At 46.4% G+C, this 72089-nt stretch overlaps 1 pseudogene; it reads right to left on the bottom strand.

Annotated features, from left to right (window-relative positions):
- Window positions 1–37133: 37133 nt before the first annotated feature.
- Window positions 37134–38022, bottom strand: LOC106840991 (olfactory receptor 5T3-like; annotated as a pseudogene).
- Between the last annotated feature and the right edge of the window lie 34067 nt (window positions 38023–72089).

The following is a 72089-nucleotide window of genomic DNA, read 5'->3' as shown; positions in this document are numbered from 1 at the left end:
AATGTGTCCAAACAGTGGTTTCAGCATGTCCAGCATGTTGATGAAAATAATCCATAACCAATCTATAAATAAAAATTTCGGTGAGTTTATTCTGAGCTTAAATCTTAGGATTATAAACCGGGAGAGTCTTTCCACAAAGGGACAGAGCACTCCAAAGAAGTGGAGGTATACAGGGTGGTTATACACCCTCAAAGAGTATGTTTCACATATGATTGAAATGTCCCTTTTACAATAGTCACGAGGCTGCTCTGTCAGCACAGTGACTGATGGAAACAGCAGATAGGCCTGCTGTCTCAGTGAACCCCACAGACTGGCAGGTCTGTTGCCTCGAGCTGGGCAGTCACAGATGAGCACTGCAATCAGTTCCCAGCCTAAAGAAAGAAGCTTAATCTTTAAGGAGATGCCACCATTGGGAGGGGGAGGGAAGATGCACCCTTATCTCAAAATGTCTAAGCAGATATGTAATACATGCTCAATGGCCACAGTCAGGCCCTTTTGGAAAACCAAAGTCAGGCCGAATTAGGTTAATACCAAATGGCTTCCTCATATACTCCCATATATCCTATTGCTTGCCATTTTTATTTGTCAGGCACTTGATTCAGGCTTCTCCGAGAGATGCTTTGGGGGTGTCCTGCAGGTGGTCCAGGTGTGTCCAGCAATAAGTTCTGGCATGTCCGGCATGTCCTTCCAGTATGTCTGGCCTGTGGTTCTGGCATGTCCAGCAGGCGGTTCCAGCGAGTCTGACAACTGGCTCCAGCCAGATGTGTCTCCACCAGCTGACAGACACACCTGAACATCCTTCCAGGCACACCAGAACTACCCACCAGACATACCAGAACCATCCATGGGAAATGCCTGAACCACCTGCCTGACACGCTGGAACCAACTGCTGAACACGTCAGAACCACCACCTGGAAAGTCTGGAACCACCCCCGCAGATGTCAGTATCGGGTCCTGGACATGCCAGAAGCACATGCCGGACATGGTGGGACCACCTGCTGGAACAGCTGAATCACCTGCCGGGCATAATGGAACCAAATTCTGGACAAGCCAGAACCACCCATGGACACGCTGCAACCAACCACTGGACATGACTGATACACCTGCTGGGCAGCACTGATCCACCTGCCAAACATGACTGAGCAACCGGCCGGACATGCAGGAACCAAGTGCCTGACACCCTGGAACCACCGGCCAGACATGACCGAACCACCTGCCTGACACCCCAGAAGCACCTGCCACACAAGCTGGAACCACCTGTTGGATACGGCAGAACCAGGTGCCAGACAACGTGAAACCCCCTACCAGATATGCCTGAACCAGGTGCCAGACACGTGAGATTCACCTGCCTGACGTGACAGAAACACCTGCCAGACACGCTGGAACAACCTGCTAGTCACGCCAAAGTCACCTTCTGGATATGCCAGAACCAGGTCCCAGATATGCCAGAACCAACTTCCGGACAGGCCAGAAAAACCTGCCGTACACACTGGAACCACCTTCGGTAACTGTCAGAGTCCAGTTCCAACAGAGTCCAGGTTCCTGAGGGATGAACGGCTTTGGCAAAGGGAATGAGACTGCACACTAAGTTGGTGAAAGCAAGTCTGAAGTCTTTATTGTCAAGCGTGCATTTTTATATATTTTGAGGATTACATAAGTGTCTGGGGTACATCTATTTTCTCCCCTGAAGTAGCTTGATTTTTCCCCATGATATCATTTTACTTCCTTAATTTATTTGGGTCATCAGCAGTTTCTAAAGGTTACTTCCCTTATTCAGTCTTGGGAAAGAGCTGTTCTTTTCATTTTCCGGGTAAGTGCAGTTAATATTTATAGATCTCTACAGTATTCTTTGCAGGGGGTGAGACTCGGGTTATGCTGGAGGACGGAACAAGCCTTGGGGCAAACATGAGCCAAGGTACGTTTAGACCAGGAACATACAGGTCCCCACAACCTCTTATATAACTCTCACACTGAGATATCTGACCCTTTAACCCTCTTTCCATCTATTTCTTTCCAGCGCCCCCACGTGTCATCATAGTCCCATCTATATTTCTTATTTACTTTGAACAGCCATTGTTCTATGTTTAGAGTGGATGTAGGTGGTGTAGGTGTGGGAGGTAACCTCTGCATAGCCCTGTTCCCTCGGGGGGGGGTACCACCAGCATCCTTCTATCTTAATGGCCCAGGGTATTTCTCTGCCTCCAATGACTATAGGGGAAGGCAAGGGGATAGGCCCATATTTGTTTGGGAAGGGTCTTCCCTGATATACCAGTTGGATGTCCCTCTTTCTTTGGCAGGGCCCTGGGGATGTTGAAGGAGTGTTAGTCAGAAGAGGGTCTTTCTTGTCTATTACAGTTGGATTCACCTTTCCCAGCAGAGTCACATGGGTAAGCACAAGCGTTATGAAGAGAGCCCATACAGCAACTAGTAACAGCAGATTGAGCAAGGAGGACCCTCAGCCGTTCCTGCAGGGGTTGCTTTGCAACTCCCGTGCTTGGTGTGCCCTGACTGTGTCACTGGGCTGTAGTAGTTGCAGGATGGCATCTGGCATGGAACTGGTGGAATCACATGCTAGACATGACAGAACCATCTTCTGGACATACAGAACCACCTGACTGACACGCTGGAACAACCTGCTGGACATGATGGAACCACCCCCTGGACATGCCAGAACCACCCCTGGATATGCTGCAACCAACCACCAGACACTACTGATCCACCTGCTGGACAGCACTGATCCACCCGCCAAACAGGACTGAGCAACCAGTCAGACATGCAGGAACCAAGTGCCTGATACCCCAGAACCACCGCCCGGACACGCCGGAACCACCTCCTGGATCTGGTGGAACCAGGTGCCAGACACTGTGAAACCACCTGCCGGATATGCCAAAACCAGGTCCCGGAGATGCCAGAACCACCTGCTGGACAATCCTGAACCACCTGCCAGACATGCCAGAACAACCTGCCAGACACACGGAAATCACCTGCCAGATATGCCAGAACCAGGTCCTGAATACACCGGAACCAACTTCTGCACCAGCCAGAAAAACCTGCTGTACATGCCAAAATCACCTGCCTAAAATGCCATAACCACTACCCAGACATGCTGAAACCACGACCCGACATGACAGAATCAGGTGCTGGACACGCTATAGACACCTGCTGGACATGCCGGATTCACCTGTCGGACATGCAGGAACCAACTGCCAGACACCCCAGAAGCAACCACTGGACACATCAGAATGACCACACGGACACACCGGAACCACTAGCCACACAGTCTTTTAGCCAACTGCTGGACGTGTCGGAAGCACTCACCAGAGACACTGGAACCACCTCCTGAACATAACAGAACCACATTCCAGACACACCTTAACCACATGCCAGACACACCGGAACCACTTGTTGGATATGCCAGAACCAGGTGCCAGATTCACTGAAACCACCTGCCAAATATGTCAGAACCAGGTACCAGACATGGCAAAACCTGGTGCCCTAAGTCCAGAACCACCTTCTGGACATGCCTGAACCACCTGCCAGACTTGCATGAACCACCTGCCAGACACACAGGAATCATCTGCTGGATATGCTAGAAATAGATGTCACACACGCTGAAACCAGGTGCCAGACATGACTGAACAACCTGCCTGACATGCTGGAACCACCTGAATGACACACAGGTACCACTGTCCAGACATGCTGGAACCAGGTGCTGGACATGACTGAACCAAGTAACGGACAAGCCTGAACCACCTGCTGGACATGCCATAACCACCTTCAGGATGCACTGGAACCATCTGGTGGACATGCCAGAATGACCTGCCAAACACGCCAGAGCCAGGTGCCAGACAAGCTGGAACTGCCTGCTCGACGCGCCAGAACCCAGGGCCAGACATACTCAAAGGAAATGTCGGACATGCCAAACCACTTGCCGGAAACACCCGGACAACCTGCCGGACACCCCCAAAGCACCTTCCGGACAGGACTGAATCAGATGCTGGACACACCCAAACCATCCTTTGGACACATCAGAACCACGTTTCAGAAGTGCCTCGACCACGGGATGGCCATGCCTGGACCATGTGCCAGATGCACCTGGACCAGCTGACAGACAAGCCTGAAAAACCTGCTGGACATGCCAGAACTACCCACCAGACATACTGGAACCATCCACTGGAAACGCCTGAACCACCTGCATGACATGCTGGAACCAACTGCTGGACACATCAGAACCATCACCCAGAAACTCTGCAACCATGCCCAGAGACACCAGAATTGGGTCCCAGACACACAGGAAGCACATGCCAGACATGCTGGGACCACCTTCAGGAACCGCTGGAATCACCCGCCGGACATGATGGACTCACATTCCAGAAATGCTGGAGCCACCTGCTGGATACAACAGAAACAGGTGTCCCACACACCAAAACCACGTTCCACTCATGACAGAACCACCTCCGGACATGCTGGAGCCACCTGCCAGATACACCAGAACAGGTACACACATGCCGGAACCAGGTGCTGGAAAGGACTGAACCAACTGCCAGACAAGCCTGAACCACCTGCTCGACAGGACTGATCCACATGCTGGACAGCACTGATCCACCCTCCAAACACTTCTGAACCACCACCTGGACACGCCAGAACCATCTGCCTGACACCCCGGAACCAGGACCTGGACACCGTGAAACCACCTGCTGGATACACCAGAAACACGTGCCTGAAATGCCAGATCCACCTGCCAGACAAGCCGGAATCACCTGCCAGACATGCCAATATCACCTGCCGAATACACCAGAACCAGGTACTGGATATGCCAGAACCAACTTCCTGACAGGCTGGAAAAACCTGCCAGACAAGCTGGAACCACCACCCGGACTTGCCGAAACCACCAACCACACACCACGGAATCAGGTCCTGGACAGGCGAGAATCACCCATCGGACATGCGGGAACCAACTGCTAGACGCCCCAGAAGCAACCACTGGATACATCAGAACCACCTTCAGGACATACCAGAAACTCATTCAAGACACATGTGAAACCCCTTGCCTGACACGCTGGAACCACCTGAATGACATGCTGGTACCACTGTCCAGACCTGCTGGAAATACCTGTCAGACAAACTGAACCACCTGCCAGACAAGACTGAACCACTTTATGGACATTCTGGAAGCACATGCCGGGCATGCTGGAACCAGGTGCCTGACATGCCAGAACCACCTGCTGGACATGCCTGAGCCACCTGCCAGACTTGCGTGAACCACCTGCTAGACATGCAGGAACCACCTGCTGGATACATCAGAAAATGGTGTCTCACACACTGAAACCAGGTGCTGGACATGACTGAACCACCTGCTGGATACGCTGGCGCCACCTACCAGATACACCAGAAACAAGTGTCGCACATGCCAGAACCAGGTCCTGGACAAGACTGAACCACCTGCCGGACAAGCCTGAACCACCAGCCAGCCATGCTGTAACCACCTTCAGGATGCGCTGGAACCATCACGTGGACATGCCGGAACCACCTGCTGGAAGCACCAGAACCAGGCACCTATATGCAGGGAAACCTGCCAGACATTCTGGAACCAGAAGCTGGACACACTGGAACAACCAGACGTGCCAGAACCACCCTCAAGACACGCCAGAACCAACAGCCGGACACACCAGAAGCACCCACCCGACACGCCCAACCACCTTCTGAACATACCAGAACCACATGCCAGACTCGCCAGAACCATGGGTTGGATATGCCAGAACGAGGTGCTGGATACACTGAAACCACCTGCCGAAAACGCCAAAACCAGTTGCCAGACACGGCTGAAAAACCTGCCGGCCACGTCCAAATCACCTGCTGGATATGCCGAAACCATCTGCTGGACACACTGGAACCACCTCTTGGACATGCCGAAACCATCTGCCAGACACGCCAGAAACAGGTCCAGCACAGGCCAGAACCAGGTGCTGGACAAGCCTGAAGCAGCTGCTGGACTAGCCTGAGCCACCTGCTGGACCAGCCAGGACCACTTTATGGACATTCTGGAACCACATGCCGGGCATGCTGGAACCAGGTGCCTGACACGCCAGAACCACCTGCTGGACATGCCAGAACCACCAGCCAGCCTTGCGTGAAACACCTGCCAGACACGCCAGAACAACCTGCTATATCCACCAGAAACAGGTGTCGCACAGACAGAAACAAGGTGCCGGACACAACTGAACCACCTGCCGGACATGCTGGAGCCAACTGCCAGAAACGACAGAAACAGGTGTCGCACATGCCAGAAGCAGGTGCTGGACACGATTGAACCACCTGCAGAACAAGACTGAACCACCTACTGGACATGACTGAACCACCTGCAGGACATGCCGTAACCACCTTCAGGAAACGCCAGAACCATCTGGTGGCCATGCCGGAATGACCTGCCGAACATGCTGGAACCACTTGCTGGACACCCCCGGACCACACACCAGACACCCCCAAAGCACCTCCAGGAAATGCCTGAACCCCCTGCCTGACACACTGGAACCACCTGCAGGAACCGCCAGAATCGGATTGATGGTTTCGGCATGTCTGGGTGGTGGTTCCGGCTTGTCTGGCAGGTTTTTCCAGCACCTGGTTCCAGTGTATGTGGCAGGTGATTTTGGCGTGCCCGGCAGTTTGTTCTGGCGTGTCAAGCAGGTGGTTCCGGCTTGTCCAGCAAGTGGTTCTGTTGTATCCGGTACCTGGTTCTGGCGTATCCCTCAGGTGGTTTCATGGTGTCCCGCACCTGGTTCCGCCAAATCTGACAGGTAGTTCCAGAGTCTCCAGAAGGTGGTTCCGTCGTATCCGGTGGGTGATTCTGGCAGTTCCCAAATGTGGTTCCAGCGTGTCTGGCAGGTGCTTCCGGCGTGTCCAGGACCTGATTCTGGTTTCTCTGGTGGGTTGTTCAAGAGCGTCCAGGTGGTGGTTCTGAGGTTTCCAGCAGTTAGTTCCAGCGTGTCAGGCAGGTGGTTCAGGCATTTCCGGTGGATGGTTCCAGTATGTCCGGTGGGTAGTTCCGGCGTGTCTGGCTGATTGTTCAGGTGTGTCTGTCAGCTGGTCCAGGTGCACCCGGCACATGGTTCAGGCATGGCCATCTCATGGCACAGGCATTTCTGAAACGTGGTTCTGACATGTCCAAATGGTGATTTGGGTGTGTCTGGCAGCTGATTCAGGCCTCTCTGGGAGGTGCTTTGGTCGTGTCCTGCAGGTGGTCCAGGTGTGTCCAGCGTGTCCTTCCAGTGAGTCTGCCCTGTCATTCTGGCATGTCCAGCCGGTGGTTCTGGCATGTCCAGAACCTGGTTCCCGCATGTTCAGTAGGTGGTTCCGGCATGTCCACTAGATGGTTGCGGCACATCCGGAAGGTGGTTGTGGCATGTCCACAATGTGGTTCAGGCATGTCCAGCAGGTGGTTCAGGCCTGTCCGGAAGGTGGTTCCAGCATACCCGGCATGTGGTTCTGGAGTGTCCATCAAGTGGTTCGGGCATTTCCGGCAGGTGGTTCAGTCTTGTCTGGCAGGTAGTTCAGTTTTCTCTGGCAGGTGGTTACAGCATGTCTGGCTGGTGGTACAGACGTGTCATTCAGGTGGTTTTGGTGTGACAGGCAGGGGGTTCCTGTGTGTCTGGCATGAGTTTCTGGTATGCCCAGAAGGTGGTTCCGACGTGTCTGGTGGGTTCTTCTGGGGTATCTGGCAGTGGGTTCCCGCATGTCCAGAGGGTGATTCTGGCGTGTTGGGACCTGATTCTGTCGCTTTGGGTTAGTGGTATCTGCGTGTCCATGTGGTGGTTCCAGCATGTCTGACAGGTTTTTCCGGCCTGTCCGGAAGTTGGTTCTGGCATATCCAGGCCCTGGTTCTGGTCTATCCAGCAGGTGATTTTGGCATGTCTGGCAGGTTGTTCCAGAGTGTTAGGCAGGTGGTTCTGGCTTGTCTGGCAGGTGTTTCTGGCATGTCCAGCACCTGGTTCTGGCATATCCAACAGGTGGTTCCAGCGTGTCTGGCAGGTGGTTGCTTTGTGTCTGGCATGTGGTTCTGGTACATTCGGAAGATGGTTTAGGTGTGTCTGGTGGGTGCTTCCGGCATGTCCATGAGTTGATTCCAGCGTGTCTGGCAGGTCTTTCCGGCATGTCTGAGTGGTGGTTCCAGTGTGTCTGACAGGTTGTTACAGGTGGTTCTGGCGTGTGCAGTGGGTGCTTCCAGCGTGTCTGGCGGGTGGTTCTGGCATGTCTGTGTGGTGGTTCCAGTTTGTCTGGTGGGTGGTTCCGGCATGTCTGGTGGGTTGTTCCAGAATATAAGGGGCCTCGTTCGAGCTTATCCGGCAGGTGATTTCAGCATGTCTGGCAGGTGGTTCCAGCGAGTCAAGCAGGTGGTTCCTGTGTGCTCGGCAGGTGGATCAGGCATGTCCAGCAGGTGGTTCTGGCCTGTCCGGAAGGTGGTTCTAGCGTGTCTGGTACCTGGTTCTGGCATATCTGACAGGTGGTTCTGGTGTGCCCAGCATGTGGTTCCTGTGTGTCTGTCAAGTGGTTCAGGCATATCCGGCAGGTAGTTCAGTCTTGTCTGGTAGGTCATTCAGTTTTGTCCAGCAGCTGGTTCTGGCATGTCTGGCCAGTGGTACCAGCATGTCATTCAGGTGGTTCCAGCATGTCCAGCTGGTTCTTCTAGCATTTCTGGGCCCTGATTCTGGCTTCTCCAGCAGCTGGTTCCAGAGTGTCTGGGTGGTGGTTCTGACGTGTCTGGCAGTTGGTTCCAGCATGTCAGGAAGGTGGTTCAGGTGTTTCAGTTGGATGGTTCCAGTGTGTCAGGCAGGTAGTTCCAGTGTGTCCGGCATGTTGTTCAGGCATGTCTGTCAGTTGGTCCAGGTGCATCCCGCACATGGTCAATGCATGGCACTTCTTTGGTCCAGATATTTCTGAAATGTGGTTATGAGGTGTCTGAAAGGTGGTTTGGGCTTGTCTAGCAGCTGATTCAGGCCTCTCCTGGCAGGGCTTTGGGGGTGTCCAGCAGGTGGTCCGGGTTGGTCTGGCAAGTGGCTCCAGCGTGTCCGGGGTGTCCTTCCAGTATGTCTGGCCTGTGGTTCCGGCGTGTCCACCAGGTGATTCTGATGTGTCTGGCACCTGGCTCCGGTATGTTCGGAAGGTGATTCTACCATGTCCAAAAGATGGTTCTGGCACATCCTGAAGGTGGTCATGGCATGTCTGGCAGGTGGTTCAGTTGTGCCCAGCAGGTGGTGAAGGCTGGTCACGCAGGTGGTTCAGTTGTGTTCAGCACCTGTTTTCAGAGTGTCCGAACCTGTTTTTGGTGTATCATGAAGGTGGTTCCAGTGTGTCCGGCAGATGGTTCATGCAAGCCTGGCAGGTGGTTCAGGCATGTCCAGCAGGTGGTTCTGGCGTGTCAGTCACCTGTTTCCGGCGTTCCCAGCATGTGGTTCTGGAATGTCCGTAAAGTGGTTCAGGCTGGTCCAGCAGGTGGTTCAGGCTATTGTGGCAGCTGCTTCAGGCTTGACCAGCACCTGGTTCTGGCCTGTGCTGGACGTGTTTCTGGTGTATCTGGCAGATGCTTCCAGCATGTCTGGGAGGTGGTTCCGGTGTGTCCGAGACATGGTTTTGGCATATCCGACAGGTGATGTGGATGTGTCTGGCACGTGTTTCTGCCATGTCCAGCACCTGGTTCTGGCACATTCGGCAGGTTTAACATTCGGCAGGTTTGTTCAGTGTATCTGGCACCTGGTTCCAGCATATCCAACAGGTGGTTCCACTGTGTCTGTTAGGTGGTTCCTGTGTGTCTGGCATGTGGTTCTGGTATGTTTGGAAGGTGGTTCTGGTATGTTTTGTGGCTGCTTCCCTTGTGACCAGCATTTGGTTCCTGCATGTCTCATGGTTGGTTCCGTCATGTCTGAGTGGTGGTTCCAGTGTGTCCGGTGGGTGGTTCCAGCATGTCTGGTGGGTTGTTTAGGCAGATAAGTGGCCAGGTTCTGGCATATCCAGCAGGTGATTTCAGTGTATCCCACAGGTGGTTCCGGCGAGTCAAACAGGTCATTGTGGTGTGTCCAGCAGGTGGTTCACACGTGTCCAGCAGGTGGTTCATGACTGTCTGAAAGGTGGTTCTGGCGTCACTGGCACCTGGTTTTGGCATATCTGACAGGTGTCTCCAGCATGCCTGTCATGTGGTTCCAGAGTGTCTGTCATGTCATTCAGGCATATCTGGCAGGTGGTTTAGTCTTGTGTGGCAGGTGTTTCAGCTTTGTCTGTCAGGTGGTTCTAGGATGTCCTGCCAGTGGTACGGGCATATCATTCAGGTGGTTTCAGCGTGTCCAGCAGGGGGTTCCTGTGTGTCTGTCATGTGTTTCCAGTACATCTGCAAGGTGGCTCTGACCTGTCTGTTGGGTGCATCCGGGTGTCTGGCAGTTGGCTCCCAAATGTCCGGCACATCATTCCAGCGTGTCCGGCATGTGGCTGTGGTTTCTCCGGGACCTGATTCGGTCGTGTCAGGTTGGTAGTTTTGGTGTGCCTGGGTGGTGGTTCCAGCATGACCAGCAGGTTTTTCCAAACTGTCTGGAAGTTGGTTCTGGCATATCCAGGACCTGGTTCCGGTGTATCTGGCAGGTGATTTCGGCATGTCCAGCAGGTTATTCTGGCCTGCCTGGTAGGTGTTTCTGGCTTCTCTGGCAGGTGGTTCTGGTGTGTCCGGCACCTGGTTCCACTGTATCTGACAGGTGCTTCCGGCGTGTCTGGCAGGTGGTTTCAGAATGTCAGGCAGGGGGTTCCTGTGTTTCTTGCATGAGTTTCCGGTATGTCCAGAAGGTGGTTCTGGCATGTCCTGTGGGTGCTTCTGGCATGTCCAGAAGTTGGTTCCCACATTTCTGGCAGGTGAGTCCGGCATGTCTGGCAGGTGGCTATGGCATGTCCAGAACCTGATTCCGTCGGGACTGGTTGGTGGGTTTTGCGTGTATGGGTGGTGGTTCTGTCCTCTCCAGCATGTGGTTCTGGCATGTCAGTCAGGTGGTTTCATCATGTCCTGCAGATGCTTCCAGCATGTCCTGGACCTGATTCTTGCATCTCCAGTGGGTGGTTCCAGAGTGTCTGGATGGTGGTTCCAACATGTCCAGCTGTTTGTTTGGGCGTGTCAGGCAGGTGGTTCATGCATGTCTGGTGGGTGGTTCTGGCATCTGCAACAGATGGCTCCGGCGCATCTGGAAGGTGGTTTCAGCATGTCTGGCAGGTGGTTCAGGCCTCTCCAGCAGATGGTTCAGTCTTGTCCCACAGGTAATTCAGTAGTGTGGGGCACCTGGTTCCAGTATGTGCTGCACCTGTTTCTGATGTATCTGGCAGGTGGTTCTGGTGTGTCTGGCATGTGGTTCCATCACGTCTGGCACATGGTTCCAGGGTGTCATGCAGGCAATTTCAATGTGTCCAGTGGGTTGTTCCAGTGTGTCTGGCACCTGGTTCTGGCATGTCTAACAGGTAGTTTCTGCGAATCAGGAATCTGGTTCCAGCCTATCCAACAGATGGTTCCAGTGTGTCTGGTAGGCGGTTCTGGAGTGTCCGGTACATGGTTCCAGTGTATCCAGGAGGTGATTTTGACGTGTCTGTCAGGTGGTTTTAGCATGTCCAACACCTGGTTCCATTGTATCTGACAGTTGGTTCTGGAGTGTCCGGCATTTGGTTCCGGGGTGTCTGGCAGGTGGTTCCAGCTTTTCTGGAAGGTGGTTCTGGCATGTCTGACACCCGGTTCTGTGTATCCGGCAGGTGCTTTCATGGTATCTGGCTCCTGGTTCTCCCATATCTGACAGCTGGTTCCAGCATGTCTGCCAGGTGATTCCAGGGTGTCAGGCAGTTGGATCTGACATGTCCAGCCAGTGGTTAAGCCATGTTTGGCAGGTGGATCAGTGCAGTCCAGCAGGTGGAACAGTGGTGTCTGGCAGTTGGTTGCAGGATATCTGGGGGTGGTTCCGGCCTGTCCAGAGCTGGTTCTGTCATGTCTGGCAGGTGGTTCGAGCGTGTCTGTCACATGGTTCCTGTGTGTCAGGAATGTGGTTCTGTCATGTCCATAAAGTGGTTCAGGTTGGAAAAGAAGCTGGTCAGTTCTGACTTCTCTGGCAGTTGGTTCTGGCATGTCCGGCACCTGGTTCTGGCGTATCCGCCGGGTGGTTTCACAGTGTCTGGCACCTGTTTGAGCTGTATCTGAGAGCTGGTTCTGGCATTTCTGGCAGGTGGATCGGGGGTGTCAGGCAGGTGGTTCCAGCATGTCCAGGCAGTGGCTCAGGAATGTTTGGCGGGTGGATCAGTGCTGTCTTGCAGGTGGATCAGTCATGTCCGGTGGTTGGTTGCAACATATCCAGGAGTGGTTCCAGCATGTCCAGAAGTTGGTTCCATCATGTCTGGCTGGTGGTTCTGGCATGTCAGTCATGTGGTTCCAGCAAGTTCAGCAGGTGGTTCACGCAAGTCTGGCAGGTGGTTCAGGTGTGTCCTGGAGGTGGTTCTGGTGTGTCCAGCACCTGGTTTTGGCCTGCCTGGCATGTGGTTCCAGAATGTCTGTATAGTGTTTCAGGTTGCTCCAGTAGGTGTTTCAGGCTTGTCCAGCAGCTGCTTCAGGCATGTCCAACACCTGGTTCCAGCCTGTGCTGGACCTGTTTCTGCTGTATCTGGCAGATGGTTCCAGCTGTCCGAAGGTGGTTCCAGAGTGCCCAGAACATGGTTTTGGCGTATCTGACAGGTGATTTGGATGTTTGGCAGGTGTTTCCGGCATGTCCAGCACCTGATTCTGGTGTTTTTGGCAGGTGGTTTCAGTGTATCTGGCACCTGGTTCTGGAGTATCCAACAGGTGGTTCTGGCATGTCTGGCAGGTTGTTTCTGTGTGTCTGGCATGTCATTCAGGTACATTCAGAAGGTGGTTCCATTGTGTGCGGTGTGTGCTTCCGACATGTCAGGCACTGGTTCAGGTGTGTCTGGTGGGTGATTCTGTCGTGTCCAGCAGGTGATCACAGAGCATCTGGCAGTTGGTTGCACCATGTCCCAGACCTGATTCTGGTGTGTGTGGAACATTGCTCTGGTGTGTCAGTGGTGGTTCCAGTGTTTCTGGCAGTTGGTTCCAGCATGTCTGGTGGGTGGTCCTGGCATATAAGGAGCCTGGTTCCAGTGTATCCAGCAGGTGATTTTGGCATGTCCAATATATGGTTCTTGCAAGTCAAGCAGGTGCTTCTGGCATGTTGGGCAGGTGGTTCAGGTGTTCCCAGCAGGTGTTTCAGGCCTGTCCATAAGGTGGCTCTGGCATGTTCAGCAGTTGGTTCCAGCATGTCAGGCAGGTGGTTCATGCGTTTCCAGTGGATGGTTCCTGTATGTCCGTCGGGTAGTTCCGGCATGTCTGGCAGGTTGTTCAGACGTATCTGTCAGTTGGTCCAGTTGCATCTGGCACACAGTCCAGGCATGGTCATCCCGTGGTCCAGTCACTTCTGAAATGTGGATCTGACATGTCCAATATGTGGACCAGCATGTCTGGCACCTGATTCAGGCCTCTTCAAGAGGTGCTTTGGGGTTGTCCAGCAGGTGGTCTGGGTGTGTCTGGCAATAGACTCCAGAATGTCCAGCATGTCCTACCAGTATGTCTGGCCTATGGTTCTGGAGTTTCCAGCAAGCAGTTCCTGTGTATCTTACACCTGGCTCTGGCGTGTTCAGCAGGTGGTTCTGGCATGTCCACCAGAGGATTCCAGCGTGTCCTGAAGGTGGCTATGGCATATCTGGCAGGTGTTTCAGTTCTGTCCAGCACCTGGTTCTGGCATGTGTGACACCTGTTTCTGGCATATCAGGCAGGTGGCTCCATCGTGTCTGGCAGGTGTTTCACAGAATTCTGGCAGGTGGTTCAGGCATGTCCAGCAGGTGGGACTGGCATGTCAGGCACCTCGTTCCAGTGTGGCAGGCATGTGGCTCCGGAATATGAGACTAACTGTCAGACACACCAGAACTACCTTCCAGACATGCCTGAACCACCAGCTGGACATGACACAACCACCTGCTTGTCTTGCCAGAACACCCTGACGGACATGCTGAAATCACCTGACTGATGTGTTGGAACCACTGATCAGATATGGCAGAACTGGGTGCCAGACACTGTGAAACCATCTGCTGGATACCCCAGAACAAGGTGCCAGACATGCCAGAACCACCTGCTGGACATGACAGAAACACATGCCAGACAAAACTGAACCACCTGCCAGACAAGACTGAACCACCTGCCGGACACTCGGGAACCACGTGCCAGGAACACTGGAACCACCTGTCAGATATGCCAGAACCAGGTGGCAGACTTGCTGCAACCACCTGCTTGACTTGCCAGAACACCTGAAAGACATGCCAAAATCACCTACTGGACACACCAGAACCACCACCCGAACACGCTGAAACCACCAACCTGACATGACGGAATCAGGTCCCAGACACGATGGCATCACCCTCCAGACATGCAGGAACCAACTGCCAGAAACCCCAGAAGCACCCACCAGACAAGTCGGAACCACTTTCCAGACATACCAGAAACTCATGTCAGACACACAGGAACCCCCTGCCTGGCATGCTGGAGCCACCTGAATGACACGCCAGTACCACTGGCTGGACATGCCAGTATCACTTCCCAGACAAAGCTGAACCACCTGCCAGAAAAGACTGAACCTCCTGCTGGATTCACCTGAACCGCTTGATGGACAATCTGGAACCACATGCCATGCATGCCAGAACCACATGTCAGGTATGCCAGAACCAGGAGCCAGACTCACCTAAACCACCTTCTGGACAGGCCTGAACCACCTGCTGGACATGCCTGAACCACCTGCCAGACACGCCGATACCACCTGTTTGACTCACTGGAACCACCTGCTGGACACGCCAAAATCACCATCCAGATATGCCGGAACCAGGCCCCTTATACTCCAGAACAACCCAAAACACATGCCAGAACCACTCACTGGACACACTGGAACCACCACTCAGACATGCCAGAAGCACCCACAGGACACACTGGAATCAACTGCTGGACATGCCGGAAGCACCCACCAGACACACTGAAACCACCTTCACAAGGTAACAGAACTACATACCAGACACACCTGAACCACCTGCCAGATGCACCAGAACCACCTGTTGGATATGCTGGAACCAGGTGGCAGATACATTGAAACTACCTGCCGAATATGCCAGAACCAGGTGCTGGACACACCAGAACCATCTGCCAGACAAGCCAGAGCCACCTCCCAGACAGGCTGGAACAACCTGCAGGACACACCAAAATCTCCTGCCAGATACCCCGGAACCAGGTCCTGGATATGCCAGAACCAACTTCCAGACAAGCCAGAAAAACCTTCTGGAAACACTGGAACCACCAAATGGACATGCCGAACCCACCAACCATACATAATGGAATCAGGTCATGGACACACTGTAGCCTCCTGCTGGACAGGCTGGCGTCACCTGCCGGACATGAGGGAACCAATGGCCAGACACCCCAGAAGCACCCACCGGACACGTTGGAACCACCTTCTGGACATACTGGGAACTCATGCCAGACTCTCAGGAACCCCCTTCCTGACACGTTGGAACCACCTAAATGACACGTTGGTACTACTGGCTGGACATGCCGGAACCACCTGCCAGAAAAAATTGAACCACCTGCCAGATAAGACTGAAGCACCTGCTGGATACACCTGAACCACTTGATGGACATTCCAGAACCACATGCTGGGCAAGCGGGAACCACCTGTCAGATATGCCAGAACCAGATGCCGGACACACAAGAAACAGGTCCAGCACAGGCTGTAACCAGGTGCCAGAGAAGTCTGAAGCAGCTGCCGGACTACCTGAAACAACTGCTCTACAAGCAGGAACCACTTTACAGACATTCCCGAAATACATGCTGGGCACACTGGGACCAGGTGAGCGATGCCAGAACCACCTGCTGGACATGCTGGAGCCACAAGCCAGATATACCAGAGACAGGTGTCACACACGAAGTGAACCAGGTGTTGGACACAATTGAACCGTCTGCCAGACAAGTCTGAACCACCTGCTAGACTTGACTGAACCACCTGCTGGACACACTGGAACAACATTCAGGATGCACGAAACCATCTGGTGGACATGCCAGAACCACCTTCAGGACACATCAAAACCACCTGCTGCACATGCCTGAACCACGTGCTGGACCCGCTGCAACCACCTGTTTGACTCGCTGGAACCACCAGCCAGACACACCAAAATCGCCTGCCAGATACGCTGGAACCAGGCCCCTTATATGCTGAATAAACCCGCCAGATATGCCAGAAGCACCCACCGGACAAACTGGAGCCACCACTCAGACACGCTGGAACCATCCGCCCAACACGCAGGAACCAAATGCTGGACATGCCAAAAGCACCCAACGTACATGCTGGAAACACCTTCCGAACATACCAGAACCACATGCCAGACACACAGGAACCACCTGCCAGACATGGCGGGACCACCTGTTGGATATGCCCTAACCAGGTGCCATATACACTGAAACCACCTGCTGAATACACCAGAACCAGGTGCTGAACACGGTGGAAACACCTGCCAGACACGTACAAATCACTTGTCGGATATGCTGAAAACATGTGCTGGACATGCCAGAACCACATCCTGGACACGCTGGAACCGTCTGCCGGATACACCAGAAACAGGTCCCACACAGTCCAGAACCAGGTGCTGGACAAGCCTGAAGCAGCTGCTGGACTAGCCTGAACCACCTGCTGGACCAGCCTGAACCACTTTAAGGACATTCTGGGACCACATGCTGGGCACGCTGGAACCAGGTGCCCAACATGCCAGAACCACCTGCTGGACACGCCTGACACACCTGCCAGGCTTGCATGAACCACCTTCTGGACACGCCAGAACCACCTGTCGGATACAACAGAAACAGGTGTTGCACATGTCAAAACCATGTGCTGGACATGCCTGAACCACCTGCCAGACTTGCATGAACCAACTGCTGGACATGCTGGAACCAACTGCCAGATATGCCAGAAACAGGTGCTGCACATGCCAGAACCAGGTGCTGGACATGACTGAACCAACTGCCAGACAAGCCTGAACCACCTGCTGGACATGACTGAACTATCTACTGGACACCCCAGAAACAGCTTCAGGATGTGCCGGAACCATCTGGTGGAAAATCTGGAAGAACCTGCCGAACATGCTGGAACCAGGTGCCTGACACACCAGAACCACCTGCTGGACACCCCCAAAGCACCTCACATAGAGGCCTGAATCAGATGCCAGACACGTCCAAACCACCTTTTGGACACATCAGAACCACGTTTCAGAAATGCCTGGACCACAGGACGGCCATGCCAGGACCATGTGCTGCATGCAACTGGACCAGCTGACAGACATGCATGAACAACCTGCCAAACACACCAGAACTACCCGCCAGACATAATGGAACCATCCACCAGAAACACCTGAACCACCTGCCTGACATGCTGGAACCAACTGCCGGACACATTGGAACCACCACCCGGACATTCTGGAACCATGCACTGGACATGCCAGAATTAGGTCCTGGACATGCCAGAAGCACCTGCCGGACACGCTGGAACCACATGCGGGAACTGGCAGAATCACCTGCCAGGACACAACAGAACCACCTTCCAGACACGCCGGAACCACCTGACTGACATGGCGGAACCACCTTCTGGACACGCTGGAACCACCCCCAGATATGCTGCAACCGACTGCCAGACATGGCTTAACCACTGGCTGGACACACTGGAACCATCTGCCTGACAGCCCGGAAACACCTGACAGACACACTGGAACCACCTGTCGGATATGGCGGACCCAGGTCCCGGACACCGTGAAACCACCTGCCGCATATGCCAGAACCACCTGCTGGGCAAGCTGGAACCACCTGCCAGACACGCTGGAACAACCTGATGGACAAGCCAAAATCACCAGCCAGACTTGCATGAAATACCTGCTGGACATGCCAGAACCACCTACCGGATATACTAGAAACAGGTGTCGCACATGAGGGAAGCAGGTGCTGGACACGACTGAACCACCTGCTCCACAAGGCTGAACGACCTGCTGAACATGATTGAACCACTTGCTGGATATGCCATAACCACCTTCAGGACTCATCAGAACCATCTGGTGGACATGCCAGAACGACCTGCCGAACAAGCCAGAGCCAGGTGCTGGACATGCTAGTACTGCCTGCTGAACATGCCGGAACCACAGGCCAGACATACTGGAAGAACACGCTGGACATGCCAGAACCACTTGCCAGACACACCTGGACCACCCGCCAGACACCCCCAAATCACCTCCCAGAAACGCCTGAACCACCTGCCTGACACGCTGGAACCAACTGCGGGACATGTCGGAACAACCACAAGGATACTCTGGAACCACCCACCAGAGATGGCTGAATCAGGTCCCGGCAGGCCGAAAGGACCTGCTGGACATGCTGGAACCACCTGTGGAAACGCCAGAATCGGGTTGGTGGTTTTGGCGTGTCCAGGCGGTGGTTCCAGCGTGTCTGGCAGGTTTTTCCAGGACCTGGTTCCGGCATACGCGGCAGGTGATTTTGGCGTGTCCAACAGGTTGTTTTGGTGTGTCGGGCAGGTGGTTCCGGTTTGGCCAGCAGGTAGTTCTGTCGTATCCAGCACCTGGTTCTGGCATATCTGACAGGTGGTTGCATGGTGTCTGGCACCTGGTTCCACTAAATCTGACAGGTGGTTCTGGCGTGGTCGGAAGGTGGTTCAGTCGTATCCAGTGGGTGATTCCGGTGCTTCCCCAAGGTGGCTCCAGCATGTCCAGCAGGTGCTTCCAGCATGCCTGGGACCTGTTTCTGGTGTCTCTGGCGGGTCGTTCCAGAGTGTCCAGGTGGTGGTTCCAATGTTTCCGGCAGTTAGTTCCAGCATGTAAGGCAGGTAGTTCAGGCATTTCCGGTGGATGGTTCCAGTATATCCGGCAGGTAGTTCCAGTATGTCCGGCTGGTTGTTCAGGCGTGTCTGTCAGCTGGTCCACCTGCATCCGGCACCTGGTCCAGGCATATCCATCCCGTGGTACAGGTATTTCTGAAACGTGGTCCTGACGTGTCTGAATGGTGGTTTGGGTGTGTTCAGTAGCTGCTACAGGCCTCTCTGGGAGGTGCTTTGGTGGTCCAGGTGTGTCTGTCAAGTGGTTCCGGCATGTCCAGGGTGTCCTTCCAGTATGTCTGGCCTGTGGTTCCGGCATGCCGAGCAGGTGGTTGCAGCGTCTGGCACCTGGTTCCGGCATGTTCAGCAGGTGGTTCCAGCATGTCCACCACATGGTTCCTTCGAATCCAGAAGGTGGTTGGGGCGTGTCCACCAGGTGGTTCAGTCGTGCCCAGCAGGTGTTTCAGGCCTGTCTGGAAGGTGGTTCCAGCGTATCTGGCATGTGGTTCTGGAGTGTCTGTCAGGTGGTTCAGGCATTTCTGGCAGGTGTTTCAGTCTTGTCTGGCAGGTTGTTCAGTTTTCTCCAACAAGTGGTTATGGCATGTCCAGCCAGTGGTACCAGGGTGTCACTCAGGTAGTTCCTGCGTGACAGGCAGGAGGTTCCTGTGTGTCTGGCATGAGTTTCCGGTATGTCTGGAAGGTGGTTCCGATGTGTCTAGTGGGGGCTTCCAGCGTGTCTGGCAGTTGCTTCCCTCACGTCCAGTGGGTGATTCCGGCATTCCGGCAGGTGGCTACAGCATGTCCAGGACCTGATTCTGTCATGTCCAGTTGGTGCTATCAGCTTGTCCAGTTGGTGGTTCTGGTGTGTCTGGCAGTGGGTTCCTGCATTCTGGTGGGTAATTCCAGCATGTCCAGCAGATTGTCCCGGCCTGTCCGGAAATTGCTTCTGGCGTATCCAGGACCTGGTTCCAGCATATCTGGCAGGTGGTTACGGCTTGTCTGGCAGGTGGCTCCTGTGTGTCTGGCGTGTGGTTCTGGTACATTCAGAACATGGGTCTGGCGTGTCCTGTGGCTGCTTCCGGCATGTCCAGTAGTTGGTTCTGGCGTGTGTGGCTGGTGGTTCTGGAGTGTCTGAGTGTTGGTTCCCGTGTGTCCGGGGGGTGGTTCTGGCATGTCTGTTGGGTTGTTCCATCGTATAAGGGGCCTGGTTCTGACGTATCTGTCAGGTGATTTCTGCATGTGCGGCAGGTGGTTCCGGCAAGTCAAGCCTGTGGTTCCAGCGTGTTTGGCAGGTGGTTCAGACCTGTCTGGAAGGTGATTCCTGCAAGTCCAGCATCTGGTTCTGGCATATCTGACAGGTGGTTCCGGCATGCCTGGAATGTGGTTCCAGAGTGTCTGTCAAGTGGTTTAGGCATATCCGGCAGGTGGTTCAGTCTTGTCCAGCAGGTGGTTCAGTTTTTCTGGTGGGTGGTTCTGGCATGTCTGGTCAGTGGTACTGACGTGTCATTGAGTTGGTTCCAGCATGTCCGTAGGTGGTTAAGGCATGTCCAGCACCTGGTTCAGGCATATCTGACTGGTGGTTCTGGCATGCCCGGTATGTGGTTTCAGAGTATCCGTCAAGTGGTTCAGGGATATCTGGTAGGTGGTACAGTTTTGTCTGGCAGGTGGTTCTGGCATGTCCAGCCAGTGGTACTCGCTTGTCATTCAGGTGGTTCCAGCATGTCAGGGAGGGGGTTACTGTGTGTCTGGCATGAGTTTCTGGTATGTCCAGAATGTGGTTCCGACGTGTCCAGTGGGTGCTTCCAGGGTGTCCGGCAGTTGGTTCCCACATGTCCAGCAGGTGATTCTGGCGTGTCCAGGACCTGATTCTGTTGTGTTGGGTTGGTGGTTCCGGGATGTCTGGCAGGTTTTTCTGGCCTGTCTGGAAGTTGGTTCTGGTGAGTCTGGGACCTGGTTCCGGCGTATCCAACAGGTGATTTCGGCCTGTCAGGCAGTTAGTTCTGGCATGTCTGACAGGTGGCTCTGTCTTGTCTGGCAGGTGGTTCTGGAATGTCTGGCACCTGGTTCTGGCATATCTGACAGGTCCTTCCGGCATGTCCGGGACGTGGTCCTGTCATCTCCGGTGCATGGTTCCAGAGTGTCTGGGTGGTTTTTCTGACGTTCTGGCAGTTGGTTCCAGTGTGCCAGGCAACCGGTTCAGGCATTTCTAGTGGATGGTACCGGTATGTCTGGCAGCTAGTTCTGTCGTGTCCGACAGGTTGTTCAGGCGTGTCTGTCAGCTGGTCCACATGCATCCAGCACATGTCCAGGCATGGCTGTCCCATGGTCCAGACATTTCTGACCATGGTTCTGATGTGTCCGAAGTGTGGTTTGTGCATGTCCAGCATCTGATTCAGGCCTCTCCGGGAGGTGTTTTGGGGGTGTCCAGAAGGTTGTCCAGGTGTGTCCAGTAAGTGTTTCTGGCGTGTCTGGCGTGTCCTTCAAGTATGTCTGGCCTGTGGTTCTGGCATGTCCAGAAGGTGGTTCCAGTGTGTCCAACACCTGGCTCTAGCGTGTTCGGCAGGTGCTTCCAGCATGTCCAATAAATGGTTCTGGTGCGTCCTGAAGGTGGTGATGGCATGTCGGGAAGGGGGTTCAGGCTTGTTTGGCAGGTGGTTCAGTCATTTCCAGCACTTGGTTCCAGCATGTGCGAGATCTGTTTGTGGAATATCCAGCAGGTGGCCCCAGTGTTTCCAGCAGGTGGTTCATTATGTCCAGCACCTGGTTTCAGTGTGTGTAACACCTGTTTCTGGCATAGCCGGCTGGTTGTTCTGGTGATTCTGGCAGGTGGTTCACGCAAGTCTGGCAGGTGGTTCAAGCATGTTCAGCAGCTGTTCTAGCATGTTGGTCACCTGGTTCTGCTGCTCCGGGCATGTGGTTCCGGAATGTCCATAAATTGGTTCAGGCTGGTCCAGCAGGTGGTTCAGGCTAGTCCGAAAGAGGCTCCATGCTTGCCTGGCACCTGGTTCCAGCCTGTGCTGTTCCTGTTTCTGGAGTATCCAGCAGATGCTTCCGGCGTGTCCAGGAGGTGCTTCCGACGTGTTCAGCAGATGGTTTCAGTGTATCCAAAAGGTGATTTGGATGTGTCCAGCAGGTGTTTCCGGAGTGTCTGGGACTTGGGTCTGGCATATTCAGCAGGTGGTTTCAGTGTATCCAGCAGGTGGTTCTGGCATATCCAACACGTGGTTCTGGCATATCCAACATGTGGTTCCAGTGTGTCTGGCAGATGGTTCATGCGTGTCTGGCATGTGATTCTGGTACGTTCAGAAGGTGGTTCTGGCCTGTTCATTTGGTGCTTTTGGTGTGTCTTAGTGGTGGTTCTAGTGTGTCCGGTGGATGGTTTCAGCATGTCTGGTGGGTTGTTCTGGCGTATAAGTGGCCTGGTTCCAGCGAGTCTAGCTGGTGGTTCTGGGATGTCCTGCAGGTGGTTCAGGTGTGTCTGGCAGGTGGTTCAGACTTGTCTGGCAGGTGGTTCAGTTTTGTCTGGCAGGTGGTTCCAGCATGTCTGGCCAGTGGTACCAGCGTGTCATTCAGGTGGTTCCAGCATGTCAGGCAGGGATTTCCTGTGTGTCTGGCATGAGTTTCTGGTATGTCCGGAAGGTGGTTCCCATGTGTCCAGTGGGTGCTTCTGGCATGTCCGGCAGTTGGTTCTGCATGTCCAGTGGGTGATTCGGCATGTCTGGGACCTGATTCCATCATCTTGAGTTGGTGGTTTCGGCATTTCCAGGTGGTGGTTCCAGCATGTCCTGCAGGTATTTCCGGCCCGTCCAGAAGATAGTTCTGGCATATTCTGGACCTGCTTACCGCATGTCCAGCGGGTGGTTCACGCAAGTCTGGCAGGTTGTTCAGGTGTGTCCATCTGGTGGTTCTGGCTCGTCCGGCACCTGGGTCCAGCATATCTAACTGGTAGTGCTTGCATGTCCAGCGAGTGATTCTGGCATGTCCAGCAGCTGGCTGCAGCATGTGCAGGACCTGATTCCGCCATGTCAGGTTGGTGGTTTCGGCATGTCTGGGTGGTGGTTCTGGCCTGTCTGGCAGGTTTTTCTGGTCTGTCTGGAAGTTGTTTCTGGTGTATCCAGGCACCTGATTCTGGCGTATCTGGCAGGTGATTTTGGTGTGTCAGGCAGGTTGTTCTGGTGTGTCTGGCAGGTGGTTCCGGCTTTTCTGGCAGGTCATTCTGGCATCTCTGGCACCTGGTTCTGCGTATCCAGCAGGTGGTTTCATGGTATCTGGCACCTTGTTCCCCGGTATCCAACATGTGCTTCCGGCATGTCTGGCAGGTGATGCTGGGGTGTCAGGCAGGTGGTTCTGGTGTGTCTGGCCGGTGGTTCAGCCATGTTTGGCAGGTGGATCAGTGCAGTCCAGCTGACACATCAGTCATCTCTGGCGGTTGGTTGCAGAATATCCGGGGGTGTTTCTGGCCTGGACAGAAGGTGGTCCCATCATGTCGGGCAGGTGATTCTTGCGTGTCCATCACATGGATCTGGCCTGTCCGGAAGGTGGTTCTTTTGTGTCCATAAAGTCATTCAGGCTGGTCCATAAGGTGATTCTGGTTTCTCTGGTAGGTGGCTCTGGTGTGTCTGGCACCTGGTTCTGGTGTATCTGCCAGGTGGTTTCATGGTGTATGACACCTGTTTCAGTCGTATCTGACAGGTGGATCTGGCGTTTCTGGCATGTGGATCCGGGGTGTCAGGCAGGAGGTTCCGGTGTGTCCAGCTGGTGGTTCAGCCATGTTTGGCGGGTGGATCAGTGCAGTCCAGCAGGTGGATCAGTCGTGTCTGGCGGTTGGTTGCAGCATATCCAGGGTGGTTCCAGCGTGTACAGAAGGTGGTTCCATAGTGTCTGGCTGGTGGTTCTGGCATGTCAGTCAAGTGGTTCCGGGGTGTCCGGAAGGTGGTTCCATCGTGTCTGGTGGGTGATTCTGCTAGCTCACACAGGTGGTTCCAGTGTGTCCAGCAGGTGCTTCCAGCATTTCCAGGACCTGATTCTGGCTTCTCCAGCAGCTGGTTCCAGAGTGTCTGGGTGGTAGTTCCAACATGTCTGGCAGTTGGTTCCAGCATGTCAGGCAATTGGTTCAGGCGTTTCTGGTGGATGGTTCCGGTGTGTCCAGTGGGTAGTTCCGGCGTGTCCGGCATGTTGTTCAGGCATGTCTGTCAGTTGGTCCAACTGCATCCGGCATATGGGCCAGGCATGGCACTTCTTTGGTCCAGATATTTCTGAAGAGTGATTCTGACATGTCTGAAAGGTGATTTGGGTGTGTCTGGCAGCTGATTCAGGCCTCTCTGGGCAGGGTTTGGGGGTGTCTGGCAGGTGGTCCAGGTTGGTCTGGCAAGTGGTTCCAGTGTGTCCGGTGTGTCCTTCCAGTATGTCTGGCCTGTGGTTCCAGCATGTCCAGCAGGCAATTCTGGTGTGTCCAGCACCTGGCTCTGGCATGTTCAGCAGGTGATTCTGGCATGTCCAACAGATGGCTCTGGTGAATCCTGAATGTGGTCACAGTGTGTCCAGCCAGTGGTTCAGTCGTGCCCAGCAGGTGGTTCAGGCTGGTCAGGCAGGTGGTTCAGTTGTGTTCAGCACCTGGTTCCAGCATGTCCGATACTGTTTTTGGTGTATCAGGCAGGTGGTTCCAGCATGTCCAGTAGATGGTTCATGCAAGTCTGGCAGGTGGCTCAGGCATGTCCAGCAGGTGGTTCTGGCGTGTTGGGCACCTGGTTCCAGTGTGCCTGGCATGTGGTTCCGGAATGTCTGTAAAGTGGTTCAGGCTGGTCCAGCAGGTGGTTCAAGCTAGTCCGGCAGCTGCTTCAGGCTTGACTGGCACCTGGTTCCAGCCTGTGCTGGACGCATTTCTGGTGTATCTGGCAGATGCTTCTGGCGTGTCCGGGAATGGTTCCGGCATGTCCAAGACATGGTTTTGGCATATCTGACAGGTGATTTGGATGTGTCTGGCAGGTGTTTCCCCCGTGTCTGGCACTTGGTTCTGGCACATTCGGCAGGTTTGTTCAGTGTATCTGGCAGCTGGTTCCAGCATATCCAACAAGTGGTTCCAGCGTGTCTGGTAGGTGGTTCCTGTGTGTCTGGCATGTGGTTCTGGTACATTCGAAAGGTGGTTCTAGTGTGTTTGGTGGGTGCTTCCAGTGTGTCCAGCATTTGGTTCTGGCATGTCTGAGTGGTGCTTCCAGAGCGTCCGGTGGCTGGTACCGGCATGTCTGGTGGGTTGTTTAGGCAGATAAGTGGCCTGGTTCCAGCATATCTGGCAGGTGATGTCGGCGTATCTGGCAGGTGGTTCAGCTTTGTCTGTCAGGTGGTTCCGGGATGTCCTGCCAGTGGAACCACGTGTCATTCAGGTAGTTCCAGTGTGTCTGGCATGAGTCTCTGGTATGTCTGCAAGGTGGCTCTGACGTGTCTGTTGGGTGCTTCCAGGGTGTCAGGCAGTTGGTTCCCACATGTCCAGCGGGTCATTATGGTGTGTCCAGCAGTGGCTATGGTTTGTCCGGGATCTGATTCGGTCATGTCAGGTTGGTCGTTTTGGCGTGTCCAGGTGGTGGTTCTGGCATGTCTGGCAGGTTTTTCCAACCTGTCTGGAAATTGGTTCTGGCATATCTGGGACCTGGTTCTGGCGTATCTGGCAGGTGATTTCAGCATGTCCAGCATGTTGTTCCAGCCTGTCTGGCAGGTGTTTCTGGTGTCTCCTGAAGGTGGTTCTAGTGTGTCCGAGACCTGGTTCTGGCATATCCAGCAGGTGATTTCACTGTGTCCGGCAACTGGTTCTGCTGTATATGACAGGTGCTTTAGCTTGTCTGAATGTCAGGCAGGGGGTTCCTGTGTTTCTTGCATGAGTTTCTGGTATGTCCATAAGGTTGTTCTGGCGTGTCATCTGGGTGCTTCTGGCATGTCTGGCAGTTGGTTCTCACATTTCCAGCGGGTGAGCCTGGCATGTCTGGCAGGTGGCTATGGCGTGTCTGGGACCTGATTCCGTCAGGACCTGTTGGTGGGTTTGACGTGTACAGGTGGTGGTTCCATCGTCTCTGGCAGGTGGTTCTGGCATGTCAGTCAGTTGGTTCCGTCATGTCCTGCAGGTGCTTCCAGCATGTCCTGGACCTGATTCTCGCATCTCTGTTGGGTGGTTCCGGAGTGTCTGGATGGTGGTTCCGACGTCTCTGGTAGTTGGTTCCAGTGTGTCAGACAGGTGGTTCATGCATGTCCAGTGGATGATTCTGGCATCTGCAACAGATGGTTCTGGTGCGTTCGGAAGGTGGTTTCGGCATGTCTGGCAGGTGGTTCAGGCCTCTCCAACAGATTGTTCACTCTTATCCTGCAGGTCACTCAGTAGTGTGGGGCACCTGGTTCCAGTGTGTGCTGCATCTATTTCTGATGTATCTGGCAGGTGATGCAGTTATATCTGGCAGATGGTTCCAGAGTATCATGCAGGTGATTTCGACGTGTCCGGTGGGTTGTTCCGGTGTGTCTGACACCTGGTTCTGGTGTGTCCGGCAGGTGTGTCTGGTGTCTGCGAATGAGGCACCTTGTTCTGGCGTATCCAACAGGTGGTTCCAGCATGTCTGGTAGGCGGTTCCAGAGTGTCCAGCACATGATTCCAGTGTATCCGGGAGGTATTTTGACATGTCCAGCAGGTGGTTTTAGCATCTCCAGCACCTGGTTTTGTTGTATCCAACAGTCGATTATGGAGTGTCTGGCATGTGGTTCCGGTGTGTGTGGCTGGTGGTTCCAGTGTATCAGTCACTTGGTTCTGGCATGTCTTGGAGGTGGTTCAGTCATGTCCGGTACCTGGTTTTGTGTGTGCAACACCTGTTTCTGGAGTATCTGTCAGGTGGTTCTGGTGCGTCTGGCAGGCGGTTCAGGCATGTCCAGCAGGTGGTTCTGGCATGTCAGGCACCTGATTCTGGCATGTCCGGCAGGTGGTTCCGGACCATCCAGCAGGAGGTTGCGCCGTGTCCCCTACCTGATTCCGGGGTGTGTGGCAGGTGGTTCTGGTGTGTCTTAGTGGTGGTTCCAGAGTGTCTGGCGGGTGGTTCCAGCATGTGTGGTGGCTTGTTCCAGCATTTAAGGAGCTTGGTTCTGGGGTATCCAGCAGGCAATTTTGGCTTGTCTGGCAGGTGGTTCCAGCGAGTCAAGCAGGTGGTTCTGGTGAGTCAAGCAGTTGGCTCTGGCATGTCCGGCAGATGGCTCATGCATGTCCAGCAGGTGGTTCAGGCCTGTCTGGAAGGTGGTGCTGGCATGTCTGGCACCAGGTTTGGGCATATCTGACAGGTGGTTCCGGCATGTCCAGAAGGTGGTTCTGTTGTGTCCAGCGGGTGGTTCTGGCATGCCCAGGACATGGTTCCATCATGTGCGGCAGTTGATTCTGGTGTGTCCAGCGGGTAGTTCAGCTGTGTTTGGCAGGTGGATAAGTGGTGTCTGGCTTGTGGATCAATCTGTCCTGCTTGTGGTTACTGTGTGTCTGCGGCATGGTTCCTGCATGTCAGAAAGGTGGTTCTGTTGTCTCAGGAAACTGGTTCTGGCATGTCCATCAGGTGGTTCTGGCATGTCTGGTGGGTTGTTCAGGCATGCCCGTCAGCTGGTGCAGGTGCTTCCAGCACCTGGTACAGGCATAGCCGTCCCGTGGTCCAGGCATTTCTGAAACGTGTTTCTGACATGTCAGAATGGTGGTTTGGGTGTGTCCAGAGGGGGCTCGGGCATGTCTGGCAGGTTCTTCGGGCATTTGCAGCAGGTGGTCCAGGTGTGTCGGGTGGGTGGCTCCAGCGTGTCTATCACGACCTTCCTGCATATCTGGTCTGTGGATCTGGCTTGTCTGGCTGGTGGTTAAGGGTTGTCCAGCGGGTGGTTCCATCGTGTCCAGTGGGTGGTTCTGGCGAGCCCAGCATCTGGTTCTGGCATATGTGGCAGGTGGATCCTGCGTGCCAGGCAGGTGGTTCTGGATTGTCCCTCCAGTGTTTAAGGCATACCCAGCAGGAGGTTCCGTCTTGTCCAGCAGGTGGTTCCAGCATGTCCAGCATGTGGCTAGAACAAAACCGGAAGGTGGTTCTGTCATGTCCACTGGGCAGTTCTGGAATTACCAGTGGATCATTTCGTTATGTCCGGCAGATATTTCTGACATGTCCAGCAGATTGTTGAGGTGTGTCCGTTAGGTAGGCCAGGTGCACCTGGCATGTGTTCCAGGCATGGCCATCCAATGGTCCAGGCATTTCTGAAACGTCATTCTGACATGTCCAAAAGGTGATTTGGGTGTGTCAGGTGGGTGGTTCAGGAGTGTCCAGCACCTGGTTCTGATGTACCTGACAGGTGGTTCTGGCGTCCGGCACCTGATTCCAGCCTATCCAGCATGTGGTTTCAGAGTATCAGGCACCAGGTTCCGGTGTGTGCTGCAACTGTTTCTAGTATATCCAGCAGGTGGTTCCGGGATGTACGACAGCTGATTCTGGCGTGTCTGGAACATGGTTTGGGCATATCTGGCCGCTAATTTTGAAGTGTCCACCAGGTGGTTCTGGTGTGTCCAGCACCTGGTTCCACCGTATCCAGCATGTAGTTTCAGTGAATCAAGCACCTGGTTCCAGCATATCTGACAGGTGTTTCCAGCATGACTGAAATGTGGTTCTGGCATGTCCGGCATGTAGTTCTGATGTGTCATTCAGGTGGCTCTGGCATGTTCGGCAGGTGGTTCTGGCGGGTCCTGCAGGTGGCTCCAGCGTGTCTAGTGGGTGGATGAAGTGTGTCTGCCTTGTGATTGAGACATGTATGGCAAGTTGTTCAGTCTAGTCTGGGAGCTTTTTCAGGCTTGTCTGGCAGCTGGTTCTGGTGTTCCTGCCACCTGGTTCCAGTTATATGGGCAGGTGGTGCCAGCGTACCCTACAGGTGGTTCCTGCGTGTCTGGTGTGTGATTTCTGCGTGTCATTCAGGTGGTTCCGGCGTGTCAGTCAGGTGGTTCTGGCGTGTCCAGAATGTGCTTTCATCATGTCCAGCAAGTGGTTCCAGCGTGTCTGAGGAGTGGTTCTGGCATATCCAGAATGAGGTTCTGTTGTTCGACAGGTGGCTCCGGTGTGTCAGGCATGTGGTTCCGTCGTGTCTAGAAGGTGGTTCAGGTGTGTCCAGCAGGTGGTTCAAGTCTTTCCAGAAGGTGGTTCTGGTGTGTCCATCACCTGGTTTGGACATATTTGACAGGTGGTTCTGGCGTGCCCAGCCTGTGTTTCAGAAGTGTCCGTCAAGTGGTTCAGACATATCCGGCAGGTGGTTCAGTTTTATGTGGCAGGTGGTTCCAGGATGTCCGGCCACTGGTACCGGTGTGTCATTCAGGTGGTTCCAGCATGTCAGGTAGGGTGTTCCTGTGTGTCTGGCATGAGTTTCCGGTATGTCCACAAGGTGGTTCCAACATGTCCAGTGGGTGCTTCCAGGGTGTCTGGCAGTTGGTTCCCGCATGTCTGGCTAGTGATTCCAGCGTGTCTGGCAGGTGGCTATGGCATGTCCGGGACCTGATTCCATCGTGTCAGGTTGGTGGTTTCAGCCTGTACGGGAGGGTGTTCTGGTGTGTCTGGCATGTTTTTCCAGCCTGTCCAGAAGTTGGTTCTGGCATATCCAGGACCTGATTCTGGTGTATCTGGCAGGTCATTTTGGTGTGTCCGGCATGTTGTTCCAGTGTGCCTGGCAGCTGATTCTGGCTTTTCTGGCAGGTGGTTCTGGGGTGTCCAGCACCTGGTTCTGTGTATCCTGCAGGTGCTTTCACGGTATCTGGCACCTGGTTCTCCTGTATCTGACAGCTGGTTAGGGCATGTCTGGCAGGTGATTCCAGGGTGTCAGGCAGTTGGTTCTGGTGTGTCTGGCTGGTGGTTCAGCCATGTTTGGCAGGTGGATCAGTGCAGTCCAGCAGGTGGAACAGTCTTGTCCGGTGGTTGGTTGCAGGATATCCAGGGGTCATTCCAGCCTGTCCAGATGCTGTTTCTGTCATGTCCAGCTGGTGATTCCCTCGTGTCTGTCACATGGTTCCTGCATGTCTGGAAGGTGGTTCTGTCATGTCCATAAAGTGGTTCAGGCTGGCCCAGAAGCTGGTCAGTTCTGACTTCTGTGGCAGGTGGTTCTGGCATGTCTGACACCTGGTTTTGGCATATCTGCTGGGTGGTTTCACGGTGTCTGGCACCTGGTTCAACCCTATCCGACAGCTGGTTCTGGCATTTCTGCAGGTGGATCTGGGGTGTCAGGCAGGTGGTTCTGGCATGTCTGGGCAGTGGTTCAGCTGAGTTTGGAGGGTGGACCAGTGCTATCCTGCTGGTGGATCAGTCATGTCTGGTGGTTGGTTGCAGCATATCTGGGGTGGTTCCATTTTGTCTGGCAGGTGGTTCCAGCATGTCAGTCAGGTGGTTCCAGCGTGTGCAGCAGGTGGTTCACGCAAGTCTGGCAGGTGGTTCAGGCCTGTCCTGGAGGTGGTTCTGGTGTGTCTGGCACCTTGTTTCGGTGTGCCTGGCATGTGGTTCCAGGATTCTGTATAATGTTTCAAGTTGCTCCAGCAGGTGTTTCAGGCTTATCCAGCAGCTGCCTCAGGCATGTCTGGCACCTGGTTCTGGCCTGTGATGGACCTGTTTCTGGTGTATCCGGCAGATGGTTCTGGCATGCCTGGGAGGTGGTTCCAGCATGCCTGGCACATGGTTTTGGCATATCCAACAGGTGATTTGGATGCATCTGGCAATTGTTTCTGGTGTGTCCAGCACCAGGTTCTGGCATTTTTGGCAGGTGGCTTCAGTGTATCTGGCACCTGTTTATGGGGTATCCAACAGGTGGTTCCAGAGTGTCTGGCAAGTCATTTCTGTTTGTCTGGTATGGGTTCAGGTACATTCAGAAGGTGGTTCAGTTGTGTGCGGTGTTTGCTTCCAGCATTTAAGGCAGTTGGTCCGTGAGTGTCTGGTGGTTGATTCCTACGTGTCCAGCAGGTGGTCCCAGAGTGTCTGACAGGTGATTGCAACGTGTCCCGGACCTGATTCCAGCATGTGTGGAACATTGTTCTGGCATGTCTGATTGGTGCTTCCCTTATTTCTGGCAGTTGGTTCTGGAATGTCTGGTGGGTGGTTCTGGCGTATAAGGAGGCTGATTCTGGCATATCCAGCAGGCAATTTCGGCATGTCTCACAGGTTGTTCCAGTGAGTGAAGTAGGTGTTTCTGGGGAGTCAAGCAGGTGCTTCCAGCATGTTGGGCAGGTGGTTCAGGTGTGTCATGCGGGTGTTTCAGGCCTGTCTATATGGTGTTTCTGGCATGTCCAGTAGTTGGTTACAGCGTGTCAGGCAGGTGGTTCCGGCATTTCCAGTGGATGGTTCTGGTATGTCCATTGTGTAGTTCCAGCATGTCTGGATGATTGTTCAGATGTGTCTGTCAGTTGGTCCAGCTGCATCTGGTACATGGTCCAGGCATGGCTGTCCTGTGGTCTAGTCATTTCTGAAACATGGATCTGGCATGTCCAACACGTGGATTGGCATGTCCAGGCCTGATTCAGGCCTCTCCAGGAGGTGCTTTGGGGGTGTCCAGCAGGTGGTCCAGGTGTGTCTGGCAATATATTCTGGCATGCCTGGGGTGTCATACCAGTATGTCTGGCCTGTGGATCTGGCATTTCCAGCAGGCAGTTCCAGCGTATCCAACACCTGGCTCCAGTGTGTTCAGCATTTGGTTCTGCATGTCCACCAGAGGGTTCCAACATGTCCTGAAGGTGGTTACAGCATGTCTGGCAGGTGGTTCAGTCACGTCCAGCAGGCGGTTCAAGCTTCTCTGGCAGGTATTTCAGTTCTGTCCAGCACCTGGTTCCAGCATGTGTGACACCTGTTTCTGGCGTATCAGGCTGGTGGCTCCATCATGTCTGGCAAGTGGTTCACAGAATTCTGGCAGGTGGTTCAGGCATGTCCAGCAGGTGGGACTGGCGTGTCGGGCATCTGGTTCCAGCATGCCAGGCATGTGGCTCTGGAATGTCAGACTAAATGTCGGACATGCCAGAACCACCTTCTGCACATGCCTGAACCACCTGCCGGACACACTGCAACCACCTGTTTGACTCGCTAGAACCCCCTGATGGAGATGCTGAAATCACCTGACTGATGCACCAGAACCACTGGTCGGATATGGCAGAACCAGGTGCTGGACACTATGAAACCATCTACAGGATACTCCAGAACAAGGTGCTGGACACTATGAAACCATCTACAGGATACTCCAGAACAAGGTGCTGGACACACCAGAACCACCTGCCATACATGACGGAATCACATACCAGACAAAACTGAACCACCTGCCAGACAAGACTGAACCACCTGCCGAATACATGTGAACCACTTGATGGACACTCTGGAACCATATGCCGGGCACACCGGTACCACCTGTCAGATATGCCAGAACCAGGTGCCAGACTTACTGCAACCATCTGCTTGACTTTCCAGAACACCTGATGGACATGCCAAAATTACCTGCTGGATACACCAGAACCAGGTCCTGCATACCTGATGAAAGGCCGGAAAAAGCTACCGGACACACCAGAACTGCCACCCGGCCACACAAAAACCACCAACCTGACAGGACAGAATCACGTCCCGGACACACCAGAATCACCCCCCAGACATGCAGGAACCAACTGCCGGAAACCCCAGAAGCACCCACAGGACATGTCAGAACCATCTTCCGGATGTACCGGAAACTCATGCCAGACACACAAGAACCCCCTGCCTGACACGCTGGAACCACCTGAATGACACACCGGTACCACTGGCAGGACATGCCAGTATCACCTCCCAGACAAAGCTGAACCACCTGCCAGAAAAGACTGAACCACCTGCTGGATATGCGTGAACCACTTGACAGACAATCTGGAACCACATGCAAGGCATGCCAGAATCACATGTCAGTTATTCCAGAACCAGGTGCTGGACACACCTAAACCACCTTCTGGACATGCCTGAACCACCTGCCAGACAGGCCGATACCACCTGTTTGACTCCCTGGAACCACCTACTTGACACATCAAAATCACCATCCAGATATGTCGGAACCAGGCCCCTTAAACACCAGAACAATCTGACAGATGTGCCGGAACTACTCGCTGGACACACTGCAACCACCACTCTGACATGCCAGAACCACCCACTGATATGCTGGAACCAACTGCCAGACATGCTGGAAGCACCCACTGGACATGCTGGAATGATCTTCCGAATGTAACAGAACCACATGCCAGACACACCTGAACCACCTGCCAGACATGCCAGAACCACCTTTTGGATATAGAGAACCAGGTGGCTGATACACTGAAACTACATGCTGAATATGCCAGAACCAGGTGCTGGACACATGGACACCACCTTCAGGACAGGCCTGAAACACCTGCCAGACACGCCAGAACCACCTGTTGGACATGCTGGAACCAGGTGCCAGATGCACCAATACCGCCTGCCAAATACATCAGAACCAGGTGCCAGACATGGCAGAGACACCTGCCAGACACATCAAAATCACCTGTCGGATATGCCAAACCATGTGCTGGACACACCGGAACCACCTCCCGGACACAATGGAACCATCTGCTGGATATGCCAGAAACAGGTCCAGCACAGGCTGGAACCAGGTGCTGGACAAGCCTGAAGCAGCTGCTGGACTAGTGTGAACCACCTACTGGACCAGCCTGAACCACATTACGGACATTCTGGAGCAACATGACAGACATGCCGGAACCACCTGCTGGTCACGCGGGAACCACAAGCCAAACATACTGGAAGGTCATGCCTGACATGCCGGAACCACTTGCCAGAGATACCTGGAACACTTGCTGGACACCCCCAAAGCACCTCCCAGAGAGGCCTGAATCAGATCCCAGACACACCCAAACTACCTTTCGGACATGTCGGAACCACATTTCAGAAATGCCTGGACAACGGGACGACCATGCCAGGACCATGTGCCAGATGCAACTGGACCAGCTGACAGACATGCCTGAACAATGTGCCAGACATGCTGGAACCACCTTCTTGACATGCTGCAACCAACTGCCAGACAGGACTGAACCACCTGCTGGATAGCACTGATCCGCTTGCCAAACACGGCTGAAAGACTGGCTGGACATGCCAGAACCATGTGCCTGACACTCCGGAACCAACTGCCATACGTGCTGGAATCACCCACCAAACAGGCAGGAACCAACTTCCAATACCCTGGAAGCACCCACTGGACACGTCAGAACCACCTTTCGGACATACCAGAAACTCATTCCAGACATAAAGGAACCCCCTGCCTAACACGCTGGAACCACCTGAATGAAACGCCGGTACCACTGGCTGTACATGCCAAAATCAGCTGCAAGACAAAACTGAACCATCTGCATGACAAAACTGAACCACATGCTGGATACACCTGAACCACTTGACAGACACTCCAGAACCACATGCTGGGCATGCTGGAACCACCTATCACATATGCCAGAACCAGGTGCCAGACACGCTGGAACAACCTTCCAGGCAGGCCTGAACCACCTGCCAGACCTGCATGAACCACCAGCTGGACATGCCCACCACCTGTCGGATACACCAGAAACAGGTGTCGCACATGCAGAAACAAGTTGCCGGACATGACTGAACCACCGGCTGGACACGGTGGAGCCACATGCAGGATATGCCAGAAACAGGTGTCACAGATGCCAGAACCAGGTGCTGGACACAACTGAACCATCTGCCGAACAAGACTGAACCACCTGCTGGACATGACTGAACAACCTGCAGGACATGCCATAACCACCTTCAGGACAACTGGAACCATCTGATGGACATGCTGGAACAACCTGCCAAACACGCTGGATCCAGGTGCTGGACATGCCAGAACCACCTGCTGGACATGCTGGAACCACAGACCAGACATACTGGAAGGACATGCTGGAAATGCCAGAACCACTTGCCAGACACACCCGGACCACCTGCGGGACACCCCAAAAGCACCTCTTGCAGAGGCCTGAATCAGATGCTGGACATACCCAAACCAAACTTCGGACACATCAGAAACATGTTTCAGAAATGCCTAGACCACGGGACGACCATGCCTGGACCATGTGCCAGATGCACCTGGACCAGCAGACAGACATACCTGAACAACCTGCTGGACATGCTGTAACTACCTGCCCAACATACCAGAACCGTGTACCCCAAATGCCGGAACCACCTTCCTGACCCACTGGAACCAACAGCAGATACGTCGGAAGCACCACCTGGACACGGGGGCCACTCACTGGAGATGCCAGAATCAGGTCCCAGACATGCCAGAAGCACCTGCCAGACACACTGGAACAACCTGTGGGAACTGCCAGAATCTCCCACCATACACGACAGAACCACCCTCCAGAAACACCAGAACCACCTGACTGACACACCAGAACCACCTCCTGGACTCACTGGAATCATCTGCCAGACATCCCAGAAACAGATCCAGCACAGGCTGGAACCAGGAGCAGGACAAGCCTGAAGCAGGTGCCAGACAAGCCTGAACAACCTGCTGGACCAGCCTGAACCACTTTCGGGACATTCTGGAACCACATGTCGGGCACACCGGAACCAAGTGCCCAACATGCCAGAACCACCTGCTGGACATGCCTGAACCACTGGCCAGAATTGCGTAAACCACCTGCTGGACATGCCAGAAGCACCTGCAGGATACACAAGAAACAGATGTCACACACACTGAAACCTTGCACTGCACACGACTGAACCACCTGCCAGACAAGCTTAAACCACCTGCCGAATATGCCAGAAGCAGGTGTCCCACATGCCAAACCAGGTCTGTTGGAAACAGGGCTGAATATGTACATAGTAGAGGCTTTCTCTGTACCTTGGTTCTTGGGCCTGGACACTGAGGAGAGGTGGCATCTTCAAGGGCATCACAGAGGGCTTAGGGTCAAAAGAAATACAGAGCCCAAGCTGAGTCAGGACCAGACTTGTAGTGAAACCCATAAAGATGCTGGGGCTCAATTGTGAAAAGAGCCCAATCTGCCAGCCAGCTGTGCTTCCTTCTCTGAATTGTGCTTGAGTTTTCTCATTCTTGAGTTTAAGTATAATCTTGATAAATGCTAATGTCTAGTCTCCGTATTCTGTGAGGAATTAAAGAACAGCTTCGATGTCCATGATCTGGATGAAATAGTAAAAGCAGGAGAAATGCACCCTCAAAACAGTGTGGTAATGACTCCAGGAATTTCAACCCATTCTCTGTGGTCCCCAAACCACAGGCTGGGATTAGATTGCTGCCAATGCATGGATCTAAGGGTGGAGCAGAGCGCTGGGAACTGGAGTCAGATGCCAGTGACCCCATGGAGAGTGGAGTGAATTGTGCAAGCTGTGGGTTTGTTATTGGTTGGTTGGTACTTGCTCAAGCAAGTCAGATATAATTAAAGTTACTTTTGATTGCAACTGTGGGAGCCTATCCAACTTGAGTGATGTGGAGATGAAAGATAATACTTACAATTTAACACTTACAATATATGCCAGTGTGTGTGTGTAAATAAACCAGTATTTATATGTTGAGGTCTTAACTCCTACTACCTCAGAATGTAACTCTATGTGGAGATAATGTGAGGAGGTAATTATCTCAAAATTAGAATTTATGGTGGGCCTTAATCCAATATGACTGTTGACCTTATAAGAAGAAGAGGGAAGGATATAGACACTCAAGGAGAAAGATCATGTGAAAACAGAAGGAGAGGATGACTATCTGCAAGTCAAGGAGAGAGAGGCCTCAGACAAAAGCAACCATGCCAGCATCTTGCCCTCCAACACCTAACAACCAGATGAGTGGGAAAACAAATTTCTGTTGTTTAGCAATCCAGTTTTTGGTACTCTATTAAGGCAGTCGTAGCAAAATAATGCAACCAGTATCAGCATATATATGTATATACATACGGATATATGTCTGTGTGTTTATATATAAATAAACTTAAAAGCAGATGGATGACGATTTTCTGCATGTATAAAAACTCCATAGGTAGTGAGTTGACTATGATCTTTATTTAAAAATTTCTGAGAAGAGAGGAGCACTACTGCCTAAAAAAATACACTTTTATCATAAATTTTTGCTATGAAGACAATGAACATTAATCTTAATTGATTTCAATTTAATGGTTTGTGGGAAGAGTATACTTTATTGACAAACCAATTTTTCCCAAACCCTCTTTTCACTGCCTCTTGTACATCTTTCTTTATTCCTTAAACTGTAGATGATGGGATCCAACATGGGAATGGCAATGCTGTAAAATATTGACACTATTATATCCTGGCCCAAAGAGTAGCTGGAACTTGGTCTTACATAGATGAAGAAGATTGCTCCATAATAGTTGTCACTCCATTTAGGTGAGCGCTGCATGTAGAAAAGACTTTTCATCTCCCTTGAGCAGAATGTATCCTCAGAATGGCCAAAAGAATGAAATCATAGGCAATCAGGACAATCAGGAAAGTGACTATCTCAATAAATCCCATAAAGTAGAAGACTAGCAGATGGGTTTCTCATATGTCAGAACAAGAAAGGGCAAGGACAGGAGGGATGTCACAAAAGAAAAGTCTAATTTCATTGGACGAACAGAAGGATCGGCTACATGCAGCCCCTGTGTGCACTGAAGCATTGAAAATGCCACCCACACAGGAGGCAGTGATGAGCTACACATTGACCCTGACTGCCGTGTTAACTGAGCAGCAATCACATGCCGCTGCAGCCAAGAGAAAGCATTCTGTGGTCCCAAAAATAACATAGAAAATGTAGATATCCATGCTGCATATCTAAGGAATGAAATAGTTTTCTTCTCTAACAGGAAATTGATTAACATTTTGGGGGCAACAACTGAAGAATAGCATGACTCCAAGAATGGGCTATTACTCAGAAAAGAGTACATAGTGTTGTGAAGCCACGAACCCCCAATGACCAATACAACCAGTCCTAAATTTCCTATCAGAGAGAAAAGATAGATTTCCAGAAATAGCAAAAATTGGAAGACTTGCACTTCAAAATCACCTGTGTAGCCCATCAATATAAACATGGTAATTCAGTTGCATTCTTCACCTGGATTGTGTATGAATACACATCTGATGGCAATTCTGGCATTTCAGTTTTTATTTATATCTCCTAAATGCAATATTTTGGAAAATAGAACCCACCCAATTATATCCTCATGTTTGCTTCTGAGAAGGGCATATTGAAATGCTCATCAGTGAAGGCAGTGATGAAGAAGTTGGGTCCAATTTGATGCATTACCCTGTATAAATAAATTTTTTTAATTATTTAATTCATTTGTTGGCTAAATTCATCATGTTTTAAAAAGCCAATTGATTTGGTATAATTTTCAGTTTATTTTCTGTTAAATTTACTAACTCCTGTCTTCATATTATGTCATCTTACAATTCACAAAGACAAAGGAATATACACATTTTTCAATCCCAAAGCATTAAAATAGAAAGTACTACACATCTGAGTGCTAATTCTAGGTTTTTTACAGCATGCATGAGGTACATTTTCTTTGTTTTTTGTTTGTTTTTGAGGAAGATTAGCCCTGAGCTAACTGCTGCAATCCTCCTCTTTTTTGCGGAGGAAGACTGGCCCTGAGCTAACATCCGTGCTCATCTTCCTCTACTTTATACCTGGGACGCCTACCACAGCATGGCTTGCCAAGCGGTGCCATGTCCGCACCAGGGATCTGAACCGGTGAACCCGGGCCACCAAGGTGGAACGTGCGCACTTAACCGCTGTGCCACCAGGCTGGCCCATGAAGTGCATTTCCTTAATGTTCACAATTGGTAAAATAGGAGCAAGTATACTTACTCCACAAGATTGGGTTGAAATAAATTATAAAATCAATGTGAAATTTAATGTAAAATGTTCCCAGATGGCTAGAAAACGCAATGTTAGACTTACTTTTCAACTTGTATGGAGCAGGCATATCCTGATAAACCACCTCATGTCTTTTCTGGCTGTTTTCTCATTTTATTAGGACTTCTGTAACAGTGGTGAACAGAACAATAGATGTTATTCTGCAGGGGGATGCAACTTGTTTGCAAACAAAGATCATTGCCTTGTTCTTTTTTTTTAAACATTTTTTACTTTTCCTTTTTCTCCCTAAAGCCCCCAGTACATAATTGTACATTTTTAGTTGTGGATCCTTCTAGTTGTGGCATGTGGGATGCCGCATCAGCATGGCCTGGAGAGCAGTGCCATGTCTGCGCCCAGGATCCAAACTGGCAGAATACTGGGCTGCTGAAGCAGAGCGTGAGAACCTTTTTTTTTTTTTTTAAAGATTTTCATTGCTTTGTTTTGTTTTTCAATTTCCTTTCTTTGAAACACATAACACTAAATTATCCATTTTGTACTCCACAAGTTTGTTATACTGCTAATGTTTTTCAAATTTTAACCAAATACCAATGTAAAATTTTTCTCTATTCGTATACTTATTATCCCTGCAAAGTACTTGGATGTATTTTTAAGACCTATTTCTGTCAAAATAAATCATGACCATTCCTTTCATACATTATAGTTTCTTGATTACTATAATATAGGAATTTCTAAAATTACTATTAAATAAACATCACCTGATAACAGATAACATAATTGTTTATAGAGCCAATGCTAAAAGAAGAAAATCACTATTTAAACTCCAATGTCGTGTGTTATTTCTGATAAGTTTCCCTATGCCCTCAGACTGTTTCTCTTTCAGTGGAGCATGAAGGAGGGAGCGTGCATAACAAACAAACAAGCAAACAAAAAGGTAAAGAGTCACCTGTGTCCGGACTGAAAGCCTCCATCGTTGAAACAAATTAAATATTACATCTACCATATTTAGGAGCAAGATTTCAACATGTTGACTTGCGTGTTTCCCTCAGCTCATCGTAGACCAAAATATACTTAAAGGAGTGAAAAATCTGCCATTCACAGGGCCTGGCTGTGTCCACTGACCTACAGATGACTTCTATTCCTAACATGAAACACACCACATTTCTGTCATATTGAGAGAAGAGAACGAGCAAACTATCATTAGAAGGAAAACAGCCACATGTCTTATTTTCCCAGGAGGTCCTCCCAGATTTATGTGGAAGATTTTCCTAGTACATAGAGTAAATAGCTTTTTAAGTGTGGGGTTATGAAAAAATTGACCATTTAATCCTTACAGAATTCTAGAGCAAAAAAATAGAATTAAGCTAAATATTGACATCTGTGTTAATTTAGACAATTTTGCGTGTTATTCATGATAACTCACACATCCAACTGAATTATGATAAATTCTAGTTTAGTTTGAGTGGTTATATTAATAAAATAACTTATAAATCCTCAATTAATAACGTAAAAATGTATTAACGTTAGTTTAGGCATCACAGAAAATACATTTATCTTTCCAAATTTCCTCATTTTCTCTCTTTCTTCCCCCATTTTTCTCTCTCTTTCTCCCTCTCTCTTTCAAGAATACATAGATTACATACAAAAAGATTTATTAAATTGAGTCAGGGACCAAACAGGAATTAAGCAGATACTAAGAAGCACAGTGGAAAGAAATAAAATTATGAAAAATGTACCAATAGGTGGTCTACTGAAAAAATCCACTATAGGGGGCCGACCCTGTGGCCGAGTGGTTAAGTTCGCGTGCTCCGCTGCAGGCAGCCCAGGGTTTCATTGGTTCGAATCCTGGGCGTGGACATGGCACCGCTCATCAAACCACGCTGAGGCGGCGTCCCACATGCCACAACTGGAAGGACCCACAACTAAGAATATACAACTATGTACCGGGGGGCTTTGGGGAGAAAAAGGAAAAAAATAAAAATATTTTTTAAAAAATCCACTACAAAATACATGTACACACACAGGAGAAATTTTGACTCCATTACAGTTCTCACTTTTACTGAACTGACGTGTCCTAAACCAGGCAATTGTGAAAGGTCAAGACCATCACATTTGAACACTATAACTTTGCATTAAAATCTCAGATTTACCACTTTAAATAAAGAATAAAGTAATTTTATTCCTCCAAACCCAACAATAACTCATTGTCCAAATTTTCAGGCATATCTTTGACACTACATGAGCATGATGTGACTTCAGAGTGCTTATTTACGGGGTGCACTAAGATATGTTTTATTAAACTTAACACTATATGAAGGCTGATATATATGAAAAAACACATTAAAATTTTATTTAATGACAACAAAATAAATAGGGAGGTGCAACCTCAACTTTTCATTTAAGCACTGAGCAATGAACCAGCTCCAGACCAGGAGCTCAGTATTTTTTATTTTAGCTGTACACATGTTTGTTATATGGTACTCAATGTGCATTGAAATACCATTCTCATAAGATGAAGCCCAGGGAATCCCAATATTCAATGGTATCAGGCACCTTAAAAATGCATCTGTGTCATTACATTCTGACTTTGGGCATGTCAGTTAAATAATAATTTGTTTTCTTTAACTCCCCTGATAGTTTTGTCCATAACAACTTTGTCATAACCCGTGATATCACTGATTTTATCTGTATGGCAAGAAGGTGGTTTATGAATGAAGATATATTTTATTCCCGATCATGTCCCATTAGAGTAATTGTCCACTTCGCTGTAGGAAATTGAGGAAAGATAGACAAAAGGTATGGAGTTTATTTACTTCCTCCAAGATGTTCTTCAAACAAGCACTGCTATCAACCAATATTTAAGGAAATTAGAAGTGGTTATGTTTACATTTACTTGATTTAACTTTAAGAAATAGGTTAGAAACATGAAAAACATAGATCCAAAATTTTTAACAAAATATGATCATTCTGGAAAACTAAAATCTTATCAGTTCTTCAACCCTCATACATTCGAAAAACATAAATTACCAGACTTCCATGAGAACACTGCTGTAAGCACTAAGTTTGAGAAGAAGGAAAGCTAAGGCAGCAGCTACCACCTGCTAAGTGCCTATTGGAAGGGTAGAAATTCTGTGTACATTATCTTATGTTATCTAATCAGCAACTTGCGAACTATATCATTCAGCATCCATTAGTAGATGAGAAAACTGAGGACCAGCTAAGATGTATGAGTTGACAGGGCTCACGGAATAAGTTCTTATTAGAACCAGGATTCAGTGTAGGTTTCTCTGTTGCCACACATTAAGCTATTCCCACTTGACCATAGTGCAGTCTCATTGCGACATACCATAATTCTGGAACTGTTACCCCCTAGAAATAATGCAAAATAGCATCTTTGTGTATTTGAATTCTTTTATAAAGCCATCAAGTTTAAGTACTATGGTATTAAAACAAAACAAAATCTTGAAGTGATTTCTAGAGCAATTAACTAATGACATAAATTTAAAATTCATTTTTATCCTTCCATGAGAAAAAATTTATGATCCCCCCAATGGCATATACTCAATGGCTGCTTGATAGTTAATTTTATCTCCATTTAATAATTTTCTTAAATTTCAAAAATAGTCTTTTGTTTCTACTATCCTTATTCTGACTGTGATCTTCCACCAAAGAAGTTAAAGTAAATTTTTAATTTAGAGCTCTATTGACCTAAATGTTTTGAGATTCTTTCCTATGTGCCCTCTAATGTTCCCTGCATTTCCCTGATTCAATTTTGATTTTTTTATGAGGAAGATTGTCACTGAGCTAACATCTGTGCCAATCCTCCTCTATTTTATGTGGGATGCTGCCACAGTGTGGCTTGATGAGCAGTGCTATGTCTGCACCCAGGATCCAAACCTGCAAACCTCAGGCTGCTGAACTGGAGTGCATGAATTTAACCACTATGCCACTGGGCTGGCCCCTCATTTTTTTTTTATTGAGTTCATAATAACTTACAACATTGTAAAATTTCAGTTGTACATTCTTACTTGTCCATCACCACATAGGTGCCCACTTTCACCCCCTGTGCCTTCCCCCCAGTGCCCTCCCCCTGGTAACCACTGAACTGTTCTCTTTGTCTGTGTGTTTGTTTATCTTTCACATATGAGTGAAATAATCGAGTGTTTATCTTTCTCTGTCTGGCTTATTTCACTTAACATAATACCCTCCATGTCCATCCATGTTGTCGCAAATGGGACAATTTTGTCTTTTTTTATGTCTGAGTAGTATTTCATTGCATATATATATATATATATATATATATATATATATAGCACATCTTCATCCAATCATCAGTCGATGGGCACTTGGGTTGCTTCCATATCTTGGCTATTGTGAAGAATGCTGCAATGAACATAGGGGTGCATAAGTCACTTGGAATTGTTGATTTCACGTTCTTTGGATAGATATGCACTAGTGGGATAGCTGGGTCGTATGGTACTTCTATTTTTAGTCTTTTGAGAAATCTCCATACTGTTTTCCATAGTGGATGTACCTGTTTCCATTCTCACCAGTAGTGTATGAGGGTTCCCTCTTCTCCACAACCTCTCCAACATTTGTTATTTTTTGTGTTAGTGATTATAGTCATTTTAACAGGTGTAAGGTGGTATCTTAGGGTAGGTTTGATTTGCGTTTCTCTGATGATTAGTGACGTTAAGCATCTTTTCATGTGCCTATTGGCCATCTGTATATCTTCTTTGGAGAAATGTCTGTTCTTATCGTCTGCCCATTTTTTGATTGGGTTTTTTGTCTTTTTGTTGTTGAGTTGTGTGAGTTCTTTATATATAAGGGAGATTAATCCCTTTTGGATATAGGATTTGCAAATTATTTTCTCCCAGTTGGTGGGTTGTCTTTTTGTTTTGACCCTGGTTCCCTTTGCCTTGCAGAAACTCCTTAGTCTGATGAATTCTCACTTATTTATTTTTTCTTTAATCTCTCTTGTCTGAGAAAACATAGTAATCAATAAGACCTTTTTAAGATCAACGTCAAAGAGTGTCCTACCTATATTTTATTCCAGCAATTTTATGGTTTCAAGTCTTTGATCAATTTTGAATTAATTTTTGTGTATAACATAAGATAGTGATCTACTTTCATTCTTTTGCATGTAGCTATCCAGTTTCCCCAACACCTTTTATTGAAGAGATTATGTTTTTTCCATTGTATGCTCTTAGCCCCTTTGTCAAAAATTAGCTGTCCATAGGTGTGTGGTTTTATTTCTGGGCTTCCAAGTCTGTTCCATTGATCTGTGCGCCTATTTCTGTACCATTACCATGCTGTTTTGATTACTATAGCTTTATACTACGTTTTGAAGTCAGGGATTGTGATGCCTCCAGCTTTGTTCTTTTCTCTCAGGATTGCTTTAGCTATCCAGGGTCTTTTGTTGCCCCAAATGAATTTTAGGATTCTTTGTTCTATTTCTGTGCAGAATATCATTGGGATTCTGATTGGGATTGCATTGAATCTGTAGGTTGCTTTGGGTAGTGCGGACATTTTAACTATGTTTATTCTTCTGATCCATATGCATGGAATATCTTTCCATTTCTTTATGTCATCATCAATTTCTTTCAATAATGTCTTATAGTTTTCATTGTATAGGTCTTTCACCTCCTTGGTTAAATTTATTCCCCAACATTTTATTCTTTTTGTTGCAATCGTAAATGGAATTGTATTCTTGAGTTCTCTTTCGGTTAGTTTGTTATTGGAGTATAGAAATGCAACTGATTTTTGTAAGTTGATTTTGTACCCCACAACTTTACTGTAGTTGTTGACTAGTTCTAATAGTTTTCCAATGGATTCTTTAGGTCCCCTCTATATAAAATCATGTCATCTGCAAACAGTAAGAGTTTCACTTATTCATCTCTTATTTGGATTCCTTTTTCTTGCCTAATTGCTCTGGCAAAAACCTCCAGTACAATATTGAATAAGAGTGGTAAGAGTGGGCACCCTTGTCTTGTTCCTGATCTCAGAGGGATGGCTTTCAGTTTTTCCCTGTTGAGTATGACATTGGCTGTGGTCTTCTCATGTTTGGCCTTTACTATTTTGAGGCAATTTCCTTCTATCTCAATTTTGTTAAGAGTTTTTATCATAAATGGCTGTTGGATCTCGTCAACTGCATTCTCTGCATCTATTGAGACGATCATATCATTTTTATCCCTCATTTTGTTATGTAGTGTATCACATTGATTGATTTGCTGATGTTGAACCATCCCCACATTCCTGGTATAAATCCCACTTGATCATGGCATATGACCTTTTTGATGTATTGCTGTATTCGAGTTTCCAATAATTTGGTTGAGAATTTTTGCATCCATGTTCATCAGCAATACTGTCTTGTAGTTTTTCTTTTTTGTATTGCCCTTGTCAGGCTTTAGTATGAGGGTGATGTTGGCCTCATAGAATGTGTTAAGGAGTGTTCCATCTTCCCTAATTTTGGGGAATAATTTGAGAAGGATAGGTATTAATTTCTCTGAATGTTTGGTAAAATTCACCAGGGAAGCTGTCTTGTCCTGGGCTTTTGTTTTGGGGGCATGTTTTTCATTACTGTTTCAATCTCTTTACTTTTGATTGATCAATTCAGATTATCTATTTCTTCTTGATTCAATTTTAGGAGGTTGTAAGAGTCTAAGAATTTATGCATTTCTTCTAGATTGTCCAATTTGTTGGCATAGCTTTTCGTAGTATTCTTTTATTTATATTTCTGTTGTATCCATTGTAATTTCTCCTCTTTCATCTCTAATTTTATTTTTCTGAGATTTCTCTCTCTTTTTCTTTGTAAGTCTGGCTAGGATTCTGTCAATTTTGTTTATCTTCTCAAAGACCAGCTCTTTGTTGCATTGATCCTTTCTACTATTGTTTTTGTTTCAATTGCATTTATTTCTGCTCTTATTTTTATTATTTCCCTCCTTCTTCTGACTTTGGGCTTTGTTTGTTCTTCTTTTTCTAATTCAGTTAGGTGTAGTTTGAGATGGCTTATTTGAGATTTTTCTTGCTTGTCAAGGTTGGCCTGTATTGCAATGAATTTCCCTCTTAGGACAGCTTTTGCTGCATCTCATATGAGTTGATAAGGAATGTTTTCATTTTCATTTGTCCTCAGATATTTTTTTACCTCTCCTTTAATTTCTTCAATAATCCTTTGGTTGTTCAGTATCATGTTGTTTGATCTCCACATCTTTATCCCTTTCTCAGCTTTTTTCTTGTAGTTAATTTCTAGTTTCATAGCATTGTGGTGCTATGATGATGCTTGGTATTATTTTAATCTTCTTAAATTTATTGAGGCTTGCCTTGTTTTGAATGTATGGTCTATCCTTGAGAATGTTCCATGTGCACTTGAGAAGAATGTGTATTCTGCTGTTTTTGGATGGAGTGCTCTATATATGTCTATTAAGTCCATCTGATCTAGCTTTTCATTTAGTTCTGCTTTTTCCTTGTTGACTTTTTGTCTGGATGATCTATCCATTTATGTGAGTGGAGTGTTGAGGTCCCCTACTATTATTGTGCTGTTGTTAATATCTCCTTTTAGGTTTGTTAATAATTGCTTTATGTACTTTGGTGCTCCTGTGTTGGTGCATAGATATTTATAAGTGTCATGTCTTCTTGATGGGGTGTCACTTTGATCATTATATAGTGTTCCACTTTCTCTCTCTTTACCTGTCTTGTCTTGAAGTCTACTTTGTCTGATATAAGTATTGCAACACTTACTTTCCTTTGTTTGCCATTAGCTTGGAGTATCATCTTCCATCCCTTCATTCCAAGACTGTGTTTGTTGTTAGAGCTGAGATGTGTTTCCTGGAGGCAGCATGTTGTTGGGTGTTGTTCTTTAATGCATCTCACCACTCTATATCTTTTTTTTGGAGAGCTCGATTCATTAACATTTAGAGTGATTATTGATATATGAGTGTTTAATGCTGCCATTTTTTTTGTTTGTTTTCCAGTTCTTCTGCATTTCCTTTGTTTCTTGTCCCATATATTTCAGACTACCAATTTGGTTAGGTAGTTTTTATGCTGGATTTCTTAGTTTTCTCCTTATTTATCATCTGTGACCCTGATCTACTTTTTGTTTAGTGGTTACCCTGAGGTTTGTATGCAAAATCTCATAGATGAGATAGTCCATTTTCTGATGACCTCACATTTCCTTAGACTAAGCCAATTCAGTCCCTTTCTCCTTTTCTTCCTATGTTGTTTTTGTCATATCTTATTCTATCTTGTGCTGTGAGTTTGTGGTTAAAATGACAAGATTATCTTTGTTTTTGATATTTTCCTTCCTTTATCTCTAATGTTTTACATGAGTATTTGTTAACCTATTTGAGTAACGTATTTGAGTAACCTATATGAGTATTTGTTCTGCTGGGTAGCTCCAATTTTCTGATTTTGTCTACACATTTATTGTTCAATTACAAAGCCTTATTCAGGGCTTTGAACCACTGTATTCTTTTTTTTTTTTTTTTAGGTATGAGGGCCTTCTTGAGGATTTCTTGTAGGGGTGGTCTTGTGGTGATGAACTCCCTTAGCTTTTGTTTACCTAGGAACATTTTTATTTCTCCATCATATCTGAAGGATATTTTTGCTGGATAGAGTATTATTGGATGAAATGTTTTGTCTTTCAAAGATTTGGATACATCATTCCACTCTCTCCTAGCCTGTAAGGTTTCTGCTGAGAAATCTGAAAGCCTTATAGGGGTTCCTTTATAAATTATTTTCTTCTGCCTTGCTGCCCTTGGTATTTTTCCTTTGTCATTGACTTTTGCCAGCTTCACTACTATACGTCTTGCATAGGTCTTTTTGCATTGACAAAGTTAGGAGATCTGGTGGCTTCCTTCATGTGGATTTCCATCTCCTTCCCTAGGTTTGGGAAGTTCTCTGCTATTATTTCTTTGAACAAGCTTTTTGCTCCATTCTCCTCTTCTCCCTCTGCATTTCTTAATGGAGTTGGATAATTCCCAGGGACTTTCTTCATTTCTTTTTAATCTTAGTTCTTTCTCCTTCTCCATCTGAAGCATTTATAAATTTCTATCCTTGAACATGCTGATTTGTTCCTTAATGATATCTGCTCTACCATTGAGGGAATCTATATTCTACTTTATCTTATCCATTGTGTTTTTCATTTCCAATATTTCTGATTGGTTCTTCTTATAGTTTCAATCTCTTTTGTGAAGTAGCTCCTGAACTCATTGAACTATCTGTATTCTCTTTTAACTCATTGAGTTTTTTAATGATAGCTATTTTGAATTCTCTTTCATTTAGGTTATAGATTTCTGTGTCTTCACAATTGATTTCTGGATACTTGTTATTTTCCTTCTGGCCTGGATAGTTAATATAAATTTTCATACTGATAGACAGTCTAGATTTGTGCTTCTGCATTGTGGTAGTATTTGATTGCCACGTCCTCCTTTTGCCACTAGGTGGGGGTCAAGAGCTGCATACTCTGAGCCCACTGCATACCAAGGAGACAGCTCCAAGTTGCTGTGCTGTGGCACTGGGGTGGTCAGTGGTGGGGAGGGCTGACCCCTCAATTTTTAATTCAATTCTGAGCTAACTAGAAATTTCTATCTCAGATTCAAATATTAAAACATAGAATGTAGTTTTACATTTAAGGTTATAGCTTCTAAAATATTTTGTAAGTGATGAAAAACTTTCACTTTACCTGTGGAAATGAACTGCTCACTCAATTAATGTGTGCTATGAATCTTGAGAATTTTGACCCTTATACCATCTCTCAAGCTCTTCTTGAAATCCATAGGGATGCTCCATGGAGAAAAGACACTAATTATCTTCTGGGACAGACAAGCAACAAGATGATTTTAGTTTTTTCCACAGTAAACAAGTGAATGGTTCTGGAGAAAGCAAATACATGATAAGAAATGATTACATGATGTACTTTGGCCTCTGGTATAAAATGATGCCTCAATGATAAAAGAACATACATAGGCCTGGAAAAGAAATCTAATGATAGAGGACAGAGTCCTAGCTCTGATATTAAATACCTATGTGCCATTGGGTTGATGACTTCACTATCTGAAGTCTAGTGTCCTCTTCCTGGGAAAATGACCCTATTTACTTTTCTCAAAAGCTTGCAAACATGTGCCTAATGAAATAATATGAAAGCTCAACCTATGATAGAATTCATAATCATCTAATAAAGATTGCTATAACTTTTAAAGTGCTACACTTCTGTGTTGTGAGAGATATCTTTAAGCTCACTGAGAGTTCAATAGGGGAGACAAGATGTGAAGAAGTGAATAGGAACTATTGACAGGAGAGACGGGACAGTAACTGTAATATTTTATGTAATAGAATGTTAAATATTAGAGTTCTGGAGTAGATAAAGGTCAGGCTTTTTGACTTGTTTGGTCTTGTTTTTTCTTGGAGATCCCATGTACTAATCTGTAGATTAGTACCCGGTAATGTACCTAAAGAAATTTTCAAAAAATTGTGAAAGATACATAGATACCTGAGCCTTATACCCAGAGATTTTAAATTAGGAGTTAGGGAATGCTGGTCATGGAATTTGAATGCTAAAAAAAAAAAGGAAAAAGAGGTTGCTGCTTCTTGCAGCTGTGCACTCATGGCATCCTGCAGTTCTGAGCCTGATGCTGGTGTTCCCCAAGTCCCTGACCCGGGGAATGCAGCAGCAGCTGTTTCCTGGCTGGTGCCCAGTCCTTTGGGGACCACAGCCAGGGCTCAAGCTGGTCAAGGCCTCTGCAGTGGCCAAGGGTCCTGGTCCTCCAGTGGAATGTATTCAGTGAAAGGGAGCACAGGACCTGATCTTAGTGAATTGTGAGCCCTGAAGGCCCTGCTGCCCTGGTTCCTCCTGCAGGAGGGCATAGCCTCAGTCCTGGAGACGTCAGTACAGTTCCTCCTTCCTGAGGTTCACCAGCACCCTAGTTCATGGCTGAGAGCAGCATGCTGTTGTTTCTCCCTCCAATGTGTTGTGGTACAAGTGGCAGAAGGATGTTTTGCAACTGGCCCTGGCAAGTCAGACTCTAGCAGGTGCACCAGACTCCAAGACAGGAACATCCAGTTTGACCACGCAACTGGACACCCAGAGCTGTGTGACTGCAGGTATGGATGAGGGCAAAGTCCCATTGGGGGCAGGTGAGGTACTGGATGGCCCACTGATGGTCTCTGAGTCTCCCCACCTGGTGCTCCAGCTCCAGACCCAAGTCTCTTCAGGGCCCCGAGGCCACCACCACTCTGGCCTCAAGGGGATGGAAAGAAATACATCAAAATGTTCACATATGATAGATTTTTGTTGTTTTAGTTTTCCCTCTCTTGTCTAAATTTTCCTTAATGAACATTTCATGCTTAAAATGAAAACAAAAACCTAATCCTCTTTATTCTTTTAAAGCTATGTGTCTATTTTAGCCCAAAACCAAATCAGTCACATCAATTGCCCTTTCCTTCAAAACAAACAATTGACCAAAAAAAAAACATGATCCAACACTGGTGATACTACTGAAGTGTTGTGGATAAATGAATGAAATCTTCTATGAATGGGCATACTTAAAAACAAGCCACATATAATTTAAAACAAATAAAGAGGCAAGTTCCATTTCTTGTTAAGATGCACTGGGTCATAGCAAGCCAGTCTTTCTACTGAAACCAGAAAAATAAATTTGGATGAATTGTAAAACTTCTATTTTGGAGTCATCAGATAGCTGTGGAAGAAAAAAGAATACATACTATGTTAATGGGACCAAATATGTGAAATAATTAACAGTAATTCTAATAAAAATTTACAGGAAGTCTATCCAGTAAACTATAAAATAATTTGAGGGAAATTTAAAATAAGTAAGTAAATGAATTGTTATAAGATGTTCATGTATTGGAATACTCAATATTGAAAAGGCATCAATTTTCCCCAACATGAATCACAAATTCAATGAAATACACCAAAATCCCAACTGTGTGTGTTGGGGGGCGGGGGCAGTGTATGTGTAACTTAGACTGATTCTAAAATTGTTGTGTAAATGAAAATAGCTGATCATAGCCAAATCACTCAAAGAGGAATAAAGTGAAAGGATCGACTCTACTGGACATCAGGACTTACTATAATACTGCAGAATTCACACAGTGAGATTTAATCCAACAATCGACAAGAGACCAGTGACACATAATAGAGAGCCCAACACAGACCTAGCACGTGTGCACAGTAGAATGTGTAAAAGATGGTATTGCAGAATATTGTAGAAAAGATTATCTTTTCATAAATTGCACTAATTAGTAGTAAATGTATAGAAAAGAGACCTTAACATCATTTTAGAAAAAAAATAATTCCAAGTAGTTTCTAAACTTAAATATGAAGTGCAATATAAGAATGCTTTAAAAGATAATATATATTATCTTCGTAATCTTGAAATAAAAAATTTAATAAATTATTAGCCACAATGGGAAACATTGATAAGTTGAACTACATGGATCAAGAAGTGCTCATCATCAAAGAAGCCATTCCAAGGGAAAATTTCAACATAAAGGACTTACATACACCAAACATTAATATGTGCTCCAAATCCAAAACACAGGAAACCCAGAAGAAAAATTGACAGGAGACATGAACAGGAACCTTATAAAGACCATAATCCAGATGGCCAGAAAAAAAACAAAATAACTCATTAGTAACCAGAAAAATTTAAATGGTAACCAAATAAGATCCATGATACACCCTTCAGAATGATGAAAATTTAAAAAGACTGACCACAGAAAGTATGTGAAAGGTATGGAGGCATGGGAACTCTCATTCCATGTTGGTATGCAAAATGCATCCCACTTTAGAAAACAACCTGCCCTCACCTAGAGAATTCACTCCTAGGTATGTACCTGGCAAAACTCCATGCATGTGCAATGTGTCCGAGTACACCTCCAAGAATATTCATCTTAGCATCATACATAATGGCAAACATTTATCTTCTTAGGATTGTAAATGAATGTGATAATTTCATGCAAAAGAAAAGCAGAGAGTGATCAAAATGAGAAAAACACAATTACATACAATGTGAATAAAGCATACTGTTGAGCAAAACAAGCCATATGTTTTGCACGTGTCCTTTTAGATTAGGTTAAAAGGCAACGTTTAAGGCTGCTTACTGATTAAATGACTTTTACTGGAAAGAGCAGCGAATGGGGCATCTGTGTCCTCCATGTTATTCTACTGCTGATTTGAGCATTAGCTGCAGGGATGTGTGCTTTATAATGATTCATGTAGCTGACAATTCACAAATTTTTCTGTAGGGCATAGGATTTAAATCAAACAAAACTATGCTGAGAAAATATGGAAGGGAATATATCAAAATGTTCACACATGGGAGAGAGCTTTGTTGTCTTAGTGTTCTTAGTGTCTTAGTGTTCCCTCTCTTGTCTAAATTTTCTTCAATGAACATTTCATGCTTATAATGAAAACAAAACTTTATACTCTTTATTCTTTTAGTGTCATGCTTCTCTTGTAGCCTGAAACCAAATCAATCAAATCAATTGCCCTTTTTTCCAAACAGACAAAAAAATAATCAACAAAAATAATTGTAATCCAATACTAGAGATACTCTTGAACTGTTGTGCATAAATAAATGAAACCTTCTGTGAATGGGCATCCTTCCAAACACTTTATCTTTAGAAAGAAGAGAATATTTTAAAGGTGGCTCAAATATCTTTAGTGAAAAGTAGTTTCACCTGAAGTAATTTAAATATTTAATTAAACATTTAAACCTGCGGTGAGAAAGAATCAGCATCATCCAAACTAAGAAAGCTAAATACAAACTAATTTACATTGACATTAAGCTTTAGTTCATAAAATTTTTAAATTTAAAATTAGGGTTTAATATATTTTATACAGTAGCAAAGATATTCTTTTATTAAAGCAGCTTCTATATTTTTCTGATTCTATTAAATATAATTTACAGTTAAATAATGATATTAAACAATGATATTAAATCACTGAAATATTCAAAACTTCACTAACATAACATAGTAAATAATAGAGGAAAGCTTCATTTTGAGTCAAGGCTTGATAATAAATAAGCACCATATTTATTCATTTTAGTCTTGATATTTTAATGAGACAAAATTAAACAATCTAGTTAATAAAATTGCAATCTTTAGGAAATCCCAAGAACATTTATTAAAAGAAAAATAAATATAAAGTTAAAGAATAATAAAATAATGAAAGTGAGTTTTCAGTTCAATATTGGTTTTAGAATAAATTTTAGGGATTAAGTAGCTAATTTATATGAAATATACAAACACAGCTGCAGCTTAGGTAAAGTAGAGCTATTGACAGCAACTAATATCTAACTGATTTCCAATATTGTTACACTTTCTCTTAACCATGTGGAGTTTTCCAGGTAACAGATGCTTGAATTTAAAATAGAACTATTAGAACATGGTTTTATTTCCCTAGATTAAGTAAATATTTAAAAGAAAGAAGAGTAGTATAGATAATTTCAAAACAGCACACAGAGTAAATATTTGCTCTTTCTACTTAGTTTTTTGGTTGAGAAAAAAATACTCAAATCTTGTGTATTTCATGTTACATATTGATAATTTAATCACTAAAAGTTAGTTTTTGCAATTATAAACTATATTTTATTTTAGCACTGGACATCATTTTATTTAATTGAGTGAAATTATTTACATTAAATGTGGCCATTCTTTAAAGTGATACACAGGGGAGGGGGGTGGGACCAAGATGGCGGAGTGAGGGGTCTTCTTTGTCTCTCCCCCATCGAATCCAAATTAATTGGACATTCACTGATTAACAAAGGATATCCAGATAGCATCTCAAGACACCTAAGAGTCTCGTGCTACTACACATTGGAAGGCGGACAGACTTCCCCCCCAGGAGGAGGTGGAAATAGGTGAAAACTCTCCAAACCCTGATCCCTGACCCCCGGACAGCCTAGTTCCTGCAGGAGGCTCTCTTCCAGTGGACTCCCCCATAGCATTGCCACACACCAAGGGCAGGAGTGTGCACTCACCAGTGGAGCGACAGTGGAAACAGGTGACAACAGCCCTACCCAAGCCACCCACGATTACACCTAAGCCCAGGGGGAATCCCCAGGGTCCTGCACCCACTGACAGGGAAGGCATCTGCTCGCCATTAGCAGGGAGGCCCCACCCAGAATCCAGAACAAAAGGAAGCTCCTGGCGGGCAGTTTCCCCGGCACACCACCAGACCACAAGCTGCTGCTGGGCTCATGGTCTCCAGCACGCGGGTCAGTGCAGGGGGCACCGGGACTTCCCATAGATGTGCTTGGGGACACAGTTGGAGCTCCCTTGCCTGGCTCTGTGGCGCGGGGGAAGGCTCCGGGGTCCCGCACCTCCCCGGCAGCGAAAGCCTCTGCTCTCCATTAGCAGGGAGGCCACGCCCAGAATCCAGGACAAAGGGAAGCTCCCTGCGGTTGGACTCCCTGGCATGCCACCAGACTGCAAGCTGCTGCTGGGCTCACGGTCTCTGGCACACGGGTCGGTGCAGGGGGTGCCTGGACATCCTGTGGATGCGCTTGGGGACTGGGTGGAGCTCCAACACCCAGCTCTGCGGCCCGGGGGGTTGCTCCAGGGTCCTGCACCCCCCCAGCAGGGAGGGCCTCTGCTCGCCACTGGCAGGGAGGCCCCACCCAGCATTCGGAACACCAGGAAGCTCCCTAGAGCAGAATTCCCCACAAGGCAGCAGCTTACTAGCCACTGCCAGGCCCACAGACTCTGGCCATGTCCCAGACGAGGCAAGGGGCTCCCAGAGATCCCATGAGAGTGGAGTAGGGCAGAGTGGAGCTCCAGTGAAACAGCTATGTAGCCCAGGGGGGAACTCCAGGTTCCTACAGCAGCCTCAGCAAAAGCCTCTGCACAGCACTAGTGGAGAGGTCCCAACTGGCAATCACAAGGCAGGAAGGCCCTGGGGCAAAAGTAGCACAGCTAGGTGAGCTAACAACAGATTGCAGAAGATACCCATAGCTCTGCTGGGACCTATAGTGGACAAGTGTGATCTTGTGGGCTCTGTTAGGGACAAAGTGGTGATTATAGGTGATCCTGCTCCTGGCTGCTGGGAAAGCCCACAACACCACTGCAGAGAACAAGGAGGAAGCGCGTCTAAGTGGGCTGCAACAGTAGACACCAGCAGCCTGAGGCCCCCTTGTGATTGCCCCCACAACCGACAAGGGACCCCACAGGACCACTGTGACTACAAGGAGGGGTCCAGGTCCAGTCAGTAACAGCTGACAGGGTTCCTGGTTGGTGCAGTCTAAACAGTTGCCCCCCACACACACACCACTCGCAACAAGTGGAAGCAGCGACTAAACTCTACCTCTATGCGGAGGCACAAATCCACGCCATCAAGCAGTATGAAAAAATACATTAAATCTCCAGAACAGAAGGAACATGATAACCACCCAGAGAACAATCCCAAAGACAATGAAATCTATAACCTAAATGACGATTTCAAAACTGCCATTATTAAAAAACTCAACGAGTTAAAAGAGAATTCAGGTAGACAACTCAATGAGTTCAGGAGCTATGTCACAAAAGAGCTTGACACTATAAAGAAGAACCAATTAGAAATGCTGAGGATGAAGAACACAATGGAGGAGATTAAGAAAAATCTGGACTCTCTGAACAGTAGGGTCAATAATATGGAGGACAGAATTAGCAACTTGGAGGATAGGAATATAGAAATGCTGCAGGCAGAGGAGGAGGGAAAACTAAGACTAAAAAGAAATGAAGAAACTCTCCGAGAATTATTCAACTCAATTAGGAGATGGAACATAAGGATTATAGGTATACCAGAGGGAGAAGAGAAGGAGAAGGGGGCAGAAAGCCTGTTCAAAGAAATAATGGCTGAGAACTTTCCAAACTTGGGAAGAGAGATGGAACTTCATGTGACAGAAGCCAATAGATCTCCAAACTTTATTAATGCAAGAAGACCAACCCCAAGGCATATAGTAGTGACACTAGCAAAAGTCAATGACAAAGAGAAAATACTAAGGGCAGCCAGGCAGAAGAAAATAACCTACAAAGGAAACCCCATAAGGCTATCAGCACATTTCTCGGGAGAGACCTTACAGGCTAGAAGAGATTGGAATGAAATATTCAAAACTCTGAAGGACAAAAACCTGCAGCTAAGAATACTCTACACAGTGAAAATATCCTTCAAATATGATGGAGAAATAAAAACTTTCCCAGATAAAAGTTAAGGGAGTTCATCGCCACAAAACCTCCTCTTCAAGAAATGCTCAGGAAGAACCTCATTCCTGAAAAATCAAAAAAAAGGAAAGGGGTTACAAAATCCAGAACAAAGGAGATAAGCAGAAGGACAATAACACAAAGTAACAGCTCTCCATCAGGACAAAATGCAAAAGAACCGGAAAACAAGTGATAAAATGGCAACAGTAGGCCCCCACGTTTCAATAATCACTCTAAACGTGAATGGATTGAACTCTCCAATCAAAAGGCACAGAGTGGCAGGATGGATCAAAGAACAAGATCCAACAATATGCTGCCTCCAGGAAACACACCTCAGCCCCAAAGAAACCACAGATTCAAAGTGAAGGGATGGAAGACAATAGTCCAAGCTAATAATGAACAAAAGAAAGCAGGTGTTGCCATACTTATATCAGACAAAGTAGACTTCAAAGCAAAACAGATAAAGAAAGACAAAGAGGGGCAGTATATAATGATAAAAGGGACGCTCCACCAAGATGACATAACACTTATAAATATATACGCACCTAACACAGGAGCACCAAAATTCATAAAGAAGCTATTAACAAAACTAAAAGGAGACATCAACAACAATACAATAATAGTAGGGGACCTCAACACCCCATTAACACCAATGGACAGATCATCCAGACAGAAAATCAACAAGGAAATTATACAATTAAATGAAAAATTAGATCAGAGGGACCTAATAGATATACATAGGACACTTCATCCAAAAACATTCTTCTCAAGCGCGCATGCAACATTCTCAAGGATAGACCATATCATGGGAAACAGAGCAAGCATCAATAAGTTCAAGAGGGTTGAAATAATATCAAGCATCTTTTCTGATCACAATGTTATGAAACTAGTAATCAACTATAAGAATAAAGCTGGGAAAGGGGAAAAATGTGGAGACTAAACAACATGCTACTGAACAAACAATGGATTATTGAAGAAATTAAAGAAGAAACCAAATATTATCTGGAGATGAATGAAAATGAAAACACACCATATCAAATTATTTGGGATGCAGCAAAGGCAGTCCTAAGAGGGAAATTCATTGCAATACAGGCTCACCTCAATAAGAAAAATCTTACATAAGCAACCTCAAATGACACCTAACGGAATTAGAAAAAGAAGAACAAACAAAAACCCAAAGTCAGTAGAAGGAGGGAAATAATAAAAATTAGAGCAGAAATAAATGATGTTGAAACAAAAAAGACAGTAGAAAGGATCAATGAAACAAAGAGTTGGTTCTTCGAAAAAATTAACAAAATTGACAAACCCTTAGCCAGACTCACTAAAAAGAAAGAGAGAAGTCTCAAATAAATAAAATTAGAAACAAGAGAGGAGAAATCACAACGGATACCAAAGAAATACAAAGGATCATAAGAGAATACTATGAAAAACTATATGCCAACAAATTGAACAACCTAGAAGAAATGGATAAATTCCTAGACTCATACAACCTACCCAAACTGAATCAGGAAGAAATAGAGAATCTGAATAGACCAATCACAAGTAAAGAAATAGAAACAGTAATAAAAAACCTCCCCAAAAATAAGAGTCCAGGACTAGACGGCTTCTCTGGAGAATTCTACCAAACATTCAAAGAAGATTTAATACCTATCCTTCTCAAACTGTTCCAGAAAATAGAGGAAGATGGAGTACTCTATAATACATTCTATGAAGCCAACATCACCCTGATCCCAAAACCTGACAAGGACAACACAAAGAAGGAAAACTACAGGCCAGTATCACTGATGAACATAGATGTAAAAATCCTCAACAAAATTTTGAGAAACCGAATACAGCAACACATCAAAAAGATTATACACCATGATCAAGTGGGATTTACACCAGGGTCACAGGGATGTTTCAACATCCGCAAGTCAATCAACGCAATTCACTACATTAACAAAATGAGAAATAAAAACCACATGATCATCTCAATAGATGCAGAGAAAGCATTCAACAAGATCCAACATCCATTTATGATAAAAACCCTCAATAAAATAGGTATAAAAGGAAAGTACCTCAACATAATAAAGGCCATATATGACAAACCCACAGCCAACATCATACTCAATGGACAAAAACTGAAACCCATCCCTCTGAGAACAGGAACAAGACAAGCGTGCCCACTTTCACCACTCTTATTCAACATAGTCCTGGAGGTTTTGGCCACAGCAATTTGGCAGGAAAAAGAAATAAAAGGAATCCAAATAGGCAACAAAGAAGTAAAACTCTCACTGTTTGCAGATGATATGATCTTATATATAGAAAACCCCCAAAGAATCCATAGAAAAACTATTAGAAACAATCAACAACTACAGCAAAGTTGCAGGGTATAAAATCAACATACATAAATCAGTAGCATTTCTATATGCTAACAATGAACTAACAGAAAAAGATCTCAAGAACTCAATCCCATTCATGATCCCAACAAAAAGAATAAAATACCTGGGGATAAATTTGACCAAGGAAGTGAAAGATCTATACAACGAAAAGCACAAGACCTTCTTGAAAGAAATTGACGACGACATAAAGAGATGGAAAGACATTCCATGCACAAGGATTGGAAGAATAAACATAGTTAAAATGTCCATACTACCTAAAGCAATCTACAGATTCAACGTTATCCCAATCAGAATTCCAATGGCATTCTTTACAGAAATTGAACAAAGAATCCTAAAATTCATATGGGGCAACAAAAGACCCCGAATTGCTAAAGCAATCCTGAGAAAGAAGAGCAAAGCTGGAGGCATCGCAATCCCTAACTTCAAAAGATACTACAAAGCTACAGTAATCAAAACAGCATGGTACTGGTACAAAAACAGATGCACAGATCAATGGAACAGAATTGAAAGGCTAGAAATAAAACCACACATCTATGCACAGCTAATCTTTGACAAAGGAGCTGAGGGCCTACAATGGAGGAAATCAACAAATGGTGCTGGGAAAACTGGACAGCCACATGTAAAAGAATGAAAATCAACCATTCTTTTTCACCATTTACTAAAATAAACTCAAAATGGATCAAAGACCTAAAGATTAGACCTGAAACAATAAGTCTTCTAGAAGAGAATACCAGCAGTACACTCTTTGACATCACCTTCAAAAGAATCTTTTCGGACACCATAACCCCTCACATGAGGGAAACAATAGAAAGAATAAACAAATGGGACTTCATCAGACTAAATTTAGAGCTTCTTCAAGGCAAGGGAAAACAGGATGGAAACAAAAAAACAGCCCACTAATTGGGAAAAAAATATTCACAAGTTATTTATCCGACAAAGGGTTAATCTCCATAATATACAAAGAACTCACAAAACTCAACAATAAAAAATCAAACAACCCAATTACAAAATGGGCAGGGGACATGAACAGACATTTCTCCAAAGAAGATATACAGATGGCCAATAGACACATGAAAAGATGCTCATCATCACTAATCATCAGGGAAATGCAAATCAAAACTACACTATGGTATCACCTTACACCTGTTAGAACGGCAAAAATATCCAAAACCAAGAGTGACAAATGTTGGAGAGGCTGTGGAGTAAAGGGAACCCTCATACACTGTTGGTGGAAATGCAAACTGGTGCAGCCACTATGGAAAACAGTATGGAGATTCCTCAAAAAGTTAAGAACAGAAATACTTTATGACCCAGCCATCCCACTACTGGGTATCTATCCTAAGAACCTGAAATCAGCAATTCCAAAAGTTCCCTGCACCCCTATGTTCATCGCAGCATTATTCACAATAGCCAAGTCGGGGAACCAACCTAAGTGTCCAGCAATAGATGATTGGATAAAGAAGATGTGGTGTATATATATACAATGGAATACTCCTCAGCCATAAAAAAGGACAAAGTCATCCCATTCACAACAACATGGATAGACCTTGAGGGTATTACGTTGAGTGAAATAAGCCAGACAGAGAAAGACGAACTCTGTATGACTCCACTCATAGGTAGTAGTTAACATATGGACAAAGAGAACTGATCCGTGGTTACCAGGGGAAAGGGGGGTGGGGGGAGGGCACTAGGGATGAAGTGGTGTACCTACAACATGACTAATAATGATGTACAACTGTAATTTCACAAGGATGTTAACTTACATAACCTTAATTTTAAAAAAAAGTGATACACAGGAGCCTGCCCCGTGGCCGAGTGGTTAAGCTCTCATGTTCTGCTGCAGCAGCCCAGGATTTCACTGGTTCGGATCCTGGGCGCAGACACAGCACTGCTAGTTAGGCCACATTGAGGTGGCGTCCTACATGCCACAACTAGAAGGACCTGCAACTAACATATACAACTATGTACCGGGGGGATTTGGGGAGAAAAAGCAGAAAAGAAAAAAAAAAGATTGGCAACAGTTGTTAGCTCAGGTGCCAATCTTTAAGACAAAAAAAGTGATACAGAAAGATTGAATTTTTTGTTCTCTTGTGTATTATTTTTTCCTCCCTTTTAAACGTGATGATTTCAATTAAATCTACTCTGTTACTTTAGTTCATTTCAGAATCAAACTGGGCATCATATTAGGTACACAGCCATTTTGTAGGATCTGTATTGAAACTAAGTTGGAAGATCTTCACAGTTCAGGCCTCTTGGAACATTTAGCATCAGTGAAGGAAAGGGTCTGTGATAGTACTTAGCCACACGGAAACAGTCAACCTGAACAGTGATGCATGATTGTAGGTGTCAGAGTCCACAGAGTAGAGGGAATAGTAGAAACAAAAATATTGGCAGAGAGGGGCTGGCCCTGTGGCCGAGTGGTTAAGTTCACGCGCTCGCTGCAGGCGGCCCAGTGTTTCGTTGGTTCGAATCCTGGGCGCGGACATGGCACTGCTCATCAAGCCACACTGAGGCAGCGTCCCACATGCCACAACTAGAAGAACCCACAACAAAGAATATACAACTATGTACCGGGGGGCTTTGGGGAAAAAAAGGAAACAAATAAAATCTTTAAAAAAAATTAAAAACAAATATTGGCAGAGATTTCATGGAGAATTTGAAACTTGAGCATTGAGTTGTTTGGGATTTTTATAACCTTTGAGGATTGCTTTAAGATTCACTCCATTCTCACATTATTTATGTGATACACAGGAAAAGTTAAAGAATATTTTTCATGCTGTGTAGAACACTGAAAATTCAGAATAATATCTTTCTAAAAATAAAAATAGCACTTATAGAATTTTATAAATTTCAGAGCTTCTTCAAGTGTTTTACACTTATTAAATGATTTAGTTCACATAACAACCTGAAGTGTTGCAACTACTGCTGGCTCATTTCATAGTTGAGTAAACTGTGGCACAGGAATATGAAGCAACTTGTGGGAGGTCACACACCTGGCAAGAGGTAGAGTGTAAAGGAAAAGAATCCAGTCTTTCTTCTGTGTTTCTCCTTTACTCTCACACTACTATCACACTCATACTTCTGACACCAGATGTGAGTGGGGTTTTATCTAGACCTAGAGATGGCATCGGACCCCAGAGGTTAAGGGCTCAGTCCCACAAGATGTCCCCCAACTTCAGATGCCATTTGCAAGTAGTAGGTCTTGAGGTTACCCATAACTTCTGTCTGACTTGGATATAAATCAAAGTTTCTCAGGGCCACCTCTCCTTTGGATTCTATTATTTTCTAGAGGAGCTCACAGAACTCTGGGAAACACTTCCTTACATTTACTAGTTTATTGATGTATCCATCAATAAAGAATAAAGATGAACAACCAGATGAAGAGATACATTGGGTGAGGGTCTGGGAAGGTCTGGAGTAAGGAGCTTCTGTCTCTGGGGAGTTAGGGTATGTCACCCTTCTGGTATGTGAATCTGTGCAACACCTGGAAGCTCTTTGAATGCCACACTGTTGGGGGTTTTTTGAGGTTTCTTCAAGTATACATGACCAATTATTAACTTCATTTCCATCCCCTCCCATTCTCTAGAGAAGTGGAGAGCAGAGTTGAAAATTTCAAGTTTCTAATTATGACTTGGTCTTTCTGGTGACCAGTCCCCATCCACAAGCCATCCAGGAGCCCACCCAAAGTTGCCTCATTAGAACAAAAGATGTTCTGGTGCCCTTATCACTTAAGGATTTACAAGGGATTTAGGAGCCCAGTGTCAGGAATCAGGGACGAAGATCAATATGTATATTTCCTATCATCTCATATAAAGCCATAAATTAATTCTGTCCATCTAAGGATGACTGTGCTCCTTATCTCTACCATTAAGCTGATGCATTTTTGGTGTAAAATGTCTAAAACTGCCAGGACAGAGATATAAAAGAGGATTGAGACTAGTAGTGAGCCAAGAGACCCCTGAAGTGCAATATCTAAGGAGAAACGCATTTTCAGGATTGTGCAAGTGAAGGGCCAGCCCTGAGCATGAGTGAGTGCCTCTTAAAGCATATGCTCTAGAAGCCTCACTCTCCTCTCTCCTGTCTGGTCCTGATGAATAGGAAGAATGGAAAAAAGTGGTTGCCAACAAGGTAACTCAATAACTTTAATACAATTTTTTAGACAATGTGTTTAGAGTTTAGACAAACTCTAGAGAGTACAGACAAAGAATGTAACATCATAATCATAATTATATAATTCTAACTAATAAGTACTCATCTTTAAATTGATAGGTAATAATTTTACCAATATGATCCTATTCAATTCTCACAAATGAAGAAATGAAACAGAAAATTTAAACAATTGCTTAATATCACACAAATAACAAATTATGGAAATATAATTCAAACCTAAAAAAAGGCACTGACTTGCCATCACAAACCTATGTGCAATTGGTCAAATTATCCACCTTTAGGCAGTCTCAACATCCTTATCGCCAAATAACAATGAGGTTGGAAATAGTTACAGAAGAGTTATTGTTGAAGACCAACAAAGACAGTCGAGGTGCTCAGAGGACACAGGGGAAAACTAAGCAGTCAACATCTTCTCTCCTCTGCCCACACACCTGGACACAGGTAATGAACACAGTCCAGGCTGCCCCTGTTTTTAACCCCTTTTAATGTTTCTATCTGAATCAATGTTCTCAAGGTAATTTTTCTAAATAAAACCCTCTTGGGGCTGGCCCCGTGGCCGAGTGGTTAAGTTCGTGCGCTCTGCTGCAGGTGGCCCAGTGTTTCGTTGGTTCGGATCCTGGGCGCGGACATGGCACTGCTCATCAGACCACGCTGAGGCAGCATCCCACATGCCACAACTAGAAGAACCCACAACGAAGAAGAATACACAACTATGTACCGGGGGGCTTTGGGGAGAAAAAGGAAAAAATAAAATCTTTAAAAAAAAAAAAAAAACCCTCGTGTTTTCCACTTAGTATCCTAGCCAAAGATAGTTTAATTCCCATGTGCACAATAAAAAGTCTCTCATTTTTTAAAACTGTCTAATAATGTGAACTGGGTAATAGAGACATTTACGCTCAACATAGTCAAGTGATGAGAGAGGAACAAAGGGTTGAAATAGGTAGTTGAAATGTATGTGACAAGACAATTTATGACACAGAGCCACTGAATGAGGAAATGCATACAGAAGTTCAATAGGATTGTCAGCAAGTGTAGTTAATTAAAGGGAAGATCAAGCAGCAAAGCTCTGGGTCTATCGCCACTGTTGCCCATATTGCAGAGCCTGTGCTGAGGAGCGTCTAGATATTTATCCTGGGCTGTATTCAGAAAGTATGATGGAATAGCCCGAAAGGAAATTTCAGGGAAGTTTTTACAGTGATAGCCCGTAGAATCCAATCTGAGACAGTGGGAAAGGCATAAATACTAACATTCTTAAACTAGAAACAATTTCAGTGATTATGACCACCAATCTGGTTATCCTGATACAATTTGGAGAAGAGGCAATGTCAACGAAGGCAAAGTGAAAAGCACGTGCTAAATTTTTCCTTTCCACAAATGAAACACCAGGAAAAACCACCAGAAGAAAATCTAATTAAACTCATAGAATTTGTTTTCTTGGACTTTGTTGATGTTCCAGTGGTTTCTATTTAGATGGTTCTTAGTCATCTATATGCTTACCCTGATAAGCAGTGGCACCATATTTCTAATAACAAAACTGGACCCCACTCTTCAGACTCCCGTGTATTTTTTCTGGGTACTTTTTTCCTTTTTGAAAATGTATTATGTGTCAGGTACTCTCCCCAGAATATTCATGAATCTTAGGAATCAAATAGGAACAATTTCTTTAGTTGCTTGTGATACACAAATGACCTGAATTCTTGTGTTAGGAGCCACAGAGTGCTTCTTCCTAGCTGTGACGGCTTATGACCATACGGCTCATGGTCATTTGCAAACTTCTGCATTATTATCCTTTAGTCATGAACTACAAGATCTGTGCCCAGATGGTGACTGGCTCCTGGGTCACTGGAGTTCCACTCCAGATAGGGCAAATGTTTCAGATTTTCTGTCTGCCCTTCTGTGGTTCTAACATCATCAACCACTCCTTCTGTGACATCTCTCCAATACTCAAGCTGGCCTGTGGGGACACTTTTGTGAATGAAATGATAGTCTACATAGTTGCTTTTTTGTTTGTCACAGATCCATTTCTGTTGATACTTATCTGCTATGGCAAAATCAGCTCCACGATCCCTAAATTGCCATCAGCCACAAGTCAGGTCAAAGCGTTCTCCAACTGCTTATCTCATCTTACTGTGATGCTGTCTTTTGAATCAACAATTATTACATATTTAAGACCGAGGACTCATGATTCAGGAGGAATTGACAAAGTGCTTTCTTTTTCCTACAATATTATGACTCACATGTTTAGCCCCATGATATACAGTCTAAGGAACAAGAATGTCACTATGGCACAGTTCCTTTGTCTTTACAATGGAGATAATTATAATAACACCTTCCCCAAGAGTGATGGTGAGGGAAGGTGTAAATCCCTTCTTATTGGTTCTCAATAGATGTTCATTACTGTTACTGTTATTGCTTTTAGCCCCAACTCCTGGAAGCCTTCCTTTTGTGGTCAGGATCTCTTCCCTAACCTGGGGGAAAAGGTAGCCAGATAATCCCCCACTGCTTGCCCCTAGGTCTTTGGCTGTATAAAGCAGGAACTCAAGAGACACTGCTGGTGTTGAGTGCTGGCTGAGTTCCTGTGGTCTCTGTCTCTCGGTTGGGCTCCATGTCAGTTACCATCAAGGCAGTTTTCTCCTCCAGCCTGGATCCCAGCATGGTAAAGCAAGCATTTCTAGACCAGACCCTGAAGGCCTCATCCCACTGGCCAGGTGCCGCCTACCAGTTGGTGGGTGAGCCTGTGACAGGTGTGAGATGGGGCTGTTTCATGGCTTGACGAGATGGGGCTGTAAGGAAGGGTGAGTCTTAGTACAGTGGGATAGATGGAGGCTCTGGAGGGTAGAGGGCGGCTTTCTAGGGGCCCAGGTTTATGACTCACGGCAATGTGTCATACAACAAAGGGCAGGAAGAGAACTTGCAGCAATTTCACCCAAGGGAATGATTATTTTTATATGTCAATTTATGCAAACCAAAATGTGAAGGATCCTGAGTTGCCTTCTTAAGCCCTCTAGTTATGAGTCATGCATGGATTGATTCATTCGTTCAACAAATACTTAATGAAATTAAACAGGCACTGGTGATACAATTTGATGATTTTATCATCAGAGATTTTCAAGAGCTTGTGGGAACCTCAAGGAGGGACACGCAGTCCTGTCTTGAAAAGTCTTCTGGAAGAAGTGATGAAGGAACTGAGATATGATTTAGAACAAGACCCAGCCAGGGGGAAGAGATGGGGAATGGTGCTACATGTGTCTATAACCTATGAGATAGAAAGATCAGGGCATATTTGGGGAAGCTGTAAGAAGTTTGGTGTGGCTGAAGCATACATTTTGACATGGGAGAGGTGGCAGTTGAGGTTAAAGTTTCAGACAGGGACTTTGTTGGGCACTGGAATGGTTTGTGGAGGAACATGACACACTCAGTGTTCTGCTTTTGAAATCTCATCCTCTAGGTGCTGTTTGGAGAATGGATTGGGAGGGGGAAGAGGATCAGAGACAGGCCTGATAGGAACCTAGATCAGCAAAGGTGTGTGACAAAAGCCCAGTGGGGTTGCCAGCACCAACACTTGCTGATTATGCCCCAGAGAGGCCCAATCTACTTTCCCCCATCCTAGTGAACTCTCTTAGTGCTTGGTGGACAGTTGGTCAGGTACACACATGAATGGATTTAAGGTGGACAGGAAGATGGAGGGTCCTCTGTAGCCTACCTTAAAAGACCCAGTTAAGGTCACATTTCCAGGAATAAGTAGACTGGCTGGAGTGACTTCTTCATGAAAATCTTCCCCTGATAGGAGAATTTTATACTTTCTTTTTCTTCTAGGAGTGCAGCCATCAGTTTATCTAGGAAGAGAGAAGCCATCTATCAGTCCCAGCCCCCACCACTTCCAGCTGAATTTCACTGTCACACAACCACGGGGTTGTGGGTCCACTCTGTTTCCATGTAGGGGCTGAATATGAACACTTGGGAGTCAGAGGGGGACTCTTCATAAGTGTTCAAGAAGACAGGTCTTCTTCCCATTTTACAAATTAAGAAATAGTCACAGTGAGATCCAGTAGTTGGTCCAGTGCTACAGAGCTAAGTAATACTGTGAAGTGAGACATCCTTTGGTATACATACCCAGTGTACTGTTTGTTGAGACAAGAAAAGATTAGTGGGAAAGTGCACTCAGTGGCTAAAAACTCTCTGAGGCCACTGAGCCTGGGATTCTGACCTTGGAAATAACTACCTTGTCTTTCAGCTCAACTAGCTCTTCTAAAACAGCAGCATCAGGAGTCATTTTTCTGACTGTCAAGTTTTAGCATTCAGGTGAGTTTCAACTCAGGTTCTAATGAAGCTGAAAAATTCTTCTTTAAGTAAAAGTACCCTCATGTCATAGTCTCTCAGTTCCTAGCTGTTATGGTAGACAGCCATTGGGATATAGAGCTATTACCTAAAATTCGGCATCTTCCTAAACCAGTGAGCCCAACTGGTTTAGAAACTCAAGAGAACTTGTATCAACTCAGCAAGAGTGCCTGGTGCCAAGAGCCATGGAATATGCAGTGTAGAAGTCATACCTTAAGAAATAAGCTGTTGAAGTCAGGATCCATGGAATATGGAGGGCTAGAACTGGTTGACTTAGAATCCAGCATTCTTTTTTAAAAAAAATTTTTTTAAAGATTGGCACGTGAGATAACAACAGTTGCCAATCTTCTTTTTTTTCTACTTTTTCTCCCCAAATCCCCCCAGTACACAGTTGCATATTTTATTGTGGGTCCTTCTAGTTGCGGCATGTGGGATGCTGCCTCAGCATGGCCTGATGAGTGGTGCCATGTCAGTGCCCAGGATCTGAACTGGTGAAACCCTGGGCCACTGAAGCAGAGCACGTGAACTTAATCACTCGGTCATGGGGCCGGCCCCAGAATCCAGCATTCTAACTGTGCAGTCCAGCGGTGTAGCCACTAACCACATTTGGAAATTTACACTTTTAGATACCTGTTTGGATATGATTCACATAGTCTGTGTGTGTGTGTTTTTCTTAGGGTTTTCTATATATAACATCACGTCATCTGCAAAAAGAAATAGTTTTACATCTTCCTTTCCAATCTAGATGCCTTTTATTTCTTTTTCTTGCCTAAATGCCATCATTAGAAACTCTAGTACAATGTGAGTAACATATGAGATGAAAGCAGACATCACTGTCTTGTCCCTGGTCTTAGGGTGAAATTTTCAGTTGATGTTAGCTGTGGGTTTTTCAAGGATGGTATTTATCTATTCCTAATGTGTAGAGTGATTTTTTTCATCATGAAGGATGTTGTATTTGGTGAAATTCTCTTTTGTATATGTGTATTGAGATCAGGTGGTAATTGTCCACCTGATACATATTATTCTATTAATATGATGTATTACATTAATCCATTTTTCAGATATTAAGCTAAACTTTCAGCTAGAGATGAGAGATTAAGACCTTCTCAAGTCTTTCCTGGGCATGCACACAGCCCTGCACACTTGTGGTCTTCTAGATCCTCACAAATACACTGAAGATTTTCCAAGCCCCCATAGACATCTCATTCTCCCAATTTTCCTTTTCACTTTTTGGCTTACCTCTTGCCTTCCTCAACTGGTATAGCTCACTCAGGAAGCTACAATGTAAAAACAATTACTGCTGATTCTTTTGGCAAGTGCCCTAGGGAGAGATTTTCCTCACTGAGCAAGTTCTGAGTCAAATCAAGACAAGCTCTGAAAATGGGACTTTTTCAAAGAGCTACCAGGCAAATCAGATACTGACAATTCAATGGGGCTGGGTCTTTTGGAAACTCCCAACTCATTATGGCTGCTAGGCTGCTGGTTTGCACAGACACCATGGTTCTGAGACTGACGGTTTTCAAAGTTACTGAGGATATTGTGAAAGCAGGATGGGAACAGCAGAAGTTTTGATATCAATGAGATTATTCCCTTTACCAAGATTCCACCGTCTTTCTTATCTAAACATTCTTCAAATTGTTACAAGCCTTTGGTTAACTTCTGGATTTCTGAAAAAGTTGACTTTGACCATTTTTACCAGTGTTATCATTGTTTGTATGGATTTTCAGATTCCCTTACTCCAGCATTTCAGAAATGTTGGCTGAAATATCTGTGGCTATTTATGTCTAATTTAATTACATTAAATTAAATGCCACGAGAAATTTAGTTCCTCACTCACACACATTAGACACATTTTAAGTGCTCAGAAACCACATAGGGCTGATATTGACTGTGTTGGATAGTGTAGACACAAATGTTTACGTTCTTGCAGAAAGCTCTCTTGAACAGGCCCTACAAGCAAGGCATCTAGAATCAGGGCAGAACATCAGACATCCCTGTTCATCCCTTGTGCTACAGGTCTGTCTCGTACAGTAACCACACTAGGGTGGACTCCTTGTGTAACTTCTCACCATTGGCACAGAGGCTGAATAGAGTTGCCATCTGTGAGGAATTCCTGAAGATGACCCAGAATGGTACCCAGATGCTGAGCTTTGACCTGGAGAAAAACAATGTCCCTGTGGATTGTAAGGCTCTGTGGTCATTGGGGCAGGAGTGTGGTTTCCAACTTCCACAACTGGGGCCTTTCCTAGGAACCTGGAGGCCTGGGGATGGGACAGCACTGAACTTTCTCATGCTGGCAAGAGGTAGCCTAGTTCCCCAGGCTTAACCCACAATTCAGGGAGAAAAAAGGACACCCAGTGTGATACAGCAGGCACTTGCCTTCTCCTGGATGGCTCTGTGGCCTCAGGCTGGTCAGCTCCCCTCGCTGGACTTCTGTTTCCTTAGCTCTGCACTGAAAGTACTTGGACAGATGGTCAGTGAGGACCTCCAGCTGTGTGTGAACCAACCTTGACAAATATGGCAGGATGGACCTGTTTTCTGATCCACAGTTTGTATAAAAATAGGAATGGGCCTGACTTGATCCACAGGCTGTAGTTTACCAAGTCCTGCTCTAGATCAGCACAATGAACTAGAAATTTCTCTAATGATGGAAATGTTCTATGTCTGTGCTATCCAGTACATAGCCATAGCCACATGTGGCTATTGAGTACTTGGAGGATGGCCTTGTGGCTGTTTTTTATGGTTATTGATTTTTATTTTTAATATTACTAAGGTACCAGATATTTTATTTTATTTAAGTGCTTCTGGCAGCTCTGTATTGGATAACACAGAGCCTTGCCTGGGGAGAAGTTGCACAAGTAGGGGGACCTGCAACCCTCCCCCCATGCCCAATGAGTACTCTGTGTCCCTCCCCTCTGGAGTTGATGTTGTAGTTGACAATAACAAGAATAGGTGATTGAAAATTATAAGTTATTTGATGCACATCGATTGATACTTGGGACTGGTAGTCAGAGAAGTCTCCCTGAAGTAAATTGCATTGTAGGTGAATCCTGGAACAGGAATATAAAACAACTTGGTAAAGGAGAAGGGGATGAATGTGTTTCTAGGCACAGAAGAAATCATTTGAGTGATAATTTAAAAATTTAGAGAGATCCAATGGGCTTCCCAACTGATGACCCATTCTCCTCCAGCCATCATAAGATGGCCCAGCCCAATTTCAGTCCTTCATGCCCAGAGGTATAAATTTGATTTAATTTGTTACACTTGTGTAGTACGATAATGGCCGTGGATTATGTAGCGAAGTGTCCTAATTTTTCAGAGATACAAACTGAAATGGGGTGAAACATCAGGATGCTTATTTAACTTTAATATTTCAGTGAAAATATTGGAGAAAGCAAGGGTGGCAAATGTCAATTAATAATTTATACATTGGATGAAATATTCTTTTAATTGGATGAAGTATACATTGTTAAATCTAGGCGATGGATATTTCTTATATTGTTCTACTTTTGTGTGTGTCTAAAAGTTTTATTTAAAGAAGTAAAACACATTCACATGCATTCTCCCTTTCATTCACTTCCAGGGTACTCTCCCAACAGAAATGATGCCTTGACTGAGAATTCTGGTAAGCCACAAGGAAGCCACAGCCCAGGATGAGGAAGGAATATCTTGATGGTGTGCCTCATCAAAGAGAACCATGTGCACAGTGTCTTGGATGATGATGACAGGTGGCCAACCCATGTCAAGGACTGTGGAGCACAGTAAGAGGACAACAGGAGCCCTGGGAGAATAATGAGAGGTGGCTCACCCCAGCATTTGTCTCCCCATACCTCCCCTTCTGGGCCAGCATCCTCATCTGCTTCACGGGACTCCCAGTGCTCAACACATGCCTGATCTGCTCTCTCCTGGTAAGCAAGGAAGTGTTACTTTTCTTCTTACTATTGGGTTGTAAGAGCTCTTTATGTATTATAAATATACGTGCTTTGCTAAGGATATGTTTTGCAAATATTGTGTCCCATTGGCCACTTGGTGTTCATAGCTCCTTTAGAGCTTGAAGTAGTAGTGACATTATCATCTTCCCAATTCTGAGTGACTCACTCCTATGTCCCAGACATTTCCATTAACCCAAAGGATCATGTTCAAAAACAAATAATTCAGAAAACATATTAACGTATCTCAAATTCCTGATGGCCAGTTTTTACTCATGCAGTCATGCAGTAGATACCCTTTCCTCAAGATGGAAGTGATGCCCCATCACCTTCTCCTCAGCTTAATTTCCCTTCTCCTAATCCTGTCATTCCTGGATTCCATGGCCTATCACCTCAGTAATTCCCTTGGAATCATCCAAAATTTCTTCCTGCTCATCATATCTACCTTGTAAAACTTAAAACCCAAAAGATCCTGATTATCTGCCATGCCTTAGCTACTGCTTGTCTTATGGTATTATGACACAACATGATAGTTTGGTACCACTGTAAGTCCAAAATCATCTGCATCAACTGGGAAGCATCCATAAGACCTGGAAATTTTACTTTTTCTTCATGTGTTGGCATATTTACTCCTTGATTTTCCACAAATCTTGTTTTAAGTATTCCCCACATTTCTTTTTCATTCATGCATATTCAGGGTCCCTTAACTTGTTTGATATTGCACAGAGAAATTGCTGTCTCTACTCCTTGCCCTTAGTCATGAACCATTGAGGAAAGGCCATCTCCATTCTGTGTATATGGTCTCACCTCCAAACACCTCCTTGGAAAACTCCACACTCCATCTGCCCTCACCATTCTATAAGTGCTTCCCTTGTAAGGTCACACTGACTCCTTTCTTACTAGACCCAATAGGAACTTTTCATCAGTCATCTGTAATGATTTTTAAGTGGAAAACTTTTAAATATATTTATAACAATTTAGACATGTGAATCTTATGTTACAGCTGTGCCCGTTATAATATCTCAAGGCAGACAGTGCATATATAAAAAAAAATTCAACTCACAAATGGTGATTGTGCTGTAAGTGGATTTGTAGAACTCAGTAAGAAAAAAACGGAATGTAAACTATCTCATTATATTAGTATTTATGCAGATTACATGCACAAATTATAATATCTTGGGTTAAAATATACTATTAAAATTAGTTTCACCTGTTTGTTTTTACTTTTTTAAATGTGGCTACTAAGAAAATTTTAAATTCCATAA

The sequence above is a fragment of the Equus asinus genome, chromosome 14, assembly GCF_041296235.1.
Source record: "Equus asinus isolate D_3611 breed Donkey chromosome 14, EquAss-T2T_v2, whole genome shotgun sequence".
NCBI classification, from domain to species: domain Eukaryota; kingdom Metazoa; phylum Chordata; class Mammalia; order Perissodactyla; family Equidae; genus Equus; species Equus asinus.
The sequence above is the reverse complement of the archived record's forward strand: the minus strand, read 5'-3'. Positions and strand labels throughout refer to the sequence as shown.